Here is a 72,089-nt window from a genome sequence, read left to right as displayed (position 1 = left end):
TGTCAGCAGCTACTGAAAGTGTGATCTTTTTTGAAGACAGACAAATCTTGTTCTTTTTCTCCGTCTTTTCCCCCATGCAGAGAAAACATCGGTAGCAATGAAGGATAGGGGCGCTGGGGGCTGCCTGAAGTGGCGGTAAATCTTGACTGGTGCAAAAGAGATGGTTGGTTACTGAATGAGCTAAATAAGCACAGCATCTCATAAATGAATGTCCTGGTTTTGGCTGGGATAGAGTTAATTTCCTTCCTAGTAGCTGGTACAGAGCTGTGTTTTGGATTTAGGATGAGAATAATGTTGATAACACACTGATGTTTTAGTTGTTGCTAAGTAGTGCTTACACTAGTCAAGGACTTTTCAGCTTCCCGTGCTCTACCGACTGAGAAGGCTGGAGGTGCACAGGAAGCTGGGAGGGGGCACAGCCAGGACAGCTGACCCAAACTGGCCAAAGGGACATTCCATACCATGTGACGTCATGCGCAGTACATAAACTGGGGAAAGCTGGCCGGGGGGGCCGCTGCTCGGGGACTGGCTGGGCATCGGTCAGTGGGTGGTGAGCAATTGCATTGTGCATCACTTGCTTTGTATATTCTTCTTATTATTATTACTATTATTATTAGTAGTAGTATTTTATTTTATTTCAATTATTAAACTGTTTTTATCTCAACCCACGAGTTTTCTCACTTCTACTCCTCCGATTCTCTCCCCCATCCCACCGGGCGGGGGGGAGTGAGCAAGTGTCTGTGTGGTGCTCACTTGCCAACTGAGGTTAAACCACGACAATGAACCTCTGTCCTTGTCTGAATTAATAGTAATTTCCACACAAGCGAGAAGTGTGCATCTTTCAATAGCCTGCCCTCCAATCCCAGGCACTTCCATTTGTTTGCTTAAGGTTGTAGAGCTACTGGAAGGCTACATCTCACACCCTTCATAGAATCATAGAATCATAGAATCATTAAGGTTGGAAAAGACCTCTAAGATCATCAAGTTCAACCATCAATTCAACACTACCATGCCCACTAACCCATGTCCCTAAGCACCTCATCTACATGTCTTTTAAATACTTCCAGGGATGGTGACTCAACCACTTCCCCGGGCAGCCTGTTCCAACGCTTGACAACACTTTCGGTGAAGAAATTTTTCCTCACATCCAATCTAAACCTCCCCTGGCGCGACTTGAGGCCATTTCCTCTCGTCCTATCGCTTGTTACTTGGGAGAAGAGACCGACACCCACCTCGCTACAACCTCCTTTCAGGTAGTTGTAGAGAGTGATAAGGTCTCCCCTCAGCCTCCTTTTCTCCAGGCTAAACAGCCCCAGTTCCCTCAGCCGCTCCTCATAAGACTTGTGCTCCAGACCCCTCACCAGCCTCGTTGCCCTTCTCTGGACACACTCCAGCACCTCGACGTCCTTCTTGTAGTGAGGGGCCCAAAACTGAACACAGTATTCGAGGTGTGGCCTCACCAGTGCCGAGTACAGGGGGACGATCACTTCCCTACTCCTGCTGGCCACACTATTTCTGATACAGGCCAGGATGCCATTGGCCTTCTTGGCCGCCTGGGCACACTGCCAGCTCATGTTCAGCCGGCTGTCGACCAGCACCCCCAGGTCCTTTTCCGACAGGCAGCTTTCCAGCCACTCTTCCCCAAGCCTGTAGCATTGCATGGGGTTGTTGTGACCCAAGTGCAGGACCCGGCACTTGGCCTTGTTGAATCTCATACAGTTGGCCTTGGCCCATTGATCCAGCCTGTCCAGGTCCCTCTGCAGAGCCTTCCTACCCTCAAGCAGATCAACACTCCCGCCCAACTTGGTGTCGTCTGCAAACTGACTGAGGGTGCACTTGATCCCCTTGTTCAGAGCATTGATAAAGATATTAAACAGAACTGGCCCAAATCCTGAGCCCTGGGGAACACCACTTGTGACCGGCCACCAACTGGACTTAACTCCATTCACCACAACTCCCTGGGCCTGGCTGTCCAGCCAGTTTTTGACCCAGCGCAGAGTACACCTGTCTAAGCCGTGAGCCGCCAGCTTCTCTAGGAGAATGCTGTGGGAGACGGTGTCAAAGGCCTTACTGAAGTCCAGGTAGACCACATCCACAGCCTTTCCCTCATCCACTAGGCAGGTCACCTGGTCATAGAAGGAGATTAGGTTGGTCAGGCAGGACCTTCCTTTCATGAACCTGTGCTGGCTGCGCCTGATCCCCTGGTTGTCCCGCACATGCTTTGTGAGCGCCCTCAAGATGAACCGCTCCATAATCTTCCCCGGCACCGAGGTCACGCTGACAGGCCTGTAGTTCCCCGGATCCTCCTTCCGGCCCTTCTTGTAGATGGGTGTCACATTGGCAAGCCTCCAGTTGTCCAGGACCTTCCTGGTTAGCCAGGACCGCTGATAAATGATGGAGAGTGGCTTGGCGAGCACCTCCGCCAGCTCTCTCAGCACCCTCGGGTGGATCCCATCCGGCCCCATAGACTTGTGGGCATCCAGGTGGCGTAGCAGGTCGTTGACTGCTTCCTCTTGGATTATGGGGGGTTCATCCTGCTCACTGTCCCTGTCTTCCAGCTGAGGGGGGTGAATACCCTGAGGATAACTGGTCTGACTATCAAAGACTGAGGCAAAGAAGGCATTAAGTACCTCAGCCTTTTCCTCATCCTCGGTGACTATGTTCCCCCCCACATCCAATAAGGGATGGAGATTTTCCTTGGCTCTCTTTCTGTCATTAATATATTTGTAAAAACATTTTTTGTTGCCTCTGATGACAGCGGCCTGATTGCGTTCTAGCTGGGCTTTTGCCTTTCTCATTTCCTCTCTGCACGACGTAACGAGATCCCTGTACTCTTCTTGAATTGCCTGCCCCTTCTTCCACAAGTGGTAAACTCTCCCTTTTTTTCCTGAGTCCCAGCAAGAGCTCCCCGTTCAGCCAGGCCGGTCGTCTTCCCCGCCTGTTCTTCTTTCGGCACATGGGGACAGCCTGCTCCTGCGCCTTTACGACTTCCTTCTTGAAGAACGTCCAGCCTTCCTGGACCCCTTTGCCCTTCAGGACCGTCTCCCACGGGACTCTCTCAACCAACGTCCTGAACAGGCCAAAGTCCGCCCTCCGGAAGTCCATGGTTGCGGTTTTGCTGCCCCCCCTTCCTTACTTCACCGAGAATGGAGAATTCTACCATTTCATGGTCGCTAAGCCCAAGGCGGTCTCCGACCACCACATCTCCCACCAGTCCTTCTCTGTTTGTAAACAGCAGGTCGAGCGAGGCACCTCCCCTGGTAGGCTCCCTTACCAGCTGTGTCAGGAAGTTGTCTTCCACACACTCCAGGAACCTCCTAGACTGCTTCCTCTCTGCTGTGTTGTATTTCCAGCAGATGTCTGGGAAATTGAAGTCCCCCACGAGAACAAGGGCTAGCGATTGAGAGACTTCTGCCAGCCGCTTGTAGAATGCTCCATCCAGCATCCTGCTTCTCAGGACCTGTGTCTGTTTACCTGGCTCTGCTGTTCCTGCGTGGCTCCGGGGGGGTGCGTTCCCCAGCTGCTTGTACATCCCCTACCTTCTCCCTGAGGGCTGATTTGGTGGGGTGAGAGAAGGGTGGCTCCAGCTCCCGAGACCTAGGAGAGGCTAATGTGGGGTTCTCCCTTCCCCAAGGGAATAAGGGAGGAGGTGGTGTGGGGCAAAGAGAGATGCATCCTACCAACAGCCCCTGGAAAGCCCAGCTGCTGCCCACTGAAGGACAATCCCCATCCTCAACCCCTTCAAATATGTGCCCCACCATCTCCCCCCACACTCCTCCCTCCCTACTGCCTGCCTGCTGCCTGCAACAGAAGTGAATTTGCCTGCGCAGATTTGAGCCATCTCTGGCATTTCCAAAGCTGCTGAGAAACCATTTCTTACTGAATAGATGTGCTTATGAAAGCAAAACTGTTACCTGGATCCCCGAGAGCTGGGAGACGCAGGCACAGTTTAAAGTCCACTGACTTGTGAGTGGTGTACATCGCACCTCCAAAGAATGTGACTCTTGCCTTATTTCTGAACCCAGAAAGCTCAAAGGAATATTTTCTACAGCATCATATTCTTGAAACAGTCACACGCCCCCCTCCCTGGTCTTTGCTAATTCTTTTTTGTTCTGCTGGTGAAAATCATTACTTAAAATACAGTTTAAAAAAATTCTAAAAAGACAAATGGAAGAAAAAAACTACCCATGACATCATGACATCAGCAAACAGATACTAATAGACAGATATCAAAGGGATGCTGCCTTTGGCTACACACTTGAAATACTGCTGACGTCAATCTGGGGTACATTTTAGCCTCCCATGCTTTGCATTTAGGAAGCTGAAGTACATTACCTATAATTGGTTCCACCTACATACAGTTTGTTGAGGAGAAAAGCAACAAGATGCAGGTTCTCACCATGACTGTAGGCACAAGGCATATTCCTGGCACCCCAGCAGCTTTCCTGCAGACCAGCCCTGGATGAGCACGCACAGGGGATTGCTGGTAGGAGCTGCCACAACTCCCAGCCACCACCTCCTGGTCCTTCCCCACCTGAACCGCAGAGAGGGACTGGCTTTGTTATCTGCACAGGAGGGACCACAGTCCCATACCCACGTACCACATACAGCAGATGACGAGGGGGACACAACTTTTTACCAGTGCCTGCAGTGACAGGACAGGGGGCAATGGTTTTAAACTGAAAGAGATTTCAGTATGGACTGGACATAAGGAAGAAATTTTTTACAATGAGGGTGGTGAGACATTGGAACAGGTTGCCTAGACAAGTTGTGGATGCCACATCCCTGGAAGTGGTCAAGGTCGGGTTGGATGGGGGTTTGAGCAACCCGATCTAGTGGAAGATGTCCCTGCCCATGGCCTGTCATGGACTAGACGATCTTCAAAGTTCCCTTCGGACCCAAACCATTCAATAACCTTATGAACTTTCACTTGCATTTTCAGGCCAGGAGCTGAGCAGGTGCTATCCTGGACGTTACAGATCGCACAAGAAAATATTGATATTGCTGAAGAGAATTTTTCCTCATAGCTGTCCCAGTGCTGATGGCACTGACATACTGACTCAGCTGGGTGCCAGAAAGCATCCGTTGTGGACACAGGACCAAGAAGGCGGCAAGCCCAGTGCACTTCAGTACTTGGATCCCAGGTTTCTGTGACTCAGCCGACAGCATTAGCGATGGAAAAAACATGTTGAAGGCCCTTTCTATGAAATGTGTGACTGCTGCCTCGATCGCTTTAATCAGAAAACAGGTTAATTGAAATAAATAATATTGCTACAGTATTTATAGCTGCACTAATGCTATCCCAGCAGGCAGGTCTTCCCACTGCTGTGCTGCTCCTCCGGTTGAGTCATAGTGGGATATTCCATACATCCGTTGTCTCATTTTAAGGTGCTCCTCCTCTTGCCTCTTTCCAGTTGCTGTTTTTCTCAAGAAGAAGAGCCCCCAGGACCTCTCCAACCTCCCAACAGCAAGAGCCTTTCTTGGAGGAGATACTAGCCAGGTGACTCAGGGAACCTCTAGAGGGTACCTGGACTGAGCTGACAGAATCTAGTGTTTGCATGTTGTTTCCCCAAGTCATTCTGCAGTCTGCCCCAGAAAAACCCCACAGTGGCCCATGGTTGCCTTGCAGCCATCAGCTCTCATGGCACTAATGCCAGCAGAGCTTCTCCTTCCCTCCACACTCCCCTTCCAAGCAGCTGCATACGGATGAGCACTCCTCTACCCTGCACACGCTTCAGCTTGGCACAACCAGCTGAAGAGCAGGAGAACAAAGGACAACCCCGAACCAGTCATTGAATCAGATGAACCCTTTGCTCCACAGGGATCTCACATGACAACTGATTTTGGGCTCTTGCAGACCTACAGAGAAAGGGCTGTGTGTGTGTGTACCGGGGCTCTGATTCTTCATGCACAGTGGGAGCCCCTGACCTTTGCTGAAGGCAGCAGGAAGTACTTTTACCTTTTGACTGTATCTAAAGGGAAGCTGGCCTATATCTGAAGACAACAGGCAGGAGAGGGAGGAATGAAGTTACATTTGTGCTCAATCTGACCTACTAAACCAAACAGCCCAATGTGAGCATTGCAATGTAATATCTTCGCCTCCTAAAGACTTGGATTTAAAAAAACGGTTTTCAAAACCTTCCTGTAGGTCTTGCTGAATCTTTTCCTTGTCTGTGCCTTAAAATAAATGTGCTGCTTTAGCTAACTCAAGCTGGGTCTGGCTGTCTCTCTGGGGAGATTCTAGCTGACCCTCTGGAAAGGAATGTTGCCTCTGCCCTGTCTGCCGGGGGACATGAACACCCTTGTCCAGATGAGAGCTTGGCTACTGAGCTGTGGGCCCAGGGTGGCAGCTGGGCCTCTGCAGAGCCATAGGGAGATGCCTAATAGGTGCCTGCCCGCAGCCGGCCCCGGCTGCCCGGTGTCGAGCTCCTCAGGGCTCCCGTGGCTGCAGGCAGCACCTCCTGCTCTCCCCTACAGGCACTCCTTGCCACACCGCCACATCTGGGCGCCTCTCATTCTTTAATTACATCTCTCACATAATATACCTGAAATAAGGACGTTTCGTGTGAAGTGGGAATAATTCACAGAAAGGTCTGGTAAGTGACCAAGGCACTTGCAATGCAGACTTCCAGCACCTGTGCCCTCTTATCTCTCTTCCCCCGCTGGAATAAAATACACTCCATGGTGGCATAAACAGAGCAGGGAAAAGATGCTCAAACCCAGAGTCCTGCCCTCTAAGCAAGGAGCTGCATCGACCAAGCCAGCAGAAAATGCTGCAGAGAGCAAGTGACCCAAACCCGCCATCTCTTTTCAAGGCTCCCGTCTCCAACCTGCAAGGCGATGCCCATGTCCACGTGTGACTTGGTGCTTGCACTGAGGCACCGGCCGGGGGATGGGAGGCCGGCTGACCGTGTGGTCTGAGCACTACTCCTGCTGAACTGGGGCACGGTACAACAAATAACGCAGCACACAGGTGGAAACTGAGCAAGGGGAAATCTTCTCATACCCAACCGGTGTTGCCCTCTCAACCAGAGGGACGGGGGTCCTGTTCCTGGTCTCTTTATATAGTTCATACGTAATAGACCTGGGTAGAAACAAATCTGTAAGGAAGGCAGTGGTTGCCTTTAACACCACTCCCTGCAAAAAACTCTGGCAAGGCTCTGGGGCACAGGGTAGGAGCACTTTGAGGTGGAGGCCCTCTTCACCCCCACCCCCAAGGACTTTTCGTTTCATTTCAGATCGAGCACATCTCCACTCAAGTTTCAGTATCACTGTCAAGACTGCTTGAAAGCAGTTTTTAGCATTTTCAATACAACCTGATTCTCACAGGGGCTCTAACTACTACGGGAAAACACGGCTGGCAGCTGCTACGTGTCCAATGCTGCCCGTGCTACCTGTATACCCACTGCTCATCGCAGCTACCCATGTACCCACTGCTCATTGCAGCCCAGAGGCCTTTTCTTGCTTTCTTTCTGGTATTTCTACCCTGAATAACAGAATCATCCAGCTTGATAGTCTGGCAATTTGTAAACCATCAATCAATTAACTAAGAGATGGGTTAACTACACGGACCTGAGCCATCGTGGTACTAGCGTGCCTGTCTACTAGCGCAACCGCTATACTGCTGCCTGGAGAACTTCTCCTCTCCCTGGTACTTCCCTGCAGTCATTGATTTTCTAGAAGTATTTGCCAGAAGAACAGCTTACATTTTTCAGAGTTAAAGAAGAGGGGGACAGTCCGTTTTGCTAACAACAGCATGCAATCCTCAGCTGCTTGGAGAGTGATGAAGAGCCCCGGTCCCCAGTCTCTGCTGTGCCGAGTCCCCCCTCCTCCCCGCCGATGGCAGCAAGCTGACAGACCCCTTCTCTTTCCCTTGCCTTAGTCAGACGCACTTAAGGGGCTGACACAAGCCCGTCACCAAGCATGCCAGGAGGGATTCTCAGACATGGCGAGCCCGGATTTATGACTGGAAGTCCAAGTCACCGCCTACTCCAGACAAGCAAACTGTGGCAGAATAGGTGAATAATTCATATTAAGTGGTAAGATATTCATGGATGCAGCCGCAAAATGCTTTCCATGGGTTTATCATCAGCTCTAAAAATAAGTGACTGCCTACTCAGGTCTTTCTGCCTTTGATGACAGCTGTAATGTTTGTGGCACTTAAATACATACATCTAGCCTCAAAGCAGGAAGTGCAATTTAAGGGGTTAGAGGAGCACCTAAAGAAATGCAAACACTGGCTGGACTCAGCCGCTTCGGATCACTGCTCAGCGCAGCCTGGTGGGAAGTGGAGCCAGCTGTTGGCTTTGTGCAGAGCTGCAGCACGGCAGCACAGCCTTGGGGCTGCCCTAAGGCAGGTGGGCTGGTCAGCACTTGGATGCTGACCTTAATTTCAACGATGTTGTCCACAGCAGAGGGCTTGGAGGTCAAGCCGGCTGCAGACTCCTGGGATATTTGCTTATACCAAGAGTATGCCCTAATTTAGAATGTTGCTAAGAGAGCTACACACCAGCAGAGCACTGCAAGGCAGATTGACCAGAACTAAGGCCCTAACACTGGTACCAAGGTTAATATTTTCATATCATACCTGGAATCAAAACATCCTGCCATTACTTAACCCTGCCTCACCTCTGACCATCCTCCCTGTGCTGAGGTTTAAGAGCCCCTAATGGAAGCTTCTTAGAAAAGACCCAGCATAAACATAATGAAGGACTATAAATAATCAGCAAAAATGAGTGCTGACGTGTGTTTTGATACAGCTATTGGAGGAAGAATTTTTTTTTAATGGAAAATATGAACTAGGATGGAAGTAAAATGAGATTCAGCCTAAAAAAATGTATAGTCCCCTCTGTACAGGGGAAGTGCTGTAATAAAAACATGAACTATTCAAAGAGCTTGGGAGGGCAGTGATGCTAAAGAGACATCCCTGGGATTTGGGGCAAAGTCACTGACACTTGGCAGGGAGCTGGTTTTTCCATCTTCAGCTCTCAGATATTCATAGAATCATAGAATCATAGAATAGTTTGGGTTGGAAAGGACCTCTAAAGGTCATCTAGTCCATGGGCAGGGACATCTTCAACTAGATCAGGTTGCTCAGAGCCCCGTCCAACCTGACCTGGAATGTTGCCGGGGATGGGGCATCTACCACCTCTCTGGGCAACCTGTGCCAGTGTTTCACCACCCTCAGCGTAAAAAAATTTCTTCCTTGTATCTAGTCTAAATCTACCCCCCTTTAGTTTAAAGCCATTCCCCCTTGTCCTGTCGCAACAGGCCCTGCTAAAAAGTCTGCCGCCATCTTTTTTATAAGCCCCCTTTAAGTACTGAGAGGCTGCAAGAAGGTCTCCCCGAAGCCTTCTCTTCTCTAGGCTGAACAACCCCAACTCTCTCAGCCTTTCTTCATAGGGGAGGTGCTCCATCCCCCTGATGATCTTCGTGGCCCTCTTTTGGACCCGCTCCAACAGGTCTGTGTCTTTCTTATGCTGGGGGCTCCAGAGCTGGACGCAGTACTCCAGGTGGGGTCTCACCAGAGCAGAGGAGAGGGGCAGAATCCCCTCCCTCGACCTGCTGGCCACGCTTCTTTTGATGCAGCCCAGAATACGATTGGCCTTCTGGGCTGCGAGCGCACATTGCTGGCTCATGTCCAGCTTTTCATATTCTCAGATATGGTTTTCACTCCCCAATACCTCAAGGAAAATGAAAATTATGAAAACTTTAAAATAAACAACTAGTGGAAACATTCATTTGGGTCTTCCCCTTTACCCACCATGAAGTGTGGAGAAACTTGATGACCTTTGAGACTCCTGCACTTTTTGCTCAGGTTTGGTCCAAAAGCTGCTGCAGAAACAGCACAGAGGGAAGGCTGCAGTTGAGGCAAAAAATTCGGGGAAAGCTTTTCCCCAGTACAGTCTCTCAGGTGAGGACAGCTGCCCTGCAGCAAGGAGGAGCTGCTGGGCACAGAAGGTGAGGAGGGGATTCCACAGAGCCCACCGGCATGGCAGCTGGCACCCCAGCACATCACTGGGGGCCGAGAGCCCAAAGCCTGCTCCACTCTGAAGCAAAAGCAACCCGTCTGCTTGGCTCATCAAACTCCTGGGTTCAGCACCTCCTGCCAACCTGTCTGCCATCACTGATCTGGATTTTGTTCTTGCTTCTGTGGTCAATGTCAGGGGAAGAGGTAAACATCTTCACCTCTAGTTTCCCAAACTTCAAAGCTCTGGAAAATGTACATCTCCCCCAGGATGTGGCTGGCAGCAGCAGGAACAAGGGGAGTGGGGTCCTGAGCCCCCAGCAGCACACCCAGGGAGCCACGGGCAGGGATGCTGAACAGCCAAAGCCCCCTTAGACCTCCCGGTTTATCTAACCTGTTACCAAGAACAGTAATGCCAATCATCAGGGTTTCCATCATTTAGGGATTTTTGATCCATTGGGGATCAAGGATGAAACCTTTCCCTGTCATTCATGGTTAGGTCTCCCCCAGGCTGGGAGACTCAATTAGCCAGGGCAGGCTGTCACCCCAGGCCCTTGGGGAGCTGCTGGCTGGCAGGGAGGGTCCAGCACAGCAGTGGCCAAGGACCAGAAGCCTCCCAAGCATCCCCAGCACCTCACAGACAGACCTCATGTGCTGGACGGCTTTAGTGCCACCCAGCATCTCTGCACAGCCCAGCATTCGGTGTGTGCACTTTCCCTTTGGAACCACAGAAGATGAGAGTGTGATGTAGAAAAGAGAGGATTTTCTAAACAGAAGCAGCTGCTTTCCCTTCCTCCAAGATCTCAGCAATAAATATGGACTGTCTGCACCCTTTGCATCATGGCTTGTCAAAACCACAAGTTTCAGGTTTCCCCCTGAGCTGGAAGGCAGGGACGGGGAGCAGAATGAAGCCCCCATCATCCAAGGGGAAATGGTTAGCGACCTGCTATGCCACTTAGACACACACACGTCTATGGGGCCGGATGGGATCCACCCAAGGGTACTGAGGGAGCTGCCAGACGTGCTCACCAAGCCACTTTCAATCATTTATCAGCAGCCCTGGCTAACCTGGCAGGTCCCAGTTGACTGGAGGTTAGCAAATGTGACGCCCATCTACAAGAAGGTCTGGAAGGAGGATCCAGGGAACTACAGGCCTGTCAGTCTGACCTCAGTGCCGGGGAAGGTTACGGAGCAGATCATGTCGAGCACCATCACGCGGCACATGCGGGACAACCAGGTGATCAGGCCCAGTCAGCATGGGTTTATGAAAGGCAGGTCCTGCTTGACTAACCTGATCTCCTTCTATGACCAGGTGACCCACCTAGTGGATGAGGGAAAGGCTGTGGGTGTTGTCTACTTAGACTTCAGTAAAGTCTTTGACACCATTTCCCACAGCATTCTCCTGGAGAAGCTGGCAGCTCATGGCTTGGACCATGGCTTGTACTCTTCACTGGGTAAAAAACTGGCTGGATGGCCGAGCCCAAAGATTTGTGGTGAATGGAGCTAAATCCAGTTGGTGGCTGGTCACAAGTGGTATTCCCCAGGGCTCAAGATTGGGGCCAGTTCTGTTTAATATCTTTGTCAATGCTCTGGATGAGGGGATCGAGTGCACCCTCAGTCAGTTTGCAGACGACACCAAGTTGGGCGGGAGTGTTGATCTGCTCGAGGGTAGGAAGGCTCTGCAGAGGGACCTGGACAGGCTGGATCCATGGGCCAAGGCCAATTGTATGAGGTTCAACAAGGCCAAGTGCCGGGCCCTGCACTTTGGCCACAACAACCCCATGCAGCGCTACAGGCTTGGGGAAGAGTGGCTGGAAAGCTGCCTGTCGGAAAAGGACCTGGGGGTGTTGGTCGACAGCCGGCTGAACATGAGCCGGCAGTGTGCCCAGGCGGCCAAGAAGGCCAATGGCATCCTGGCCTGTATCAGAACTAGTGTGGCCAGCAGGAGTAGGGAAGTGATCGTGCCCCTGTACTCGGCACTGGTGAGGCCGCACCTCGAATACTGTGTTCAGTTTTGGGCCCCTCACTACAAGAAGGACGTTGAGATGCTGGAGCGTGTCCAGAGAAGGGCAACGAGGCTGGTGAGGGGTCTGGAGAACAAGTCTTATGAGGAGCGGCTGAGGGAACTGGGACTGTTTAGCCTGGAGAAAAGGAGGCTGAGGGGAGACCTCATCGCTCTCTACAACTACCTGAAAGGAGGTTGTAGCGAGGTGGGTGTCGGTCTCTTCTCCCAAGTAACAAGCGATAGGACAAGAGGAACCGGCTTCAAGTTGTGCCAGGGGAGGTTTAGATTGGATATTAGGAAAAATTTGTTCACTGAAAGTGTTGTCAAGCGTTCGAACAGGCTGCCCAGGGAAGTGGTTGAGTCACCATCCCTGGAGGTATTTAAAAGACGTCTAGTTGTGGCGCTTAGGGACATGGTTTAGTGGTGGATTTGGCAGTGTTAGGTTAATGGTTGGACTCGATGATCTTAAGGGTCTTTTCCAACCTAAATGATTCTATAAAGTATAACATGAATCCTCAACTAACATGCACTTCACAGGAAAATTTAAAATCTAAAAATTGGCGTGCTGAGGCTTTCTGACTCAGAGGAAGTTTCCAACATTTGTGTATTTGTTCTCAGCTGGGATAGAGAAGGTATAAAATCCAAATATCAAAATCTCCTGCAAGCTGGTAACTTCCATTTTGCCCAGCGCAACAGCCATCAAAGCAAACCAAAAGGCTGTTAAAGGTAGGACCAATGTCCAACATCTTCGTCCTACCTACAAATTAGAAAGCTTGTGTGCTTGTCTCTGCTTGAATTAATACCAGGTAATTAGCACATCCCTACAGTAATGCTGCACAGGCACCAGCTGGAGGGATAAATTACAGCTCGGGAGCTGATTTCCCAAACAAGCCATGGCAGGCACACAGCACAGGCTGGGGCTGGAGCCCGGCCAAGCGAGGAAGCGGCGCTACTGCCATCGGCTGTGGGGAAATAACAAGTGCAATTTTCAGTAACTGTTTACAAAAAAGATAGCAATATATTTTCATGTTTCAGTGTAATTGGAATGAGTCCTCTTGACTTTGCCAGAGACTGTTCTTAGACGTGTAATGCTTAAAATGAATGGGTTTTGCCATAACTTTAGGTGATTATAACCGAATGTCACTTTATTTATTCATCAAGTGGGATTTGTTAGGGGAGGAATACCACATTTTGAATTATCACTGGAGAGAGAGGTGCTGACAACTGTGCTCGGGTTTTTAGTACCTAATTAGCGGCATGCTGGAACTGCACCTCCTTTCATTACTCCTGATTACAGCCTCATGCCGTTTTGTAAAGAATTAGTGTAATGTTTATAAAACCCTTCCTTGAGAGTTTGTTTCTGAGGTTTTTTTGCCTTGCTGCCAAACTGTTCACCTCCCCTGGGGGGGACAAGAGCTGATATTTTGAAAAGGAAAAGGGAGGTGCTGGGGAGACGTGCCCCTCGAGGCGGTGGTTAGCCATCCTGGGGGAGCTGCCATAGCAGCGGGCTGGAGAGGCAGCTGCCGCCTAAGGCAGGAGCAGCAGCATCCCCTGAGCAAGCGACTGGGAAAACTCCATCTCTCTTCATTGAAAACCAGTGTGTTGAACTGGAGCGTTGTTTGGATAACAACTCACTCCTCATCAGGAACACAAAGGCACAACTTTTCAGGGATCCATCCTGCATCCCCTCATTACTTGTCAACAGAAAAACAGAAATTCTTAGCGCTGGTCATGTGCTCTTCCTTAGGCAGAAAGCGGTCCTCTAGCAAGTTTGGTTTGTTATTGCAGAAGAGATGAGACAAGCCTGCTGTTAAACCCAGCAGCGGTACGACAGCTGTATACAGTGAAGCTGTTGTAACACACAGTTTGTTTTAGCGCGGCTTTTCCTCCTTGCCTTACCCGGCATCTGCTGGGTTTCACGGATGATGCTGTTTGGGCAAGCCGCCCTGCCCTGAAGCTGGGGATCGCAGCATGGCAGCCGGAGCACTGCACCGCACAGCTGCCTCCCTGGGAGGCCCTCCTCGATGCCCCCGGCCTCCACCGCCATGGCTTAATTACAGCAGCAGGAAACCCCAATGTGCCTGCTATGCAGGACAAAACATAAAATGGCAATGCATGACATGGAGCCAAGAATGAGGAATCCCATGGTAGATGGAAGTCCCCACCACCACCAAAGGAGGGGGAAAAAAAAAGGAATTAGAAATAACATTTAACTAATAGCATCACAAAATAAAAAATGTAGTTTCCATCACTGTCACGGGGAATACAAGTATGAACCTGAGCTCAACAGTAATGAATGCCTCCTATTTGAGTGTCTAATATCCTCCATACAGAATGATTGCTATGATTGCCCTTCCACAGCATATAGGGCCCCAGCCCCACTGGACTCATGCTGTATAAACAGATGGTAGTAGCCTGGTCCCCCCTACAATTTAAGGATAACACAATAAATCACTGGGAGATGTAAATGGATGTGAGAGGTGCAAATTTAAAATTAGAAAATGAGAAAATGGTGATATTATTAGCAGCAGACACAGTACATCAGATGATTTTACAGGTGAGTTTCAAGGACAATTTTGCTTAGGAAGAAGATAATGAAGTGAAGTCATCTTGCCAATGCTTTTGGTTTACAAATGACTAAATTTTAAGCAGAGCACTCATACTATACATAAATGGAGATGAAGGAAAAGGTATTGTGATTTTGTTAGGAAAATTAAACTGACATGGTTGTCCAGGCCAGAGTGCAGATAGAGATGAAGGGCAGACAACTGATACGTAGGGAGTCTTGGAACTAAAGCACGTAGCTTTTGTATAGTACAACAAAAACACTGCACAGGAGAGGGGGTATCCAGGCTGAAAACAGAGTAAGTGGTAGTGTCCTCTCTGGCAGGCAGCTTTGCTCAGGCCCTGGTGAAGGGTAACCCCATGTCACACGGACTAGAATCATAGAATCATAGAATTCTATCTACCTTGAGTCTGTGACTCTGCGGGCCTCAAAGGTGGGACTCATGAGTCACAAGCCAAATGTTGGGGTTAGGGTTGGGGGTTAGACTTGAATCTGCAGCAGAAGCATCCTGCTGCTGAGCCCGGGCAAGGAGAGGCCAAGCACTTCTAGTCTGAATGCAGAGGGAACAAGTCTGAGACTGACTCCGGAGGAGGAGGGAGAGAGAGCAAGAGGAGAGCAGGACTAGAGCTGATGGGACAAGTCAGGTTGGGAGTTGAGGCTGAGGAAGGCCGAGGGAGAAATGGAGAGCAGAACTGCGTGGGTGCAGACATCTGCCCTGAGACGCAGGCAGAGTTGGGAGGTGGGGAGCAGGTCATATGGAAACTGAGACTCACACGCACAAAGAAATTGGGACCAGATTCAGGGAGAGTGAGGTGAAGGCAAGCATGGGGAGGGAGAGTCTAGTCAGATGGGAGGGGGGCAAATGACTGGTTCAGACTGACCATATATGAGGTAACATGACAAGTGTGAAGGCAGCAAGAGAGAAGCGTACTGAGTTCAAATAAGTAGCCTAGTTAGAAATGCCAGCAAGAGGCACCTTAAATGAAGAGTCATGTACACCTTAGAGGTGTCCCACCGAGCAGCTGGATGAAATTTATAGCTCTATGATACTGTGGTGGGTTGACCCTGGCTGGATGCCAGCTACCCACCAAGCCGCTCTATCATTCTCCCATCCGCAACTGGACAGGGGGAGAAAAACATGGCGAAAGGCTCATGGGTCAAGATAAGGACAGAGAGACCACTCACCAATTACCATCACGGGCAAAACAGACTCAACTCAGGGAAATTAATTTAATTTATTACCAATCAAATCAGAGTAGGATAATGAGAAATAAAACCCAAATCTTAAGACACCTTCCCCCCACCCCTCCCTTCTTCCCAGGCTTAACTTTACTCCCAAGTTCTCTACCTCCTCCCCCCGAGTGGCGCAGGGGGACGGGGAATGGGGGTTGTGGTCAGTTCATCACATGTTGTCTCTGCCGCTCCTTCCTCCTCACTCTCTTCCCCTGCTCCAGCGTGGGGTCCCTCCCACGGGAGACAGTCCTCCACAAACTTCTCCAGTGTGGGTCCTTCCCAGGGGCTGCAGTTCTTCATGAACCGCTCCAGCGTGGGTCCCTTCCATGTGTCCTTCCCAGGGGCTGCAGTTCTTCATGAACTGCTCCAGTGTGGGTCCCTTCCATGTGTCCTTCCCAGGGGCTGCAGTCTTTCAGGAATGGACTCCTCCAGCATGGATCCCCCACAGGGTCACAGGTCCTACCAGCAAACCTACTCCAGTGTGGGCTACTCTCTCCACGGGGCCACAGGACCTGCCATGAGCCTGCTCCAGCGCGGGCTTCCCACGAGGTCACAGCCTCCTTCGGGCATCCACCTGCTCTGGCATGGGGTCCTCCATGGGCTGCAGGTGGATATCTGCTCCACCATTAACCTCCATGGGCTGCAGGAGGACAGCCTGCCTCACCATGGTCTTCACCGGGGGCTGCAGGGGAATCTCTGCTCCGGCGCCTGGAGCACCTCCTCCCCCTCCTTCTTCAGTGACCTTCGTGTCTGCAGGGTTGTTTCTCTCACATATTCTCACTCCTTTCTCTGGCTGCTGTCGCACAGCAGTTTTCCCCCTTCTTAAGTATGCTGTCACAGAAGCACTACCACTGTCACTGATGGGCTCAGCCTTGGCCAGTGGTGGGTCTGTCTTGGAGCCAGCTGGATTGGCTCCACTGGACATGGGGAAAGATTCTGGCACCTTCTCACAGAAGCCACCCTTGTAACTCCCCCTTCTATGAAAACCTTGCCACGCAAACCCAATACAGATACACAAGAGGTCACGTTAAGTAATAATAATTCTTTGGTTTTATAACATGGAAAATGGAAGCCAGGCTATTCTTTGTGGTACATGGTGGGTGGATGAGAGATAATCATCATAAATTGAAGAGAGAGAATTTCAGACTCGCAAGGAGAAACTTCCACATCAAGGACAGTCAAGCAAGGTTGCCCAGAGAGATTGTAGAGTCTCTGCCTTGGGCATTTTCTAGACCCAAATGGTGAAAGCCCTGAGCAACCTGATCTGACCACAGATGCTGTCTGAACACAGCTTTGGGAAGGGAATAGTTCCTGCTTTTTCACTAACCAACTGTTTAATTCCCCAGAGTTAAAAGCAAACAAGAGGATGGCATGGGAAAGCAATTAAAAAAACTTGCCATGGGCAGGTGTGAGACAACAGAGGGTTAAGTGGGAACAATAGCCTCCAGCCTGGGGAGTCGGAAGCTTGCTCCAAGGTCACCTATTTTCTTCAGAAAGTCTCTGTGAAGCCCACTTGCAACCTCATATGACTCATCTCTTTTCATACCAAACTGTTCAGAAGATAACCATCCTATCTCTTGCTCTGTTAGCTCAAATGCCAGTTTTTTCAGACAGGTCCAAAGTTTCCATTCCTTCTAAGTGCTGATAAATTATCCACACAAGAAAATACCTCTGCTTCTCCCTGTTGCCTTTCATTAAAATCCAGAAAGCTACAAACAAACTCCAGTGAATATTATCAAGTTCGCAATGTCAAGCATGCAAAGGGTAGAAATGGGAGGAAGGCAATCTTAATCCAGCCTCCTGGTGTGTATGCAATAACACCCAAATGCTTAGACTGAAGACATTGTAGCATGTGAAGACCTCAAACAATCACAGCAATCTCAGATATTTATGCTGTCTAAAACCCTCACGACTAACCAGTAGCCTGGTGGGCTAAGGGCTCCACCAGGTGGGATCTCCTGCCACTGAAGAGTTGACATAGCAAAGTTATGCCTGAGTCCTAAAATCTGGGCTCCCCATAAACCTGTCCGATGACCTGGGAGGCAAGCAAACCGATTGCTCTCTTTGCTCTGCCGCTGTTTCACCACAAATTGGTGAATGACATTCCCACAAAGCATTTCAGTTTTCACAACTCACTGATTTCTGACAGAATTATCTTTGCTGGAAAATTCCTACCCAGCTGTAGCTCTGAAGACACAACTGCACAAATACAATAAGAGCTAACTCTCTTCAGAAAGTGCCATACCCCACTAGTGGATTATACCCTGGCCCTTGACGGTTTGGTGATCTCCATTCTGTTGACTCTAATCAGAGAGAGAAGGATGGGATTTGAGAAAGTTGAGGCGCATTCCACTGGTGCTCTGAAGGCCAGGAGAAGCATGGTGAATCTGAGCCAATATCTTACTGGAAGCTCACACAGGGCTCGGAGCACTGGGGTGTTATGTTTTCTGTGACAAGTGTGGCTTGGTAGGTGTCCCACCGCGTGCTCAACAAGCTGGAACTTCTCCAAAGCTCCCTCCTGCAATCCCATTGTTTGCCCAAGCAAATTGCTGGGTTTCATTTTTGACACCAAAAGAGAAACATGTTTCAACAGAACTAGATTCCCTTTTCTCACAAAGCTGCTCGTGCAGCCCTGCTTTTAAAAGCATGGATCACAGACATGAATGCAACTACTTTTCCTCACAACAGCACTCTAAACCAAAAAATCCCTAATACACCATTAGTCACCAGTGAAATTCTTGATGACAATCAAATACTATCATATGTGGCGTTGCCATGGGAGGACTGGTTTAATGAGAGTGTTTGAATTCTGCAGCAGTGTAATGTTCTTCCTCTGACAAGACAGCCAGAGCCGTACCTGGAGCCCAGGTAACAGGGCGTCCCGACGGGACCACCAGTTCTCTCCAGTCAGCATCGCTTGGGAGTCACTGAAGGTTAGTCCCAGGGTGAACCTTCAATTGCCTTTTCATGAAAACATGAATTTGGATAAATCTCTTCCATAACCGTAGTGTTTCAGTTTGCCTTGTTCTTGAGTAATATGGGGCAACACTAATCACTGTTGGTATGAGATTGAGTACACATATTATGTACAGTGGCCAGTATTCCTCTTTGCTTACCAGTTCTACTCCAGCAACAGGAACACCAGATTTAGTTTTTATTCTCAGGGCCCTTTGAGCATAAGACAGGCATTAGGGAAAGGCCAATATTTACATCCACCAACCAAAGGATGATTTACAAAACAAAAACCCCAAACCCTCCAGTTAGCCAGCCATTCTGTAGCTCAGAATTGCACTTTATTAAATCAGGATTGTCATAAATGTTTATTTCAGTATTTTATGAAAGACATACACAGTTTCACAGAATTACATGTATATATATATAAATTTGTAATTTAGTTTATTACAGTTCATAGAAGGGGTCTTTTCTTCTCAAATTGCGTATGTATGCGTATCAAAACCAAAAATCCTAAGGTCAACAGTATAAGAAAACAGAATAAGCACAGTTCTCCAAGTGTTATTAATTCAGTTCTGAAGATTTAAAATTCTATATGTAATAAGAGAGCTATTAGTGAACTGTGAACAAACTAATCATAACTATGTTTGAATTTGTCAACTCAGTTTTAGTCTGAAACTCATTCGAGTTTATAAAGGAATCCAAATTTATTGTGAATGTTTTCTGCAAGCCCCAAATGGTATCTGAAGGAGACTAGATTAAATTCTGGTGAAAGATTTGTGCAATTAACTAAGCACAGTAAAGTTATGAGCAAAGACTGTTTTCAAAAGACTATTTAAAGAAGATAGAGCTTCTCTCCCACACTTAGTATGTGAAAGCTCTGCTGTTGATGTTAGTATTTTTGTATGAATAGCATTAATCATCCATAAACACAAATCTGTGCTCACATAGGTTTGAATATGCTATGCTGTTATGCCACACTTAGAACATTCCTAACGCTTTGACCATTGCTATTACTAGCTCCAGTGATTTTAAGAAAACTAGGACTTAATGCAAAAACTTCTTTTCAATTATAAGGAGCTGTAGATTTTCACCACCATCCATGAGATGGAGTCTTTACCTTATGTGAAGCTACTGAAAACTTCTATCAATAATCAGGCCAAAATTGTCAACTCTATGTAAAAAGTTAGGCTTCCAACTCTGTATTAGGCATCTACATTAAAATGACCTTTCCAAAGACCTTGAGATTATGTAGCTCCTTTCCATTTTAGGGCACTTTTACTGTTAACACTGAAAAAATATTCAGAAGACAAGCAGAATTTTAAATCATATTGAGACGATTAGCTTCAGGCACTTGCATTTCAGAAGTTTTTGTTTTTAAATACATAGCCTGTTTTCCAGTATAAAAGTAGCACTTTGAAAACATCCATATATAGATACTGCAGAGTTTAAGCATTTGCATGTCTACATTCAGCTTACATTTGCACGAATATGTTGAAATGTTTTTTAATTCCTCCTCATGCTTTAGGAGAAACATTCAAGAACTGACAGATTTGTGGAAAAAAACCCTCAAGTTGGCCATTAGCAAGAGTCAGTGATTTACATATAATTATCTAGACATCCACAACAGACCAATCTGCCAAATAAATGGAATGCTAATGTGACAGCTGACTTCTAATCTCCACACCTTCCTCACTATAATTAAAAAAATAACAGCAACAATGGGAAACCAGCATTGATATAAGGAGACTTAGAACTTTAATTCACCTAACTTAATAATCTATGAGACGTATTTCAGCAAATTATTAGTCACAAAACATCAAACTAATTTTCAATGAAAAACATCTCCAGCCTCAAAATTCACGCAGACCTCGCTTACAGGATGGGAGAAACACTTCATTACTTTTAATTTAACCAGAAAAGGTAAGTCATTTGCACTGAATCAGCATCTCCAAGACGATGCTCGGGGAGAGCTGTTGCTTCTTGAGGGTCCATATACTCTTGCGGAGCACCTGGAAGGTTTGTTCTCTCAGATATTCAAGACCACAAACTTTCAGCAAAGGAGTGCTTCCGCAGGAGTTAGTATGGATTTTGCACTATGCTATCTTTGGTCCTTATTGACAAAGGTATTTAAAATACATAACTCCTATTAAATCTAATGATTACTTGGATTTTTGTAATCTCTCTCCATGCTGACCCCTACAATCTTATCCAGCCCTTGAGGGAACTAAACGGAAAATGCAGTGCTGCTCTTAGTACTTATGTAAATAGCCATGAAACATCAGGAAGTGCTTTCTATCCACGCCCTGCCAGCAATGGAAATTGGAGTCAGATCATGGTTTAATGAGATGATCTTCATGAGCAAATGCTAAATGCCCCTCAGTTAGAAACCACCAAACAGAGCAAGTTAGAACAAGGATGACTTGAATATAAAAAACACCAAGGATACGCATAAGTCCTAGAAGCTGCTGTACCTGTTGCACACAAGTGGAAGAGCAGGCAACCAGCTTATGTAGCCTTCTACCCAGCCTTACCTCTAATTTTGCAAGGAATGTCTTATAAGATAGAATTTTTACATGCACTTCATGTAGGTGGCTGCAACGCTAGACTACAGCAGAGTAAGTGGCAGGCAGGCTGAGGTCCTCCAGGGAAGATTTGTGGCAGCTCTTTGAAACACACAAGTTTTCTTGAAGGGAAACACCTAAGTGGGACTGGATTATTCAGGATTCTGGAGAATGACACTCAGCGTCCCCATAAACCCAAGATTTCTCTTTTTTTGGGACACAGAGCAGCTGTGTTTTCACATTATTCCTTCTCAGTTTCCAAAATTGAAGTTGGTATTTGTGCAGTTAAAGACAAATATTCATGTGTTGTAACTATTATTTACAAGCTCGAGAAGTGGGCCCATGTAAACCTCATGAGGTTCAACAAGGGCAAGTGCAAGGTCCTGCACCTGGGTCGGGGCAACCCCCGGTATCAATACAGGCTGGGGGATGAAGGGATTGAGAGCAGCCCTGCCGAGAAGGACTTGGGGGTACTGGTGGATGAAAAGCTGGACATGAGCCAGCAATGTGCGCTCACAGCCCAGAAGGCCAATCGTATCCTGGGCTGCATCAAAAGAAGCGTGGCCAGCAGGTCGAGGGAGGGGATTCTGCCCCTCTCCTCTGCTCTGGTGAGACCCCACCTGGAGTGCTGCGTCCAGCTCTGGAGCCCTCAGCATAAGAAAGACACGGACCTGTTGGAGCGGGTCCAGAGGACGGCCACGAAAATGATCAGGGGGGTGGAACCCCTCTGCTATGAAGAAAGGCCGAGAGAGTTGGGGTTGTTCAGCCTGGAGAAGAGAAGGCTTCGGGGAGACCTTATAGCAGCCTATCAGTACTTAAAGGGGGCTTATAAAAAAGATGGCGGCAAACTTTTGAGCAGGACAGGACAAGGGGGAATGGCTTTAAACTAAAGGGGGGTAGATTTAGACTAGATATAAGGAAGAAATTTTTTACGCTGAGGGTGGTGAAACACTGGCACAGGTTGCCCAGAGAGGTGGTGGATGCCCCATCCCTGGAAACATTCCAGGTCAGGTTGGACGGGGCTCTGAGCAACCTGATCTAGTTGAAGATGTCCCTGCCCATGGCAGGGGGGTTGGACTAGATGACCTTTAGAGGTTCCTTCCAACCCAAACTATTCTATGATTCTGCTATCATGGGTACGTTCTTTATGGAAGTCTTCTGTTGAATGAACAGCTGTGACTTCTGATGTATGTAGACGTATCTGACATACAGCATAAACACTAGCAGATGCCATTTTTTGGACATGCAGGCTCATAGTGCAGGCTGATAATCTGTGTAATATAGACTGTTCCTATCAGCCTGCACAAACAGCTTTTTCTTTCTTTTTTTTTCTTCCAGTCTGGTAGAACGGTCATTGTTTTTAGAAGATTTCAAGGCTCTGGGGCTTTTTTTCATCTCACTCTAATCCTTAATAAGCTTTCAGTATGCTAGTCAGTTTTATTTTTAAAAGTTACCAAATTTGGCCAAAAGCAGTGTTTCAGTGCTTCATATTCTTTAACAATTACTATTATTCACTGAAGCACTAAGTTATCATGCAGTGTATTTTTTTTAAATGCCCAAGTTATTTTTTAACCTTTTTTCCCCCAAATATATATTATCTTGCACACAATGCGATAATGAAGAAAGGCAAAAGACAGCTTAGGAACTATAGTCACTTTTGTATTGTTTCTCCTCTGGTGAATTATGAATTTTTCTATATGTAATATATAGAAAAAAAAAGAGGCTAGTCGGTGTTGCGATATATGTGTGGAACATACTTCTTGATCTCAACCTGTAGTCCCTCCCCCTAATACTTTGTAATTCAGAAAAAGTTACCAGAATTTTATCACGCAAAAAAAAGTGAGTGAATACATAGCTTATACGTATCAAAACTGTATCTTCAAAATGGTCTCCCTTTTATCCAAAAACAGGGAATGAAAAGGAGCACTGGCCAACCTCAGAGCCTTGCATATGCTTAGCAAGTACAGTCCTGCTAAACGCACTTTTTCTCTAGATATTCGCTGAAGGTTCTTGGTAGCTGCTCTGCAAAATTTGGGTCCTGCTAGAATACATTGGGATTAGCAAACACAGTGATACCTCCTTGGTATCTAGCTCCTAACGGGTCTTAACAGAACCTGTTACTCATTCTGACAGATCCCTGTGTAGCATCGCCATGCCTCCACACTGAACTAAGCAAACTCAGAAATAATCTGTAGGGTATCTTCTGTAAAACAAATGTTTCCTTTTTCAAATACATGTCTAGTCGTGCAACAATCTTAGGGAGAAACGTTGAATGCCTTTCAGAGTCTCCTTAAAAAGAGGAAGAAAGGGATACATCAAGGTTGTATTTGTTCAATCCCATGACTCCAAAAAAGTGTTTTTGATGTTGAAGAGTACTTTCACCAGAGAGGCATGAGGATTAGAAGACAAAAAGCTCCAGATATTTTCAGTGCAAAAGTCTTAAACGTTGATCTCATCTCTGAAACGCAGCTCAGTAATTTAGCAAACATTGCCTGTAGCTGCGTATCAGCAGTCTTCCTTGATATGAAAGATGCAGAGAGAAGACTGACGTGACATAACATTAGGATAATCAGCTTCTAGAAACACTAATAAATGTGCACGCACGAAAGTATGTAACTCGAGCTGAATGTCGTTAGCACATCTCATGAGAGCTGATTAAAGCAGCCATTACAATAAAGCAACATTTAGTGAAATAGAGTTGAAATAACGTAATATATACACTGCTTTGAGCTGTGATCATAACACAAGCATATCAACTTGTGTTATGACGTGATGACATTCAAATTCTGAACAGCCGACACTTGACAGCAGTCAGATTTTCAGGCATCCATGGATATTGAATCACTTAACAATATAGCATGCTAATAAAATATTTGGAGATCTTCAATTTTTTTCTAAGTTAAAATCAGTAACAGAAAATACAGAAATGAATCCTAGCGAATAGCTGAAAATGCTTCGTAGATCAGACCATTAAAAGATTATATTCCATTTGATTGACATATATGCATAAATTGTTTCTGGAGGAGCACTCATTAATACAATCATATCAACCTAAAAAATTTGTGTACAGATGGAAATTTCAAAGATAGGCTTAAATAGCAAATTAAACACACGCACAAAGGCATGACTCCCCAAGAAGCAACAAAAGCCTAGCATGGCAGGATGTTTTGAGCACCCCCTAAATTCTCCAAACACCAGAAACCTGCATTAAATGTAATATTTTGTCTTTTTGGGAAATGCTGCTTTTATATCTAGTGTATTAGTAAATAACTGTAAAGCTACTTCTCCCTATTCTCTGACAGATCCTGCTGTGCGTTTTGTCTCCTGGAATACATAACCTGCGGAATGCAGATCAAGGACACGACTGATGATCCTTCTGTAATTACAAGCTCCCTAATGCTGCCGACACGAGTTCTATACAAAGAGCTAGGTAGAAAGTACATTACCCTCTTCTGAGCCCTTACAATCTCTTACGCAGGCAGCAATCACAAGCCATTAGAGGGAAAGAAAGAATATAATTTATTCGTACTTTTGGGAAGAAACTGGAAGATGTTACTCAGTTCATTTCAAAACTGATGATGCCTGCAAACAATCCTCCTTATATATCCAACACATTCTTACACAAGTGTCCCCAAAGGGATTCATCAACTGTAACAGCAGATTCTTAGGTTTAGCCTAAAAATTAACTCACTTAAGAGAAAAAAAAAAAAAATGGTAAGAGGCAGACAAATCTGCAGACATTTTTGAATATAGACCAAAGAAAGTTTATTTCTGCCTCACCACACTCTATCATCAAGACTGGAAACGACAGATTCCAGAGACCCCTGTATTTAAAAGATGAAGCCTGTGTTTGTTTGCGTGGTGGTTGACTTGCATAGTTCATTTATAACAATCAATCAGTCGCAAAGCTGCTGCAAAATGAACAACCCTTGAATACAGATTATGCAGAATATTAATTTCAGTAATAATTGAGTACTTGGAGGCTTGCATGCAAAGAGGCTAATGTATTATACATCTCACGTTACGCTGCGAGAGGTTAGAGGACTTTGAAGCCTTACAAGACAGAAACCGTAAATGTGCATATGGCATTATCAAGAGGGAAAACAAAGACTGAATTTCTAAGACACACAAAGTTAAGATCAACCCAGACAAACGTGGGGGGAAAAGTGGACAGCTTACACTGTAAAGCCACTCTTTGAAAGCAAACAAACCATATCTAGATTATTTAAACTTTCAGTAAAAAGTCACAAAAGTATCTGCAATGTAATATTAACATGTACTGAAATGAAGTTTTCTCCTCTTACGGATAAAGGTAACTGAAAAGATGCATGTACTGATGGTTTAATCTATGAATACATCTAAAGGGACGACACGCTAGTTTCAAATAACTGTTCTCGGGCAACTTAAAAAAACAAACAAACCAGAAACAGGGAAAAAAACAAAAAAAAACATAAAACCAACCCACCACCCAACCCTTTTTGGCATCCTCAGTTGTTGACGCATTTTCAACACTTTCTAAAAGTTCCCACTCTCAGTCTTTCAGCCCAAGCTGAATTCTGTTGTTGAACAAAGTCAGCAGTTAAACAGAAAAAAAGATGCCACCTCATCATGTCTATAAGTAGACAAAGCTTTGTGTATAAAAGAATTCGTCCCTGTTCTTCTATAATCCATGTTGTGGAGGTATACTATACTAAGGGACAACTACTAATTTTGAATGAACAGTTATGAAGAAAGTCACGAGGATCTGTTTATGACATTAACTGCACACGGTTAAGATTTTTCTGGTAAGGGCAGTTGGAAATTTCTGTAGAAAAAGGTAAGAAGAAACAAAGCTGAGTAAGTTCTGGTAAATGAAGACTGAAGACTTCACATATCAAAATTTCTTTTAGTTACAAGGATGAGCTTAATAATAAGTCTATACATAATCATCTTAAACCTACAGCTGAGAGACCGGACCAAATAGCACAAGATAAAGTTCCTTTAATTTTAGTAAGGGAATTATGAAAGTAACTAGAGGCCTCAGCTACTTCAGGTTTTAAACTTTACAAACATCACCACAAAAAAGGAACCAAGCAATACAGACTTTCATCTGTATATGATGCAAATAGTGCATATGCAACAGTGCTTGTGGAAACACCAAGACAGACACGGGGAACAAGCCAGGATGTCCTGTCTGGCTTCAAGCTGCTGCTCCAGAAGGATGCAGATCTTCTGTGCTTCTTGTGTTATACCTGCCAGTCCTGTGCAGATGTCAAAGGGTATGGCAGAAGATCCGAAGTGGCATCAAATTCCTATGTGCTAACATCTGAATGTCGCCAAAAGATATGCAATCTGATTTATGACAAACTTCTGAAAACACAATTCAATTTAACCATTCACACATGTACTCGAACACCTAAAAGTCACTATTTTCATGCAGTTAAAGGCTATGGATGTGGGCGTCACAACAACGAATATGGCAGGGTATGAACTGTTTGTAAAACTGTAAGTAGGTATATTCACTACAAACAGTAGCGTATACTCCAAGTGAAGAATGACTTGATACCAAATCATACGTGGATATTGTAACCAGATGCATCTTTTTCTTCTGATGCTGGACTCCCGTTCTTTGGTCAGTCTCTCGCTTGTGTTAGTGCTGTAAACACTCCTATTTTTCTTTCCTTCTGTTTTCCCTCCCACAAGGTGGTGATCCAAGAAATCCCTTGGATGACTCGGCTGCATATTTTATAGCAAGGTACAGATTTTTTTGAGGAAATGAAAGTCAAGAAAGAACAGTATTTCAAAACACTCCCTTCTCCTCTACCTCAGAAACCAACAGCCTACTTAAAAACTAATTCTAGAGAAATACACCACCAAAAATATGGCTGCCACTGAACTATTTTCATAACAACATATCTAGAAAGATATATAATGCAGTGTATTTAAACACACTTCTCCCTCCATGGCTCAGGGCTTCAGTTAGCTTCATACAGGAAACTCCTGATACTTTTTAGGTTTGAAAACACTGAAAAGCACAAAAGGCAGCTGACTGACCGTTCGGGCTCCACAAAGGATACAGTACTTACCTTTAGAGAACATACTTTATTTAATAGAAGTCTTTTTGCTCCAATATACAAAATAGGAGACTGTAGCCCCAATTAACATTTACATAGTTACACAGCAAATAATTTCCACCATTTACAACAACTGACGACTTTCCCACACTCCCCACTGTATTACAGCCAAGAAAAAATCCTATAATGTTTTACATACCAATCAGTTATATTTTGTACTTCCCTGCCTCTTTTCTTTTTTTTTAAGTTGCAGTTTCTGATATCAGTTTAATTAGGAACTTACAATTATATCAGCTGCACTAAAATAAAAATGAAATATATAATTTGGAATACTATCTCAAAAACCCTATACAAAATAAAAGTCAGTATCTTATAAAAATACATTGCAGGAGTAAAACCAGTGATACAACAAAAATGTTTTAAATTTTGTTAGGGTATAAAATTTTAGCAACTAGCCTCAGCTTTTAACTACACCCAAAAGAAAAAAAAAGAAAAAAAAAAAAAGACCAAACATTTTCAATTAGCAAAAACTAATGTGACAGCTCTTTTACAATACTGTACCTTTAGTATGCAAAGGACTTCGTCCTTCTAATGTGCACCATTATCCAACTGATTCACCCCTTAACCCTTTTCCTGCTGAAAGCTGAAAAAGGGTTTTAAAATTATTTGAATCCTTCAAGAAAAATCCAATCACATTTTCTGCATCTCCCACAATATTTAAGCTTTACTTTACAATGCTGGTAGTTTAATCATGATACATAATTTTCTATAAAAGAACTCTAGCCAAACCAAGGCTTTAGAAACTTTGCATTTTACAAAAGGAATTTGTTACAGTATGACAGTTGCTAAATAGCCCAATTTATTGAGTGACCCTGTTAAAGACTTGTTCAACTGAGTGAATAGGTGAAGTCATTTCCTGAGCTAAAAGATACAGGTAAGTAAATAGTTATAGCAGCAGACAGGAGACATTCTTTTTAAAAGTTGTAACAGTATCAATAAAATAACCTTAGAAAATTGCAATAATGTAAAAGTCACTAGCTGAAGAGGGAGCGACAAGGACATCCAAGACCTGATTGCCAGAATCTGGAATGCACATCCCATGACTTTCCAGAAATTACATTCAGCCACTGTCAAACAACGTACTGGTAAGTGGAAGAATGTCAAATCACAATAGTTCACATTTCTTACAGATCAGGTGTTTTGTCAAGATTTAATTCTTAATGCTGTTTCATAAACCTAAAGCAAGGTAAACTGCTTAGTTTCAGAAATTTTCACCCTACAGGACTTAAGTATTACTACTTTTAAAGGAATGTGGTATCTTCAGTCTCATGAAATTCCAAGCCTATTTCTTTTTATTACTCAGACATAATTTATACTTGAGACCTTGAGTGGTTTTTAAGACAGTCACCCATGCCGTTGGGAACAGAATTGGATCCATTTTTAGGAGAGGGAATAATATTCTGAAAATGGTTTACTTTGATCCAAATCATTCTAATTTGCTTAGAGCATGAAACATTAACAAATTATTAAAGAACTATAAAGACCAGTATACCACCACTGCACCATCATTTTCTTACGATATGCATTCTTAAAGTCTTCTATGTAATAGTTTGATCACTTTTTTCCACTCATTAATGGAAAGAGGATATTCTAATTTAATTAAATAAAGAACCTCACTTAGATACCAGTTCCTCCAGAAGGAAATCTCTCTTCTGTGTTACTAATTTTTTACAGACATTGTAGGCATTGTTTTTAGAATTTATATTGGCTCTTCTTTAACATTTAAACATAATTAGTTTTAATTCAAATTAAAATATAAAATTTCCAATACTTGTTAGAATAAAGGACAATACACAAGATCCTAAGTTACAATAATTTATAAATAAAAATAAACTATTACAAACCAAATCTTTCCCCATACGGAGATTAAAAGCCATAATCTTGACTGATTGTTCCCGATCATACATTATAAATAACGTAAGCTTCTTCAGAGAAGCAAAACATACTTGCCTCCCCGACACCAGTTTATATCTTCAGTTAAACTACTACCATCAAGAAGGCAATTGAGTTGGGCCCAGATATATCTTCTTGCTTACATGTTAACCCTCCCAACCTCATTCTTTTAAACTTAAGCACAGGAAACTAAGTTCTCAAAGAGTCCTTTACCTTTTATACACGAAGTCTGTATAAAATACAGATTTCTAATGCTCCTATTGCACCAATCTGGCAGTGCAGTTAGAACCTGATTCAAATTCCACTGAAGTCCATGAAAGGTTCTCCAGTGACCTTAATGGGCTTTGAATTAGGACCATAGAGATAGTATTACCTAACGGAAAGCTCCTGCAAGAGTGGCTGGTATCTCTCTTTTTGCTTATGGGATGCAGTGGAGATGTGTAGTCAGCATGATACCTGAGCAAATAAAATGAAAACGATACAAAGGTTTTAAGAATCCCAAACTCTTGGCTTAGTTGTGTGCAAACTGTGCTACCGCCCCTGGAGCTCCCTGCTTTCCTTTTTTTCAGTGCTTGCTCCATTCCAAGATAGAGAAGATGTGAGGCATAAAAATCTCTCTTCACTACAGTTCCCCCTCAATCCCGAGACTGATAGAAGAGGATGTAACCAGACTCAGAGTTCTTTGAGATGTCTGATGTCAACCCGTAGAATTCTTCAATAGCTTGTGCATCAATTTTCTGTATGTAAAAACCCAAAAATTTAAAGTAAGAATATCTTGCGTAACATATACATGGCATTAAGTTCCACTCTAAAAACTATTGTTAAACAAAAATAACTTTCACATCATTACATAAAGTAATAAAATCCAAATAGTTTTTAAACTTGTTATGTTTTGGTTTCCCCTCTGCCATCAACTACACAGAGGGTAGCGGATATATACATTTTATATATAAATTTTTAAGTATTAAGTGAACCTACTATGAGTGCAACCTTACGTGCATTGCTTGTGTGAATTTCATACAGAAAAGTTTTAAAGACAACAATATCCCATTGAGACTTTAAATTCAACATGAAGAATGCAAGTACAGACTATTATTTCTAAATCTAAGCCGTGTAAACCAATCAAGTGCAGAGAAGGATAAGGAGAAGGCAGAGAATGAAGGCTAACTTTTTCTACGTGTTTGCCTGTGATCCTGTTAGCTTGGAAAGCCTCCTATAACCAAGATTTTTGTGGAAAGATGCAAAACTTCTGCTAAGAAGATGAAAAGAGTATTGTCTGGTTTTCATTGTCATCGTTTTCAGCTACAAAAGAAACTGAAAGCAAGCTCTCTTGCCACATTTTAAATCAAGGGCAACGGGCTACAAACAACAAAAAGGTGGAAAGATAAATTTTCCTTCACTTAGGCAGATTTTATTTAATCTCATTCCCATTATTTGGAATAAAACCTCTCTCAGGAAGGAGTGAGCCATTCCAACTTGGTGAACCATGGGCCTAAATGTCAATGAGATGTTTTAGATCTAAGAACAAAAAGATTCTTTCCTTCCTCTTTAGAAGAGATAAGAGAAAAAAAAAATACATTACTGCCAGGTGTTACTGCTTTGGAACTGGAGAGATTGTCCCTGATGTTTGTGAAATGATATGAGATCTACTACAGCTCTCTCTCTTTTCCCTGGAGGAACGTGACCTTTTGACCCTATCGAGACATTTCCATTTACTGTGTACCTTGATAAGTCACAGAGACAATTCTTTTACTTTCCCAATAGCTCTGCATATTTCCATGTTTGTCATTTCCTGTGTGAAAAACTGTCCATAATGTGGCTTGGAGAGAAGAACTCTTCAATACTTTTGACTCGTCCTGCCAATTAACAATGTAAGTCTGTGCTGGTTTTGGCTGGGATAGAGCTAATTTTCTTCACAGTAGCTAGTATGGGGCCATGTTTTGGATTTGTGCTGGAAACAGTGTTGATAACACAGGGATGTTTTCATTATTGCTGAGCAGTGCTTACACAGAGTCAAGGCCTTCTCTGCTCCTCACTCCACCCCACCAGCGAGTAGGCTGGGGGTGCACAAGAAGTTGGGAGGGGACACAGCTGGGACAGCTGACCCCAACTGACCAAAGGGATATCCCACACCGTATGACGTCATGCTCAGCATATAAAGCCGGGGGAAGAAGAAGGAAGGGGGGGACATTTGGAGTTATGGCATTTGTCTTCCCAAGTACCCGTGACGCGTGACGGAGCCCTGCTTTCCTGGAGATGGCTGAACACCTGCCTGCCGATGGGAAGCAGTGAATGAATTCCTTGGTTTGCTTTGCTTGTGTGCACGGCTTTTGCTTTACCTATTAAACTGTCTTTATCTCAACCCACGAGTTTTCTCACTTTTGCCCTTCCGATTCTCTCCCCCATCCCACCGGGGGGGAAGCGAGTGAGCAGCTGTGTGGTGCTTAGTTGCCGGCTGGGGTTAAACCACGACAAAGTCCAATACCTGTCTCACTCATTTTTCTTCTTTTCAATTATGCAGTTCTTGTGTATTGTAAGGAAAATGTAAATTATTCATTTTATAGATTTGATTAATTTAAATAAAGTCAGGTGTCGTGGTTTAACTTCAGTCGGCAACTAAGCACCACGCAGCCGCTCGCTCACTCCCCCTCACCCGGTAGGATGGGGGAGAGAATTGGAAGAGCACAAGTGAGAAAAACTCGTGGGTTGAGATAAAAACAGTTTAATAATTGAAATAAAATGATGATAATAATAATAATAATACACAAAGCAAGTGATGCACAGTACAATTGCTCACCACCCGCCGACCGATGCCCAGCCAGTCCCCGAGCAGCGGCCCCCCCCCCGGCCAGCTTTCCCCAGTTTATGTACTGAGCATGACGTCACATGGTATGGAATGTCCCTTTGGCCAGTTTGGCTGTGCCCCCTCCCAGCTTCTTGTGCACCTTCAGCCTTCTCAGTCGGTAGAACATGGGAAGCTGAAAAGTCCTTGGCTAGTGTAAGCATTACCTAGCAACAACTAAAACATCGGTGCGTTATCAACTTTGTTCTCATCCTAAATCCAAAACACTGTACCAGCTACTAGAAAAGAAATTAACTCTATCCCTGCCGAAACCAGGACATCAGGAAAAGGACGTGGACAGCACAATCATACTTCTGTTCATGCATAAGCATAGACAAGGGGGGAAAAAGGAAGATGGTAGAACAAGCAAAAAACCTGAGATGATATAAGGATACCAGCAGTTTCTGCTCTTTCTCTCAATAAAGAATAAAAGATAACTGATGAAACAGAAAGATGACAAAGTCAAAACTGGTGAAGGGGAATCCTGCTGTTCCAAGAAATTAGTTAGAAACCCTTTTTTTTTTTTTTAATAATAAGAATTCCTGGAAGCACGGCTAATATTAGCAAGAATACCACCAGAGGCAAAAGGCTCCCGTTTCAGGGATTAACTTTTAAATTTCAGGGCAAAATCTCAAAAATCTGAAGTTTCTTCCTATTTTGATACTTGTTACACCTTTGTCTGTAACAATCCAGGATACTCAATAAAACAGACTACCAGACTGATCCATTCCATTAAATCATACACTCCTAGAAAATATGAACAAACAGCTTGCTCCAAAAAATTGCCCTCAGAAAAGAACTGTAGTAAAACCAATTTATCTATATCCTTATTTGCCATGTCTTCTGGCCACAGGAATAGCTTATTAAACAAAGGTGAAAGACAGCGGCCATAAACGAAGAAGCTTCTTTTAAGAAGCATAAAACCCAAAATGCAATTCAAAGTATTGTATAGTCAAATTGTAAGGCGCAGCTCTGCACTCACCATTATTGCTCATTTGGACTGGGGTTGAACCCTCTTTTCATTAGCATACCAGTCCTTTTACTTTAAGTAATCATATACACAAGGAGGGTGCATGCACTCTGGTTGGTATGAGAAAAACGTCCAGGGTTACACAAAGCTTACCTCAACAATATCATCATCAAAAAGCAACCAAAAATCATGACTCTTCACTATCGCAATATAATGTCCTCTGTTAGGGCCACTGTAAAATAAAATTAGAAAAGAACACAGACAATAACACACATGTATGTACAAACGTATTTCTTTTTTTTTTTTTCTTGTAGAAAAGCAATACTTAACAGTAATTAAAATGGCCACCAGTACAATTTCTGTTTGGATGTTTCTTTTCTTTTTTCCCCTCCACTTATATCATCTTCATAATGAGGTCTTACTTATCTCTACATTTAATATTGTGCTAAAAAAAGGATTACAATTTCAAATGAGGAATAAGCAGCACAGGCATTGAAAATATAAACGAAATTTAAAAAGAAGAGAGACAGAGAAGTGCATTCAAGAAAACATTCTGATGTTTCATAGGGACAGAACAGATCCCAAACTATTTCTGATCTTCAGAAAGAAAAAGCTGCTGTTCATTTACAGTCTCAATCAGGAATCTCTTTATCTGGTCCACTGTAAACAAAAACTGAATTAAACTGACAGTTTAGAAGTCTCACAAATCCTCACAGCAATGAGAAGGGCTCCCAGTTAAATTAAAACTGTTATAATCCACAGCTCTTCAGTGTATGGCAGACAAGAAATTTCTCCACAACTATGACAGAAAAAAAAAACTTTAAAAGTGTCCTATTTCTAATCAGATTTCAAGTAAAGAAATAATACACTTTCTGAAGCAGCTGAACCTTACAACTGAAAGTGGACAACTAGTTAAAGCAGTTCTGGAACTGTCTTAACTGGCTAAAAGCACTCATACAATTTTTATGTCTAGATCAGGGAAGGAAGGTTGCCATCTGTGAGGGACATGTCTGTGTACCAAGTCATATAACCCAATGAAAACAGGGTTCATCTCCTTCCACAGCTCTGAGAATGGGTACGTTTCCATGACTGCAGCTTGAATGAAGGAGAAAGAAATGGTCAGAAACGGACAGGTTCTGTTTTCCCTAAAATCCAGAACGAGAGTGTCCCAGAAGACTATGGCACAAAGGCTTATTTTCCAAAACTGTCCTGGCCAACATGAGATCTAGTCATCTTACCCCTACTCTAATCCTAGGTCCATCTAGGCAGTAACGGGGGTGGGGGTGGAACAAAGGGCAGTAACTGGCAACTAGAGGGCAGATCTGCCATTTTGAGGGACTTAAAAAGTTGAAAGAATGGGCTGATAAGAACCTCAAGAAGTTTAACAAGTATGAATGCAAGATCTTGTGCCAGACTAACTCCATCCAACAGCACCAGCTGCAAACCAACTGGCTAGGTGGGCCCAGGAGGTCAACAAGATGAGCTGTTAGCCAGCAGCGCATCATTTTGGTGACAGGGCTGAGCGTATGCAGGGTTGTACTGAAAGAGTAGAGCCAGCAGTGAAGTGATAATCCCCACCATTCTGCATTCTGGGACCCAGAACTGGACATGAGATTCCAAACATGACCTTGTCAGTTTAAGGGAGAGACTGGTAAACTGGAGGAAGTCCAGTGTCAGGCCACTACATTTGTCAGAGGGCTACAGCACCAGATGGATGAAGAGAGGCTGAGGGAGCTGGCTTTATTCAGCCTGGAGAAGACTAAATGAGGAATCCAGCTGATGTCTTCTACTACCCAAAAGGGAAGAGTTATAAAGAAATGAGAGCCAGGCTCTTCTCAGAAATGCACAGCGAAAGGACAAGAAGCAGTGGTCACAAACTGCAGCAAAGGAAATTCTGACCAGATACTGGGGGGGGAAATCACTGTAAGAACATTGACGGACTGGAACAAATTGCCCAAAGAGGCAGTGAAATCAGCATTCCTAGTCGTGAAACTGAGCCCAGTGCAACCTAATCTAATGTCAAAGTTAGCCCTGCTTTGAGCTTTAAGTAGTTGACCTCACAATGTAAATTATTCTATGATTCTAGATGTTAGATCATCATTTTCCACTTCGGGGCTTTTATCAATCAGCAGTTTGTAGAGCAGCCATGATTTTAAGACATGAAACCATAAGAACATTTGTTGAATACAGCAAAATCAAATACAAATCTAACAGTCATATTTTGAAAGCAAGGAAACAAAGTAATCAACAAAACTCATAATTTATGGATATACTTCAGAAAACGTTGCTCAAGCCTTAAAAAAAACCCACCCCAAAGGAAATGCTTTATAAAGGAATCTGTTCTATAATGCTTTCCTTCCTAAGAAACTTTTTTTTAAAATGATCTTTAAATGTTATTACAGTTGTATGATACTGCGTGTTTTGTGGGTTTTTTTAAACATAGTTAAGTTCATGCAAAGACCTGTCATGTGAAGTACACTGTTATCACTTTCCACAAAGAATTATCATGGCAAGAAAGCCGTATGTTCTGTCAGGATTGGTAGCATCTCCCCACAATGCTTTCTTTCCTAAGAAACTTTTCTTTTAAGAGGTCTTTAAATGCTATTAGAGTTATGTGATACTGGGTGTTTTGTTTTTTAAACACAGTTAAACTTACACAAAAATACCTTGTGTAAAATAGTTATTACCTTCCACAATGAACTACCACAGCAACAAGGTCATACATTCTGTCAGGATTGGTGGCATCTCCTGAGGTGTTAAATAAACGAAGCTCTAAAGGAAAAACTACTCTATAAGAGAGTTTTGTGTATCGATGCAGCTGATCCATGTATTTAAATCTCTTCAAATGGAGAGCTAGAATCATAGGCAGCTTTTTTACTTTCATCCTGAAAAAAAAACCCAACAAAAAACCAACAGTATTTCCAATATCCAGCCAAAACATTCAGTTGATATCAACAAACAGGAAACCTGTCTTACTGAAGTCTTTAAAAAATTTTGCAAGCGTTAAAAGAAGCTCAAATAATCAGGTGTTTACTAAAGGTGGATTTTAACAATTGATAGCATTGCAAATCTATTTAAAATAATAAGCTATAATATATAATAACAGCCATGATGAACCCACATAATAATTTAGACACAATGACTGCATAGCACAGAATTCAATTTTTAAACATACCTCCCCATAGCTTTCCTGAGTTCCCAAAAGCAAAACCTAGATGCCACTTGGTATACAGTGGAGGTATTAAAACAAAGTTGTTCCAGAGATCCTGTTCCAGTTGAATTTCTCAGTAAACTAGCCAAGGCAAAAAAGCTTTTTAAAATAAGCTTTGTTACACCACTTTTTTGCATATGTATTACTCCAAGTTTTCCTATCAAGCCATTCATTTAACATTGCCAAGGGATACAAATAGCCCACTGTTATTCACCTTACCTCGTGCCATCCAAACAAGATAATGCTGTGCTCTAGCACAATCATTTTGTACAAATGTTGCAGCATTATTTTATGGCAGTCAAAGCCAGAAAGTGATAATCTAGTTTTATTGAGGGCTCACTGGCCCCTTTCCCTAGTTTGAGGTATTGAGATCTCGCACCAGTGCCTACAAATCCTCAGCAGCCAACCACAGCTGGCCTGGCAGCAACCACAGACTTCCACTCTCTGGGCAATAGATTTGCCCTTACTAGCAGAGCGACCAAACTAGACTGCTCTGCTTCTTGGCACAGCTAGTTGCCTTAGATCAGCACTATGCTGAATTTTTCAAACTGCCTTCAGCCCTGAAAGGTAGCTCAGAAGTCTCAACAACACAGCACAGGTTTCAGACATGTCTACTAAGACTATATTTTCAGAATGTCAGGAAATATGTTTGTACCAGACAATCCTTTTTCAAAAAATATGGGTCTGGGGACAAAATCCTTAAAAACTCACCTTCCTTCCCTTTTCTCATTAAACTTAGACTGATAGTAACCTATAGGAAACCTTGCTAGACTCAAATTTTCTCCATGGCCTGCAAGGGAACTAGGAAATGAAACAAGCAGGAGAAGGGCAGAAAGATGACAGAAGCAACTATTTTTAGGGAGAGTTAAATTTTTATTGTATTACTGAGATATGGATATAATTTCTGCTCTATTTCTTTTTTCCAAATGAAGTCCTCTTCTCATAATGCAACTGTGTTTGACAACATGAACTCTTTCACTGGTGAAGAAATTCAGTACACCACCTTTGCTAGTTGAGTAGACACTATCACAGATAAGCTCCATGTTTCAGAGATGGAAGAAAACTATGACTGTAGTGAAACTGAACTTAAGCCCCACATGAAAAGCAAACTATAAACAATAAAAGCTGTGTTTTGCTAATATGGCAGTGCCTACAGTACAAGTTTATGTCAACACAGCTTATATTGGTCAGGGATCACATTACCTGCCACCAGAAAAATTGCTAAGGCAACAGAAAACAACAGGACAGACCTGGCTTCAGAACCCTCTAATACACAACAATTAGTAAGCTTAGGCAACATGTGAAAGCAGACTTTGCCGATGAGGTATGCCAAAAGCCATGTGCTGAAATCTATGGTAAACCAAATAACCAGAATCAGTGGTATAACCAGTAGAGCATGTCAGTGTTCCCACCCCTTCAACTAAATACTTTCCCAGATAATAAATACCTCACAGTATACAAAATCTGAGGTTTTTCAAAGGTGTAAGCAAGACTAGAAGAATTATTAGGCAGACAAGAATTGTCTTTAAACATAACGAATTTCAGGCTTCCACAGAGCTTCTGATGCTTTTCAGGTGCACTGTCAAGCAGAAGTTTAGCACAACTAACTACACACTTTTAAGAAACCAGAAACTCAGTTAACAAGTTACAAGCATCATTACGCCATCTTAAAAGGGGCTTATAAAAAAGATGGCGGCAGACTTTTTAGCAGGGCCTGTTGTGACAGGACAAGGGGGAATGGCTTTAAACTAAAGGGGGGTAGATTTAGACTAGATATAAGGAAGAAATTTTTTACGCTGAGGGTGGTGAAACACTGGCACAGGTTGCCCAGAGAGGTGGTGGATGCCCCATCCCTGGAAACATTCCAGGTCAGGTTGGACGGGGCTCTGAGCAACCTGATCTAGTTGAAGATGTCCCTGCCCATGGCAGGGGGGTTGGGCTAGATGACCTTTAGAGGTCCCTTCCAACCCAAACTATCCTATGATTCTATGATTCTGACTGAATCAGAAAAAAAGTGCTATCAAACTGATTCTTACAGCAATTGGAAAAATTATTTTATTATCAAGACAAAACCAAGTTTTAAAAGTCACATGAAATCAGTGACTTTTCATCATTACCCATAATCTTTGATTAGTCACCGGCAGTTTGTTTCAACTTGCCTTTTTAACTTATTTTTGGTCTTAAGACCATTCTTTTCCTCATTCGTAAAATAAATAATGAACAAAGCAGTACCAAAATGCTTTATGTGGATTCTCATTACTCATGCAAGTAGGCTCATTGAATTCAAGCAAGAGGAATGCAACCAAGTTACTCTTAAGTGGAAGAAGAGTGAGAAAAATTAAGGGAAAAAGAATGTTCTCCCCCTGCCTCATACACACACAGAAGGAAACAGATTATTTTCATTAAATGCATGGGTTATCTTTTTCCCTCCCTGAGTCTGATGTACCTTTTATGTGCTTCTTGCTTACTGCGACACTCTTCACAGTAATATTTGTATTCACTGCACAGAGTTTCTGTATTGCTGAAACCCCTGAATAAAAAAAAAACAGAAATGCTATATACTAGTTTCTTACCTGAAATATACATATAAACATGTACAAAATAAACATAATTTTATACTCTTAAGTTTGCATAAACTAGAATTTGCTAAGCTTGTGAGCTTTTAGTTTTAATTCCTGCTTTCTAGGTAACAGATAAAAGACAAATTATGAAAATTCAGATTTTTTGCGTTTACCTTAAACAATGAGTGATTGAAGTATTCTGCTCCACATCAACTGAAAGGTCTAAGAAGTCTTCATCTTTGCTGCTTATCTGCATGAAAAAAGACCCAATAGATTATAGTTAAAACAAGTTATACTAATTTACCTCTGTTTTTCAGTACCATTTTCTATTGACAGAATGTATCTTTTATCTTATAACAGCCTTTTAAAAATTGTTACAAGTGGCCTTTCTATTTCAGAGATTTGCTAGATCTGTTTCTAATTTTGTTCAGGAAGGGAGAAGTGTGTATGTGTCTGTGGGGGTATATAATGCCGGTTGTCATTATGCTGTGATTTCAGCTTAACAATGCAAGAATAACAATTAAAATAAAAAAGAAATTCCTAGAAGCAGAGAATAAAGTCCACCACAAATCCTGAAAAATGGTGATGGATGAAATCCACAGCTGCCCTGAAAATCAACTATGTTATTATAAGGTTTAGGAAATAGCAATCTGCAACCTTAACTTTTGTCTGCTGGTGTTTCCTCTCTGTATCTAGAGATACTCAATGCCACTGATGAGAACGTCCTCTGCCTTTTATGACTCCTAGGTACAAAAGTAAATGCTTTTAGAAAAGATGCCTGGCTGCAGTTTCTTGATTGAAGGCAGGAAAAGTTAAACAGCTACAGGAGAACTAATGTAAGTTGATCTTTAAAACGTATGAGATTTATGTTCCCTTTTTATGTTTCCAGAATAAAAATAAATTTGGAAAGTTGCTCTCTGATTATCAAGAGATGAAAAGCACGCAGTTCCTAAGGGCAGCATACATGGAGAATAAAAAGAAATATACAGGTGGTCAAGACAACTGTTTTTGAGAACGAATACCACAGGGCAAATCCAAAAACGTAGGAAATTAAGTTAAAAGCTTCTGTTAATATCTGTGAGAGGACTGGGCAAGGATTCCTCCCACTCTTCTGTACCTAATCTTTCCAAGAGTAAGTGTACATGTACAAAAAATGTCACTATGCCAGTATACGTCACATCTACTACATCATTTAGATGCTGAAGTGTAATGTTTATACTTTTAAAGAGATCACAGAACATATATGGAAAACTTCCAATATGTTTTTAGGGTGGGAAAAAAAAAGCCACCTGCATCTTCAGCGTGCTGCACATTTCCTGTCTTCAGGGATGTACTGTGGTTTAGTTATGCGGACAATTCTTCAAAATATCCCATTGCAAACCACTTTTGGAACTATCAAACTTGAGTTTATAACACTAACAACCTGGTGGAAATCATCTTAGCCTAGGGATTAAGAACAGCTCAGGGAAAAAAAAAACAGTTCTAGAAAATACTCTGCTGCAGTCTTCAGCTAGGACAGCTGGAATTAAGGAGTCATGTGATCAGTGTTATTCAGACATGCAATTAGATAATTCTTCCTCTCTTGGTCTAATCAAAGAAAATTCCACGAAACAATAAAGATTTCACAGGCAGCTTTATCCCACGCAGAAGCTGTAAGGGCGGGGAGGAGATGGAGAAGAGGAAAGGGATGTGTTGTACTTGGTTAAAAAGAGATCGGTACTGAAACCAGAAGTTCGCAAAAGGAATTCTTCCATTCTTAGTGATAATACTGATAATACTGCCTTAAAGAACCTCTCTCAGGTTAGCCAGTCCATTGTGAACTTAGGATCATGAGGAACCATTAAAGGCTTTATTGAAAGAATAGCTAAGTGGATTTTTTCCATCTATGTTGATAATTTAGAAACTGCTATTCTTAATTTTTAAGATTTTTTGAACATTAGTATTTGAACAGTACTTTTTTTACCAATATTAACTCATATAGTTTTAATTTAAAAAAAAGATAAATGATAAAAAAGTCACCCTCCACTCTAACCAGCCCCCCCTTCTGTAGAAGTTCTGGTTCAAATAAACATCACTAAGTTCCTTAGACTACAGTCACCAATGCTATATATTTCAATCATCTATAGAATGAAAAAAAGATGGACACGGTCAGAAAACCTCATCACTTGCAGAATCAAGCCCTGATGTGTTCAGAAAGCCATCTGAGTGCTCCTAACAGGAGCACCTGAATAATAGTGAAAAATTTGGGTGTTCCAACATTCTGGCTAAAGGCGATGGTCTACTGTTCTCATATTAAGGACATAATCTGCACTCAAACAGCTCAGCTGTACTCTGACGGCCAACGCCACACAGAACAGAAAACTCAGAAGGCTAACACTCATGGAATCTGTATTTCTTTCAGTCTGGAATTTCACTAGCAATGTGAGTCAGCTCACTGACAAAAAAGCTTTTGCAACTGTAGGCTCCCATATGTGCTAAGACAGAAACTATTTTTAAATGAAGATGAAACAAAGGGCATGATTTATCTTGGTTTCAAAAAAAAAAAAAAAGAGAAAAAAAAGTAGGGCATAGTTAAGCCTTCTATAGTACCCCCATAAAAGAGACCACCGAGATTTTCCTTATTGCCTCCTCTCAGTCCAAAGTAGAATTGAGCCAAAGAATTTTATGCCTTGCAGAGAACACAAGAGCAAGACCATCAGCTGGAGAAAAACATTATCAATATGTTTGGTGCTTTTGACCCAAGACAAATTCCTATTTTTCTCTGTGGAAGTACTGCCCACATTTAGCCATTTCAAATTTAATCTTGAAGTCAATTACATTATTTTCTGGTTTACTGTTACTCTTTCCTTAAATTGTGAGAGAAATCTGTAAAACCAATGAACTTCTAGATCATTTTTATCAATTAGCCACAAAAATATGTAACATTGACTTCATCATACCGCCTCTGTCAAGGAAGCGGGAAAGCATCATAACAAGAAATCACATTAAAAGCATGTAAAGACAACTTACAATCCGTTTTGTAACTTACTCGTTTTATAGTGTGGCTTGACCCATGACACAAATCTTTGTTAAAGAATCATACCTATGTTCCTTATATTCCACTGTCCATACTTAAACTGAGGACAAATCTTTAGTCAGTTAATTTTTTATCTTAAAGATGGGCTAATGAGTGTGTCCTGGAAAGAAGCTCTTTTCTATAATTAGGACAACTGAAATTAGAATAAAATCTTGCCATGCTGATTTTAGGAACGTTGAGTAGGTTTGGCCAGTTAGAACACAAATATTCTCACTTAAAGCAAAGATATATTATGCTTTATATTTAAGTATGCATTAAATTCCAAATTTAAATAAAAAATATACTAAGGTTATTGTCTTATCATTAAGAAGCACTAATTCATCCACTTTGCTGTGTAATCCAAGTACTCCTGACATTTTAAGTTATATTTCTAAACACAGAAAGACTCTAAATACCAACAGCTTCCAATAAACATTAAAACAATCATATATGCTCACTATATTTGAAAATAAGACACTATTCACAGTAATATTACTTATTTAATGTGTCTAAATGTGTTTCTAAGTGCCCATTTTCAGGTCACTGTGTTTTAATTAGACCCAAGCTGATATATTGAATAGACAGAAGCTGATAAAATAATTTCCAGATTATTAGGGCTTGGAAAACAAAGGCCCTAATATACTAAAAAACAATGTGTATTAGAACACTGAATTTAAAATTCAACTGTCCAAGGAGGCACAGTGGCAAACAGACACGGTGTATCCTATTCAGCAATAGCTAACAGAAAATAGAACTGAGCAATATTAGTAGAACTCTCAAAATTGTGATAGGCCTGATAACTAATAAAATACGCTGGCATATCAGCATATCAGCATTTTAAAATTGTATTAAGGACTGTACCTAGATCAAAATCCTGACAGCAGTGATTCACTATGCCACAGTGAGGAAAGGTAATGATGTCAGTCATGTTAAGAGACTAGGCTAAACTCATGTTTCAAGAAGAAAAAAAAATCTGTTCAAGAACTAAAAGAGAAGCAATTGACAGTTGCCACGAAATAGTTATTAGGGAGGGGAAATCTACCAGGAAAAAAAATATGGTAGCTAGAAATCAGCACCTAAATTATTCAAAATGCCATGACCTACTGATCTACAGTCTGCAGTTACATTACATATGACATTAGAAAGCTATTTTCTTTGAAATAAAAGAGGTGGGTATTTCTAGAAGACAGAGAAAATTACATGTGAAATATATAGATTTAATCCGATTAATTCCTCCTTTCCAACATCATGCTTAAATATGTGCATTACCTAATTAAGGAAAATAGGTATGAAGAGTCATACAAAAAATACAGTCATTTAGCTTTTTACAATATCTAAGGCACAGACTATGACTGAATTACCGTAATTTTCAAATTGTGCTGCTTTTTCTCTTTCTCAAGCAGGTAAAATTCAATTATAAGTTTTTCTGAAATATAGGCTTTCTCTTATTGTAGAACTATTCTCAAAGAAAATTTTAGTATAGCTTACTCAAAGCAGGAGTTTATTTCTCAGGGTCTAGTATTAGAAGAATTCCTGTGGACAGACATTTAGGAAAGGATTACTTTTCCTGCATGTTAAGTTATGTTCTTTGAGAATCCCAGTCTACTGTCTCAGTGCCAAAAGCCAACCATAGTATCTTGATTTCAATGGCTTTAAATTTAAAAACTAGAAATCGGTGGAAACTGATTCAGAATACTTATGTATGGAATGTATCACTAAGCATGACATTAAGTTATTAAGACATTAAATTTGAGAAGAAGTCCACATCCCCAAGTAGCAGGCTTTATTGTTCTTAGGAAAACATCAATTTAGAATTTTCTAATCTAAATTTTGAAGTTCATTATGATCACACTGACAAAAATTCAATTCAGAATTTTCCTAATATTGGCCAAAAGCCTTTTCCTACAATTCATGCATCAGCTGCTGAAATTTTCTCACTAACAAAGAAAAAATGCAAATGTTCATACGAATGTAAGATTTCTAAAGAAAGAAACTAATCTAGTATGTTAGTCTGTTGGGATACTGTCCTGGTTTCGGCAGGGATAGAGTTAATTTCCTTCCTAGTAGCTGGTACAGTGTTGGATTTAGGATGAGAACAAAGTTGATAACGCACCGATGTTTTTAGTTGTTGCTAGGTAATGCTTACACTAGCCAAGGACTTTTTAGTTTTCCATGCTCTACCGACTGAGAAGGCTGGAGGTGCACAAGAAGCTGGGAGGGGGCACAGCCAAACTGGCCAAAGGGACATTCCGTACCATGTAACATCATGCTCAGTACATAAACTGGGGAAAGCTGGCCGGGGGGGCCGCTGCTCGTGGACTGGCTGGGCATCGGTCGGCGGGTGGTGAGCAATTGTACTGTGCATCACTTGTTTTGTGTATTATTATTATTATTATCATATTATTATTATCATTTTATTGCAATTATTAAACTGTTTTTATCTCAACCCACGAGTTTTTCTAACTTGTGCTCTTCCAATTCTCTCCCCCATCCCACTGGGTGGGGGGGAGTGAGTGAGCGGCTGCGTGGTGCTTAGTTGCCGACTGAGATTAAACCACGACAGATACATGAATCATGAAACATGGAAGAATTCATTTTACGAAGCATATCCAGACTTACAGTTTCACACGTAAGACATCTGGTTTCATTAGTTAATGTTCCCTGAAAGATTTCATGAACCCAGGTTGGGTCTGGTGGGCTGTTATTTTCATTGTCGATGTTGCCATTAGGTAGGCGACCATTTTGTTTCTCTTGTTTTCTTTCCTCTTGCAAGATATCCGCAATTGTATTTAATAGATAGTTTAAGAACTCATGTGCATCCTGCTGCATGTAGTTATCAAAAAGCTCTACAAGATAAAACAACAGAAGATTTTTTAATTAATCGGTTACTGCTATACTACAAAAAAGTTTTTAAAAGAAGTCAAATTTCAAAACCAGTCTTTACTTCACGTCTTGAATCATTCATGACAATACAACACCAACCCAAAATGCATACTTCATAAACTAAGCCAAAAGTATAGGGGGTGGAAAGAGGGGAGGGCGAGCCAGCTTACATTCACAGAAATCTCTCAGCTGATCAGAATTAACAGAAGTGCAAACCACTCTGCAAGAAAACTAGGGCATGATTCAACTACCTAAACATAGGTGTACATACAATGCCACCTGAAATGTTATAGCTTATCCTGTCCAGCCTCCAGATGCCAGTCCACGACGATTTGGATCTCCTACAGGGGCTATGCTATCTCTGCCAAGCTTAGGTCAATGTCTTGGATAACACAGGGCATCTCAAACGGCACTAGATGTTGATATTTTCCAGAAATGAACTGAGAACTTATGACAGGAAAGGTTTCATCATCTGTATGTTCTATCACAGGAAGAACATGAAAAAGAAATGCACAGAACATTGCCTTATTTATTTTCACTTTTAGGGTTTTAAGTCCACTGTTGCTCTGTCATAAGCACAGTGTCATCAATACTAGCAATGAAAATAAGATTAAGATGAAAAACCTAAAGATATTGATATTTTTAAACAATAATTTTCTTTCTCAAAGCTCTTTAAGTAAGGTAGTATTTGTAGATGCCATGTCAAATTAGCCTAAAGTTCTAGCCACAGCAAGAGCAAACAGGTTTCAAATTAGGACTTCAAGTAATAAACAGATCTGTCTTTCAAGATCTGAAATATTGCTTCTGGAGATTGGTATATGTGGGACCTTTATTACTGGTGGAGTTGCTGGATAGATAATAATGGATTCACTATGCTTTCTGCTTCATGTCCTCAGTTTGTCAACATTTCTAAGCATAATAGTTTTAAGATTAATTCAGTGGAAGGGAAATAGTTTCACTGGCACATACTTGTGATGTATAGCAATGATACATATTCAAGCATAAAGTTGAACTCTTTCTTACAAGTCTACTCCCTTGTTTATGTTCAAATTGGTACTACCCTGAAAACATCTTTATTGTAGTCCCTTGGGATATCAACGTGAGAAATCCTCTGCTGCTACAAATACTCATATTAGGAATGGGACTGAGAAAACCATAAAGGCATTGAATCAGATTTAGTAATAGTTACTACTTCTCTCTCTGACCCGGAATTGTTACAAGGAAATTTGCCTGCCAATTTAAAAAGCATTCTATATGACTGGCTAATATCATTGAAGTCTTTTAATGTGCAATTACTTCAATTAATTACAACTTGCAATTTGCTTGTAGTCCAAGAATATACTAAGAGACTGGCCTTCAGTGGAGGGATAGTTCCCAGGACTGGAAAGATGAATGAAAAAGATACTCAGTGAAGCTTAAATTTTGAAGTGCATACAGGGACTACATGGAAGCTTTACTATCATTCACTTGATAGCATCCAGGAGTAAACTTCAAATAGAAAAAAAAAAATCCCGAGCTATTAGCAAAGTAGGGAGGAATTTGATGCTAATCTAGATCATTTGGAGGGGTTAAGTAGCGCAATAGGTCAGCCAAGAGTATGAACCAAGTAGTTTATTTAGTGAACTACTACACTATTTTTGAGAAGTAAGAGTAAGTTCAACTCTGAATCTAGCCAACTGTAAGGTCTTTATTTAATCAAGTAAGTCAAGGCAGAACAGAAGCTACAAGTCTCTTGAGGTGAAACACTTCAGAGATTCTTCACAGTGTTACGTCATGGACCTCTCAGGGCTATGTGCCCAGTCGGTAAATTAGCATTAAGTACAACAGAATGAAAGCTACACATTGTCCATTTTATGATTAGAAAAAATTTAAGCAAACATAACAGTATACCTTCAGCTGACTTCAACCCAGCATCTGCTTCCCAGCCAGTTAAGCTTTAAGGTCATTAACATATGTGTGTTGTATTCAGACTTTGAAAACAAAGATGGAATAGCAGCATTGTAGTCTGGAAGACATTAAGATTACGTTCTCAGTCATCACCCTGGTATAGCTGGATACTGACTGGAACAGAATCTAGATCGGTGTTGTGTACCTACCTGATTCGTTACCTAACTCTTCTTTAAAGCTCAAAATTCTATACCTTTACAATAAGCACTTAATAGCATATATGATGTCCATGTAATCGCTGCCTGACAATTTAGCCATTTATTTGTAGAAAAGGTGAGAGTATTATCATTACGAGAGACCCCAAAAGCCAGCAAGAGCTGAACTTTCACATCTGATTTCTCTAACGAAGATTTTCCAATTGCCTTCTCCTGCTTAGAATTTTAGTGTCATGACATAATTAAGCATTAAAAAGAACACTTTCTAAAAAGAACTTAATGGCTCCTGTGGTTTACTTTCTGCTTTCCATTTGAACCATTCTCCACGTTTGTCATAGTTGGTCAACATTCATTGACATAATGAACTATTTCTGTAAATGCATCAACACACAAGCATACTTACTCAAGTATACTTACCAAAGAACTGAATGACAGTTTTCTATTCCGCATAGGCAAGAGATTGTACATTACCCAAGAGCTTTTTTTTAACAATATTATTACAACTCATGGTGTGCGTTTGCTGGAGGGATCACTTCAAATTAGGAAACTCGTAGTATTTTATTTCTTGTTTTTACTACAGAGACGGTCATCATAACATTTAAACACTTTTTTAGTCTGCATATATAGTCTTGGAGAGATTACAACAGTATGAACATGTCTGTTGCAGCGGTGTTAAATGGTACCTCATACAGTTTATTTAAATCTAGTGGTTATTTTTTAGAAAAATTTTATGTTATATTTTTATAAAAGTATCCAAATTGAGTAGTAGATTACAAAGTTTCATTTATATTTTAACATTGAATTATTTTCTAAAACATTTTGACCAATTAGCCCTGCAGATAAGAAACAAGAAATGTTAACAATCTCTGGAAATCTCTTGAAATTTAGGATATCAATTACACTAAAAAAAATTAGCCAAAACTACTTGGTGATTTTAAAATTCATTAAACCTTTAAAAAGTAGGTCAAGCTAAGTATTGCATAAATTCTAAATGAATTTAAAAATTTGTGGGTTTTTAAGGTAGATTCTTGGAGGGAAGTCTTAACAACCTTTCTACACACTCAGTTTGGGAGACTGATTCCTGCATTCAAATAGTAATGTTTTTTTAAACACTGAACAAAAGCGTTACAGTGAATTTTGATTACAAAAACACAATTCATCAAGAAGCAAAATTAGCAAGCAATTTCATAAGCAGCCACTGACAATACACTCAGTTCTACATGAAGAGAGACAGACAAGGATTCTCTCTCAGAACAGCTGCAGGGTTACACCCTTATCCTAGGGTCACCTCTTCTTTATACTGCAGGACCAAGAACACTTTCCACAAGTAACAAATATGTAGGCATTCCACTATGTCAACTACAGAATTAAATCATAATTGCTATGATTATTACACAAGAAAATTTTAAAAAAGTTACCATTTTCTTTTCGTAATCTTGTTATAAATTTTTTGGGAGGTATTACTCCAACTTTTTTCTTCTGGGTGGCTATACTGTGGAAGAGATCAGCTAAGCATGTAAGGAGATTCTCTTTTTTTCTTGGTTGACTCTTGTATGCTAAGACTTTGTCTCGAAATGGTCGACAAAAATAAAGTGCCTGAAGAACTGAATTGCAGTAGCATGTATTCCCAAACTATAAAATAAGAGAGACGTTTATTAGTTTGCATTGTATTACTGTAGAGAGGTAAAATTAAATCCAAAGTATAAGAGAATGCATAAACAGGGGCAAATTTTCCGCCAGTCATTTCTTCTTGACTTTAAGATAGTAAAGCATATTTCTGTTTCACAAAGGATTAACAAGTACACTGTAAGTAAATGCAAGAAAAACCTAGGTAAATTTGAACAATATTATATAATGTTGTCTCACTTGTAAATTTAATTTATTAGTAATATTTTGCATTTACTTGGGTCAAAATATTCAACAAACACCACCAATTTCATAGCTCCCAAAATAAGCCCAGGTAAAAATATCTATCCATCTTACCACACGTCAGCCGCAACAGTAAAGAACAGGCACAGCATGACCTTGTACTGTGAAGAAATTCAGCTGTAAATTGAGAGCTTCTCAGACACTTCAGAAATTGGATTCTCCAAATCTTACTAGTTGTGATCAAAGTCAGAAATAACTGCTTTACGTTCCTACATTTTCAGTTCTCATTTTAGGGTAACAGGATTGGCATCCAGGAGTTTTCTTAAAAGATTGCAACATGGCTTGTTTAGGATTCAAAGCTATGGCACAGGTGGTAGTTTCAAATTGAGACTGAAAGGAAAAGAATGCACAATTTGGACATGTGCATTTTGAAGGAGGCAGGCCACTGAATTGAAACGGGGCAGCTAGAAAAGCATCCGTAACCCCCTTTGTACCAGAACACTCCAGATGTTGCTGTTCCCCAGACTCCTTCCAGCTCTTAGGCACTTGAGTCTTGTGATCACTAACACTGTCTCCAGCTCACCCCAACACTGCAAACCTCCCCATCACCTCTGAGAAGGCGTCATGAGCTGTCAGCGGATAGAGCCACTCTCATTTTATGCTGTCCTCCTCCAGTGAAACCTATTATCTAACACTGAAAGTGTGAGAAAAATCTTTGTAAGGCCCTCAGCAAGTAATCCAACCTTTCAGCTGCAGTCACTCAACCTGCAAATTGAAGCCCATACCTGCTACGCATTCTGTAAAATGTGAAAATAATGTTCATATTTATGTTTTATATAAAGATTGTAGCATATACAGGTACAAATTCTAAGACTATATTGTGATGGGGAGACTGTTATATAGCAAACAGTGCATTTAGAGATATTTTAAGAGCAGGTTCTTTCAACAGAGAAAAAGAACTAAAAGCTTTTACATCTTAGCAATAACAGGGAAGTAACTGGGTTTTGCTCTCTCCCGATTAAGACAAACAAGACCACCATGCAATTTAATCAGAAAACTGGAAAGTAAACTGTTTTCCGTTATTTTAAATTAATGAAATATGAAGACCCACTTTCAAAATACCCAAGACACACTCAAAGAATGAGTAAGAAGTGTATTTTAAAAAAAGATATTAATAAGTCTTAAGATCTCCATATTAAAAAGTGAGGAAATTAATGTCCATTATTTTTATTTCTTTAAGCTAGGGAAAATGCTTATATTAGCTTCTTTGTGGTCCAAATCTGCACTTGAGTAGGTCAATGAACTTAAGAGGAAAACCAGGGCTTTTTTCCTTAAAGGAAGCAGATGAAATCACACAGTAGTTTACGTCAAAACATTTAATATTGTAAGCTAATTATTTATGAGTTTATAATTAGAAATAGCCGTAAAAGGAGAACTACATTAAAATGTTAAGAAAGTTCTTAAAATTAAATCAAATGGGAAAAGTGCTAAAATTTCTACAGCAAGTGTCAAAAGATGAAAAGGCAGCAAATTAGAAATTTCATAACATTCCAATTTTAAAAAGGAACAGTCTGATGAGAAATTAATAAGAATGGCAAACGCACAGTGAGAAACGACCAAAATATAAAGCAACAGAGAACTCAGAACACTGAACAAAATTCAGGAGATTAATTTAATATGAATATATGTTAACCTACATGCCTGTGGATAGGAAATAAAAGCAAGCAGATTAAGTTCATAAAAGGTTTTCTTCAACCAAATTCAGAAAGACAGTAGGCAATAAAAGAGTTTGAAAACAAACTCCTGAAGAAAATTTAATTAGTTCACATTTGTTTTATAACTAAAGCATCAATCTTCATCGCTTCAAAACCTAAAATCTTTTTAAAATAAAGGCTTCCAATCATTAAAAAATTATAAAGGTACATGTACTAAACAACAAGGGGGAAAAGGTGGGGAGGTTTCTAGACTAAGCAAATAGGGAATTTGTTACACGAATAGATGCTGGTCTTACCACCATTATTACTTTACTTACCACCTTTGACTCCAATACTAAAGCACACCTCTCATTTAGAAAACACCCAAGACTTTGCTCCCTCCTCCCACCTCCTACTGAACACCTCTGCTTCGCTTTCTAATTCTGCTTCTTCAATGCTCAGCTCTCCTGCTACCCTGCCCAACAGACACCTTCCTTCTCCCCTCACTTTACAGTTAGCACTGCCTCAGAAGCGTAACACTTGTAAGAAGATGTGCAAGCGCTGCACTGTATAAGAAGAAGTTTGCAGCCATAATCTGTATGTTTTGTAGTGACACTGTAAACACTCCAACACCACTCTGGAATATGAAAATGCACAGCACTGGAAGCCCATCGAACTATTCAAAACAAGAAGGATGTTCAGCTAGCTTTAGAAATTAGCTAGCTTTATTCAAAATATAATTGTAGGAAAATGAAACGCTTGTGAAGTCTGCCTCAGAATAACAGTAGAAAACGCTAAGAAAGACCGTCATTGTAATTTTATATCTTAACCTGTCAGCCTGTACAGGCTACTGAAACTCTCTATCTCATTCAGGGGAAGGTAACAGAGATTATATAGAGTTATTTTAACCTATGTTTTCAACCGGTTTTTTGCTTGCCTCCTTGTTTCTGTGAGGATCATCTCAAGATGTGCATATCTAAGAAAAGTAAAAAAAGAAATTTTCTCTTTTTTTCAGTTCATATTGTTCGTCTGTTCTAAATTCTGAGAAATCAGATTATTTCCTTTCACAAAAATACTGCACTCTGTATGTATACACACTCTGTGTGTGTATTTCACACACACTTTTTCTTTTTTTTTAAATTCTGAAATCAAAGTTACAACACTCAAACCTGTGTGGAAATAAAAAAAATGAGACAATCAGGAAAGTTGCAACAAAAACAGCACACACTCACTAAGGCTTATGGCCTTGTAGTTTACTTTTCTGATGCAACATACAACTGGGAGGAAACTTGGCTGTTGAACCCCACAGATCTACAAAAACAAACAGGAGATCTACAGGGATTTAGATCTGCTAAGAACACTGTCTTCGTGCAGCACTAGGGTTCCTCCCAGCTCTGATGCATTGGCAGCTCTGACAACTTTTATTTGTTGCAATGGGCCATGCCAGTAAATAGGATTTCTCCAAAATACACAGATCCATTGCAAGAGACTGAATAACCAAACTTTCTGCTCTAGAAGTCCGGTAAACTGCTGAAGAGCTACCAGAGTAGCTCTTATGAGATTAAAAATGTTCATTATTTCATACTCATTGGATAAAATCATTGATTTAATTTGTGAAGCACACAGATTTGAATAGTTTGCATTACTGCACTGTAGAGGGAAAGAAGAATGATGGACAGACTTGATGTTCCTGATTGTCCATGTGTATGGGACATCATACTACTAACATTTTCATCTTACCACGTATCTTAAATATTTCCTGCTGATTTAGTGAATGCTATTATCCTTTCAAGCCTAAGCTGAATTTTCCATTTAGAGCTTTCATTGACAGAAACAAACATCCCATCAACCATCCAGTCTTTCATATGCTTCCCATAATTGCCCTTTCTTAATTCTTCTTTTACCTCTCAAATTGTTCTTTCAGCACATCCTCTGAATAATCCCTAGATTCCACTACAAAGCTGGAGAGGAGATAACATAGTGCTTTTGCCTTCTCTTCTTTTACACTACCTATGGATAAAGGCTACATTTACCATTGACAGATCTCTATTTCAGAATGGCCATCTTGATCTAAAGTCCTGTCCTGCATTCCAGACATCTCAAATGGCTAGCTATCACACAGTTAGAAGAGAGCTATTGATTTCCACATTATCTCCATTTTTTCCATTACTCTGGACAAAGTTAGGACAAATAAAATCGATAAACAAATTAGAAAAATTGAGCAGTAAATATTAATGAACGTCTAAGAGCTTCACTTCTTGTAATTGCTATAAAACAATTAGAGAAATCAATGAAGGCAAAAATTGTGATTTCTATCACTTCTCAATCTAATAGTACTCTTAATTTGTTATCTAATTATCTAATATTTCTTTTAATTATCATTAGCTCTGTCATTCTTTCTGAATGGCCACTGGCCATAGTTTGCTAATGAAGAAGTCACTACCTTTCCTTTTCCTGATAGATTTAAATTCTGCAAGCTTATTACACATTTATGGCATATACATACTGTGTTAGTAAACACAACCTGTATAAGAGATCTGAAAACCATCCAAGCAACAATATGACTGAATTTCCTTAGCCAAACACTGTATCTGAAAAACACAGCACCACTGTGCCATAGATGTAATAGAATCCCATTTTACTATTTGTTACAATTCAAAGAATTTTGGTCCATAAAACTTAAGTGTTTGAAGCTAAAATAAGCAATATTCCTGTACTACACAGAAAGTTAAGAGCACTCTGAGATCTTAGCTGCCTGCCTCTTACGTGTATGGTCGAGGGCAGTGACTTAAAGACAGATTTCCCCTCAAATTTCCTACTCCCTCTGGACTACAGAAAGCCAGAATCTGTTGATATTCATTATATATTAGGAAGATTGCCCTTTACTGAAACTTTTCTTAAGGGTACAAAATATGTAAAACTTCAAGATTAGGCATACAATACAATTTTACTGTTAAGTCTTAAAACCTCTCTGGACTTGGACAAGAAATAAGGAAAACAGGTTATCTGTCAACAGAGTAACAGATTTGAGAAAAGATAAGAACAGCTTTGATGGAAAGCCTAAGCTCTGCTACAGAACTAACAACAAGTATTAACAGGAACACTACTGTATTTCCTCTTTTCTGAGAAACAAAGCGTCATTTCGTCACATGCCAAAAGACGAGCCAGGGAGGAAGAAAACCAGCCTGGCTGAACAGAGAGCTTTGGCTGGAACTCAGGAAAAAAAGGAGAGTTTATGACCTTTGGAAGAAGGGGCAGGCCACTCAGGAGGACTACAAGGATGTCGTGAGGTTATGCATGGAGAAAACTAGAAGGGTCAAAGCCCAGCTAGAACTTAATTTGGCTACTGCTGTAAAAGACAATAAAAAATATTTCTAGAAATACATTAGCAACAAAAGGAGGGCTAAGGAGAATCTCCATCCTCTATTGGATGTGGGGGGAAACAGAGTGACAAAGGATGAGGAAAAGGCTGAGGTACTTAATGACTTCTTTGCCTCGGTGTTTAAGAGTAAGACCAGTTGTTCTCTGGGTACCCAGCCCCCTGAGCTGGAAGACAGGGACGGGGAGCAGAATGAAGCCCCCATCATCCAAGGGGAAATGGTTAGCGACCTGCTATGCCACTTAGACACACACACGTCTATGGGGCCGGATGGGATCCACCCAAGGGTACTGAGGGAGCTGCCAGACGTGCTCACCAAGCCACTTTCAATCATTTATCAGCAGCCCTGGCTAACCAGGGAGGTCCCAGTTGACTGGAGGTTAGCAAATGTGACGCCCATCTACAAGAAGGTCTGGAAGGAGGATCCAGGGGACTACAGGCCTCTTAGTCTGACCTTGGTGCCGGGGAAGGTTATGGAGCAGATCATCTCGAGTGCCATCACGCAGCACGTGCAGGACAAACAGGTGATCAGACCCAGCCAGCACAGGTTCATGAAAGGCAGGTCCTGCTTGACTAACCTGATCTCCTTCTATGACCAGGTGACCCACCTAGTGGATGAGGGAAAGGCTGTGGGTGTTGTCTACCTAGACTTCAGTAAAGCCTTTGACACCATTTCCCTCAGCATTCTCCTGGAGAAACTGGCTGCGCATGGCCTGGATGAGCACACTCTTCTCTGGGTAGAAAACTGGCTGGATGGCCGAGCCCAAAGATTTGTGGTGAATGGAGCTAAATCCAGTTGGCGGCCAGTCATGAGCGGTGTTCCCCAGGGCTCAGGATTGGCGCCAGTTCTGTTTAATATCTTTATCAATGCTCTAGATGAGGGGATTGAGTGCACCCTCAGTCAGTTTGCAGACGACACCAAGTTGGGCGGGAGTGTTGATCTGCTCGAGGGTAGGAAGGCTCTGCAGAGGGACCTGGACAGGCTGGATTGATGGGCCGAGGCCAATTGTATGAGGTTCAACAAGGCCAAGTGCCGGGCCCTGCACTTTGGCCACAACAACCCCATGCAGCGCTACAGGCTTGGGGAAGAGTGGCTGGAAAGCTGCCTGTCGGAAAAGGACCTGGGGGTGCTGGTCAACAGTCAGCTGAATATGAGCCGGCAGTGTGCTCAAGTGGCCAAGAAGGCCAATGGCATCCTGGCCTGTATCAGAACTAGTGTGGCCAGCAGGAGTAGGGAAGTGATCGTGCCCCTGTACTCGGCCCTGGTGAGGCCGCACCTCGAATACTGTGTTCAGTTTTGGGCCCCTCACTACAAGAAGGACGTCGAGGTGCTGGAGCGTGTCCAGAGAAGGGCAACGAAGCTGGTGAAGGGTCTAGAGCACAAGTCTGATGAGGAGTGGCTGAGGGAACTGGGGTTAGCCTGGAGAAAAGGAGGCTGAGGGGAGACCTTAATGCTCTCTACAACTACCTGAAAGGAGGTTGTAGCGAGGTGGGTGTCGGTCTCTTCTCCCAAGTAACAAGTGATAGGACAAGAGGAAATGGCCTCAAGTTGCGCCAGGGGAGGTTTAGATTGGAGATGAGGAAAAATTTCTTCGCTGAAGGGGTTGTCAAGCATTGGAACAGGCTGCCCAGGGAAGTGGTTGAGTCACCATCCCTGAAGGTGTTTAAAAGACGTGTAGTTGTGGCGCTTAGGGACATGGTTTAGTGGTGGACTTGGCAGTGCTAGGTTAACGGTTGGACTTGATGAAATTAAAGGTCTTTTCCAACCTAAACGATTCTATGATTCTATTCTATGATTTTGAAGGTATTTCAACTGTCATGAGAAAGGAAAAAAATTGCTAATTTAAGTCATGGCATTTGAGATGCATGTAAGTCAGCTTATCACTAAGAGTGTTTACTGGCTGCACAGTGTATACTTGGATTGCAGACTCTTGAACCATGTCAGTGCTAAGAACCTAGAGGTGGAGACATATGTTGTAGTAGCAGGACAGCATTAGAAGTAGTTTCATTAAGAAACACGAGACAATAGCTCTTGATAAATCAACTTGGTTTAAATATGTACTTTCTGAAGCCCCAATAAAGAAAATAATTTAATATTTCATTTCAGAATAATGAAATTTCTAACAAGATATACTTTTCATGGGTAATACCGGAAAGTAAAATTTAAATTATTCCTTAAAACTAATGATCGAATCAAACAACTCAATATGTTTTTTCCACTGTTGCTTTCCCCTTTGGGCTCAGTATTTTTTTTAAATCTTGATACAAATACCAGATGTGAACACTTCATATCATCAACAGTCTTTCACAGATTTTTTTTTTCCTTTTACTGTATTTATTCATAGATTGGTGTATGATGAACTACAAGCTACATATTTTAAACAGCTTTTTTTTAACTTATACATTTTAATAGAAAGAAAATGATTTAAAAAATACCCTACAATTAGTAAAATGAAATAAAGTATTAAATACACAGTCCAATTTCAACAATTATTTCAGTAGCATATTTCAACAAATACACTGAATATTAAAACACATTTCAATAAGTATGTATATTCAACGACTATATCTTTCAGGGTTTTAATTATTCACTCAGTTGCAGACTTGTAATTTAACAAATCCACTCCTGGCATTTCAAAGCAATGAAGTTAGGGACTGAAACTTACATTAACCAAACCAAAATAGTGCTCATTGACTGGAAATTGTTCCGGACCAATCTCTTTCTCCAAAGCTGAGGCATTGGCGCCCTAGAAAAAACAAAAGCAGTAAAATATTAGTGTTGCAACTATGTACACAGTGAATTTAACTAGTTGAGAAAAAAAAGTTAAGTTTTTTGGCAAGGGTAAATGACCAAAACCAACCAACTGACCAAAAAAAACCCAGAAAACCCCTGGTCACAGCTATAGACCTTGCTAGCACCAAACCAGTATCTTCAGATCTCAGACTAAAAATTCGGATTTATTAAACTTACTTACACTGAAGCTCTCTCTAGTCAGGAGGGAAGAAAACAAAAATAAATGAGAGACTGAATATTGAAAATGGATGAAACACTTTCCTGTCTGTACCCTGGAGCGGGGGAGAAAGTGGAGTTTGTGACCCAGCTCAACAATCATACATGGCAAATTAACCAAACTTGTTCAGTTAGTCTATTCCTTAATGCACAGACAAGCTCGTAGGCAGGATAATACTAGCCATGAATGCAGAAAAATCAGTCCTTTGAGTTCTCTGTTGATTTGCGCACTGAGGATGTTTAGATTGTCCACAAAACCATTTCACACAGGTGTCAAAGCAGACAGCAAGTCTTCCGTGCCATAACTTAATACTTACATACTTATAATAAAGAACCTAACACTCTTCCACCACAAGAAAATTATTTCAACGTAATCCAAAATACCTTAGAGATATGTTTCCAAATATGTTCTGTTCAAAAACATCTCAATGTAAGTTATATAATTTTCATGTATTTTCATGCAATTACACTGTTTTGATGTTCTGTATTTATTATCTTCAGAGTGAAGCTTCTTTAATAACAATTGCATTAATATAGTATTGCAAAACAGGCGATACAAGGCCAAATGGTGAGCTCCGCTTAACAAGTGTAATTTTCATACCGTGTAGCACATTTCAGAAGAAGTTAAGAAATGCAGATTATTCATAGGAAGCAGAGAGACTGGTCTGTTCCACTTACACTGAAAATATAAAATGTTCAAAGTGCTTTGCTAAATACCTTGAACTTTGTAAAATTAAAAGACAACACAGTACAGCTAGTGCTGCTATGCATTACAAATGCTGCAGCCTTTGCTCAACAAATCTGTTGGGTCTGATCCTTAAAAAGAAGTCTGAGAAGGTAACTTTGATTACTCTGTGGTTCCAGCTGATGACTGTTGACTGAACTGGTGCAATAAACATTAGGTTTCAAAGGGAAGAGAGTTGTTTTATTTAGAGAGAGCAAAACCTCTACTCTCAAAAATTCAGTGAACAAAAAACCCTAGCTTTCTATGAGCTCTTACACTGGTTGCTTTTAGAGAAAAGCAAATGTATGCAATTCTAAATCCCTTTTGTTGCATACAACAACATTGAGAGAGAGAGAGAGAGAGAGAGATATCTCCTCTATCAAACTAATACATGAGCATGAATATTCCAGTCTAAAGTCAGGCCTAAGTGAAGCTAAAATAGCACATAGTATACAGCAAAGAATCTTAAAAACAGATGCGACTCCTTCCCAACAAGTTCTTTCTTTACACCAAAAATGTAGCAAATAGCCCTGGACATTACAACAATAAAATAAAATCAAAATCACAAACTGCATTAAAAACAGCACGCGGGCTTTCAGAGATCAATTACAGATAAGGGGAAGGGGGACAGAATTAAAATTAGGACTGTATCAAAATGTATAAAATTAAAATGAAACTCTATTATGTGGTATCTGCCATGATGTGATTGCGGTACTGCAGAACTTAAGAGTGGTTACACAATCTAGCTTAGTAGTTCTGAAACTGGAAACACGTGGTCAAAGGCCCATTAGGAGGTAACAACTTTAACTAGAATAGAGCAAAAGATAGCATAACTCCACACTTGAGACAGTACAGCTCTGCTCCGTTCACACCACGGCCCCAGCTGCTTTTTCATCAGTCATATCCCCTGCAATTATGATAAAGCCTCTCCTTTACTGGTGATTTGGCTGCAGGGCTTACTGCTTTAAAAGCTGTTCTCTAATGGCGATGTTGGTGGTAAGGAAAAGGGGTATAAACCCTCATTTAAGATTAAAGCACTCCACGACTTCTGAATATTTAGTTTTGCAACCTTATTGAAATACACCCACGAGCTCTGGCAAGGTCGATATTATTTACAAATAAACTAGGAAAAAAAAAGGAACTGTGGAAGCCTTTTTATCCTATTGTTAAAATCTCTACTTCTTTAAAAATAAATAAATTCAAGAGCAGGCTTTCAGGAAATTCCTTCTCTTTTCAAAGCTAGGGTGGAGTAGCTGCTTTATACTATCTTTAGAAGGAAGAACATTATGGTATAAACTTTGATGTTTCTGTTTTGTACAGACCTGAACACCACATTTAGTTTTCTAGCACAATAAAGATCCTGACTTGGCAATTAGAAAGACATGCTAAGATACTCCAGTATAGTTACGGTTTTCTGATTATTCAAGGCTGTTTCATTCAAGGCTTAGACTTTCACATGATTTCAAAGCACTGCATTACCTATGTTTGAATGTAGTTGTTTATGAATGGTTTATTACTACAAACCAGCATGGATGTTTTACACCAATATAAAACCCCTCAAGCTACTTAGACTCCCTCTTTTTGTCTGTCATAAAGGATGTTATTCCTCCCCCCAAAGTAATCATTTATACTGTGCACAGTGTGTTGGTTGCAGAGAGCGAACACATAGCATGCGGCAGGAGCTTGAAAGAGTATGCTAAATGCACATTCACACCTGACCCGTAAAAGCCATTTTAAAACCTAACTATCCCTTGCTACAAAAGGTTTCCTGTTCAGCATTACAGCACACATTATCAGTCCCAGCTGACTCTTCCATTATGCAAATACAGATGCAGAGGGGAAGCACTGCGACACCACCAACTATTATGGTAACATACCATCTTTCGGACAAGACGACAGCAGAGGTTTAAGGCAGAAGCGGAGTCTATATCTTTCCATCAGCCAAGATGGACTTACTGGACTTGGGATCTAGAAATGGGAGATTTCAGTCTGTGATGTATGCTGCAGAGTATAGAATTTCTTCCTCTGCCACTTAACTGGGATGTGGGAAGATCCCAAAATGAACCTCTCTTTTCTGGGGCTCGCTGAACAACCCATACAACAGGTGCTCAGTCCCCACACAGCGATGTGGCTTTGACATTGTGCAGGGGACAGAAAGGAACATCACCAACTTTGGTCAGTACACTCACCTCCAGTTTCCCTACCCTTCTGAGCGGAAGCACACAAGGTCATTACCCAGAAGTGGGAAGGAACAGAGGCACAACAGAAGTCCAAAAAAGCTAATACTGCAATAGTACTGTCGTTTACCAGTTTTTGCATCATATTAGTATAAAACCTATGTATCGCCAAACACTGCCTTACAGTACCCCCCTTCCAGCACAGAGATAATTATAGGGGCATACAGAACACATATTTGTCATAGTTAACACAATATAGCTTTATAAAGTGGAAAGTTCAGCAACTAAGGTGTGTATACAAGAACACAATATGAAATCAAGATTTGCTTAACTTTTATTTGTTATATATATGAAAATAATGAAATACATATATGAAAATTATCCTGGAAACAATGTTAAAATATCAATGATTATAAAAGAGTGTTCTCACACATAATGAAAATTAGGTGTAAAACTGAACTACTGTACACTTCATCCTGTGTTTAACTTCAAACTGATACGAGATAATTCATGAATAATCTTAGTTTAATCACATTCAAATCAGTGGAACATTTATTGCTTATCTCCCCTACCAAGCTAAAGAAAAAGGCTACATTATTGGATTTATTAGAGATCCCCTTAGATGGTAATTTCTTAATGAAGGGATAAGAATCTGTGTTTACCATGGAAGGCCCTTAATTAAGTTTCTCAACTCTTATTTTCAAAAGAGCTCAAGGTTTCTATAAATTAACACCTTTAACATTAACCAAATGAGTGTTTTATTTCAGTTTAGTGGAATCAAAGCCCAGAAAACACAGTGGGAGAGGAAAGCGTAGTATCTTTTAATTAAGTACAGTTGAATTTTCCTGATTGTCAAGTTTTACAGAGATACATTCTCACAACATTCTAAAATACACTAAAAAAAACCCGACATTGTACATTTCAATGGAAAAGAGGAACAAAATATAAAGTGCAGACATATGATGGGGTTTTTTGTTTGTTTGTTTAGTTTTTTACTTGCTAAAGCAATAATATTGTTAGATGCCATTTCCGCTTTTATTACTGCCTTTTCTCACTGCCTCAGAGGTCACACTATTGTGGTGCTACATGTCAAACTAGTACTCCTGAGACACACTAACAGCTAACATATGGATAAGCTAATTGGAGGCAGTCTGTAAAGCAAATCAGTTGGTGCTTATGATCTGACAAACACACTTTGGGTTTCAGAGGGTTTTTGCCAGATTAGTTCTAGGCTGGCTCTGTGACTGAACACCCAGCTGCAGCTGAACTATGTTGCTTGATTTAGTTTCCTCCAAAAGGAATCTAATTTGTGCACTCTAAGACCACCCCAAGATGCAAACAAAAGTATGGTAAATTGGGATGCCTGGGAGAATCACTTCAGAATTTCACACACCTTACCTGAACTAAAACACTAATAAAAATGCGCCCAGCACTTGTCTAAAGAAAAAACAAAAAAGCCACCCTGTACTAAAAATACTGTCTAAAAACATGTCAGCAAGCAGGCAAACAATTGCAGTTTTAAAGTGTCCTACCTTGTTGTTATCGTCCAACCTAGTAGGCAGCATTCCTCTTACAAAGACTTCATTCATAACCAGCCTAACGTGCTTTGAAGATTACACTGGTGTTAGTCTTACTGGGGTGGGATAGGGGGGGTTGATCTATCCCTTTCTAGAATAAATATCAGCTCATAACTTGGTGGGTCATCTTCTCAGTAGTTTGCTGTAACAGCTTTATCCTCTAGCTTTACTGAGTTGTAAATTTCCTGAGTAAAACCAAAAATTTCACTTTTAAAAGAAATTTCTTATCTCAAAACTTACATTTGTTGTCAAAATTCTGAAGATCCATTTCTGCCTTCACACGTGCACATCTATGCTAGATCCTTCCCTACAATGCTCTCCACCTCCCTCAAGAAGCAAGGAACAATAAAGATAAAAGGTGACTCACATAACTAAACCATGTTACATAGGTATATGTAAGCCCAATTTTTTAAACGTGACCTTAGCTATAGGTAAGTGAACAACAACAACAACACCCACAAAAGAGAACTTTTATTCTTCCTAGTGACAGAAAGGCATTACAAGTAAAAGGAAAACTCAGTAACCAGGAATAGCAATGTCTTCCTGAACAAGAATAAAACATTACAAGTGTAAAATTAATTTAATTATTTATAATTAGCAAAAATAAATCTCAGTATAGAAGCACTCATTTACTAGTGCTTTCACTTTTTTTTGCCACGTATTAGAAGGCTCTTCCTTGTCTGTGCCGCTAGTGAAGGTATACAGAATTTCATAGCCTACACTACTTAATGCACTGTGACTGATGGCATCTTCTGTTAAAGAAGACATACATAATTCTACTCCTCCAGTTATGTTTTATCAGAATATGTGAATTCACACTTTCCCATGTATTTGTATGAATCAGGATTAAGAGCAAACAGAATAGCTATATTAAATCCATTTATACCTGTTGTTTCGACCGCAACCAAAATGGAATCGCATTTCTTTTGATACTGTTTCTAGCCCAGGAAGCAGAAGTGAAATATGCTGAGTGGGATTCAATAATCCTTGTTGTTCATTTATTTGCAAAAGAACATGCGTTAGTAATACACAACTTCATAATCTAACTATGAAATATTTGGTTCACATTTTTAAAATACTTACAAATAGTGTTATTTTCTTAACTAACTAGTTTAAGACATAGTCCTGTATATTCTAATCATGTGCAGCTGAGACAAAAGGGCTTTTATTGAATACAAAGTAAAAACACCTCTGCCTGGGCAAGGAAAATGATAGCATAGCACAAAATTACCTTCTCTTCACATTTGCTATGTCTACCACACCCACCTTTTTGAGACTCACTGAGCATATACAACCTATTTTCCTTCACAGCAACTAGATACAGTCATACTTCCTTCTGTTTTGAATACTGAAGTCAAAGATAAGTCACTCTCACCTATGAAGCTGAGACTCGGAGAATTAGGGCTCTGGGCTTGGCTCTTTCATGGAATGGATCTTCAAAACATGAAAAGATGTAATGCTGCTTCTACAATTCTTCCCCAATTGCTGCCAGACTCAAAACGGGCTTTGTCTATTACCCGCCCAATACAGAATGAAATCATATTGCTAAAAACTAAAATACCGCTGTGGTGGGTTGACCCTGGCTGGATGCCAGCTGCCCACCAAGCCGCTCTATCACTCCCCCTCCGCAACTGGACAGGGGGAGAAAAACATGGCGAAAGGCTCATGGGTCAAGATAAGGACAGAGAGATCACTCACCAATTACCGTCACGGGCAAAACAGACTCAACTCAGGGAAATTATTACCAATCAAATCAGAGTAGGATAATGAGAAATAAAACCCAAATCTTAAAACACCTTCCCCCACCCCTCCCTTCTTCCCAGGCTTAACTTTACTCCCAAGTTCTCTACCTCCTCCCCCCGAGTGGCGCAGGGGGACGGGGAATGGGGGTTGTGGTCAGTTCATCACATGTTGTCTCTGCCGCTCCTTCCTCCTCACTCTCTTCCCCTGCTCCAGCGTGGGGTCCCTCCCACGGGAGACAGTCCTCCACAAACTTCTCCAGTGTGGGTCCTTCCCAGGGGCTGCAGTTCTTCATGAACTGCTCCAGCGTGGGTCCCTTCCACGTGTCCTTCCCAGGGGCTGCAGTTCTTCATGAACCGCTCCAGCGTGGGTCCCTTCCATGTGTCCTTCCCAGGGGCTGCAGTTCTTCATGAACTGCTCCAGCATGGGTCCCTTCCACGCGCCCTTTCCATGGGGTACAGTCTTTCAGGAACAGACTGCTCCAGCGTGGATCCCCCATGGGGCCACAGGACCTGCCATGAGCCTGCTCCAGCGCGGGCTTCCCATGAGGTCACAGCCTCCTTCGGGCATCCACCTGCTCTGGCATGGGGTCCTCCATGGGCTGCAGGTGGATATCTGCTCCACCGTTAACCTCCCTGGGCTGCAGGGGGACAGCCTGCCTCACCATGGTCTTCACCAGGGGCTGCAGGGGAATCTCTGCTCAGGTGCCTGGAGCACCTCCTCCCCCTCCTTCTTCAGTGACCTTCGTGTCTGCAGGGTTGTTTCTCTCACATATTCTCACTCCTCTCTCTGGCTGCAATTGCTGTTGTGCAGCAGTTTTTCCATAGAATCATAGAATAGTTTGGGTTGGAAAGGACCTCTAAAGGTCATCTAGTCCAACCCCCCTGCCATGGGCAGGGACATCTTCAACTAGATCAGGTTGCTCAGAGCCCCGTCCAACCTGATCTTGAATGTTTCCAGGGATGGGGCATCCACCACCTCTCTGGGCAACCTGTGCCAGTGTTTCACCACCCTCAGCGTAAAAAATTTCTCCCTTACATCTAGTCTAAATCTACCCCCCTTTAGTTTAAAGCCATTCCCCCTTCTTAAATATGTTATCACAGAGGTGCTACCACTGTCGCTGATGGGCTCAGCCTTGGCCAGCAGTGGGTCTGTCTTGGAACCAGCTGGCATTGGCTCCATTGGACATGGGGGAAGCTTCTAGCAGCTTCTCACAGAAGCCACCCCTGTAACAACACACCCCACCCCACCCCCCCACTACCAAAACCTTGCCACACAAACCCAATACACTGCCAACAACATGAGTCGCATTTATACTGTATAATTCCAGAAAATTCCTGGGGTAACGCTGTTTATGGTACCAGGTGCCTTTGCGTCAGTTTCCTCTGAGCAGACGGATTTTCAATAGCATCGGTGCAACACATCTCATAATGACACTTATTAAGTGAGGTCCCAAACGATCAAAACTATTACCTTCAAAGACTTTTAGTTAAAGGTTGAATTACACTAGCAGACAAAATAGGAAGTCTGTGAGATGTATTTAAAAGAGGATCCGATGGTGACCTTAGAAATCTTTCACTGCCTAAAAAGTACAGACAGTTATAAGCATTATATTCATCTTTTACAAAAGTCAGACTTACCTAATTACCCAAAATGGGGGGGGGGAACGGGGGAGGAAAAAAAAAAAAAAAAGATCACATTTGCTCAACCACTTTTGTTGATAAACTGCACACTGTGGTGTGTTTCACATGCTTTTTTAACCCACATAATTCCTGTTTCATAAAAAGAAGTATGTTGCTTTCGTAATTTCCCATTTTCATGGAATTATAAAAAGAATTTAAGTTTATGAAAAATAGTAACAATGTTTTCCAGTTCTGGTCTACTTATGTTAATACACCATTCCGGTTCTACGCCACAAAAAGATCTAGATTTTTTTTTCTCCTCAACTGAAAGATCAGATAGACCTTATTGAAATAAATCATTTGTTAAAAGCATTTAACTTTAGCAAACTTTCTAAGCTAGGAAAACAAAAGTTACCCCCTATACAGGGCTTTTATACTCCTCTTTCCTTCAACAAATTTGAAAGAGAAAAGTAGACAATATCAATTAATGGACAGACATCCTTTTACCACATTTTTTACAGAATCATTCCTAGAAGTTTTAATTGCAAATTAGTTGCTTCGGTAGTTTAAAAAGTAGATACAAAGACTATATAAATATTCAAGCTCTTCTAGTAATAGGATCACTTATTCCCACTGACACAGCTAAAAATTCTGTCGGCAAGACTAGAGTCCAAGTTTGTACTTCATTGTTTCTTCGTGCTTAGATCTTTCAAGATGAATATATGTATACATACAGGTAAAAAGAAAAAGGAACATTTATATAATTGAAATTATCCAACTAAGTAATATGCCAACTAAATAATTCTCTATGCCAGTATAAGTATTGCTTTACAGCTACACAACTTCAGGAATTTTTTCTTCGTGTCTCATGTTTGACATTTTTTTTCTATTAATTCAGAGTCAAATTCATATTTTGATGTAAATTGAAAATAAATTTGTCTAAATTAATTAGTATACTAAGCAGTGTCACAAACCCAGTATCTTAAAGAGCAAATGCACAGACTCATCTTTTATTACCATATGTTAATCTACATGTACATGTTACATCTACAAAAATGATGATGACAAATGCCACAAATATGCTTGGTGTCATATTTATCATGAAATATTCTCCTGATAAGAACTCCAACAGATGAGTGAACCTCCCTACTGTGGTTTAAGCTCTTACCCCAACTGTCTAACAAATACTTCTCCAAAATTTAATGTGCTTGCAACAGAATCACCACAACAGAACACGTGCCTGAACACTCCTGTCCATTGGTCAAGGCGGATTCAGGCCACGATGCCAGAGTGAAACGCAGTGGCTGAGACAAAGCACATGTTCATTCTTGCCAAATCTGCTACAGGAGCAAGTCAGACAGCTGGATAAAGGAATACCATAACACTGCTATTTTCTCTGTGTTACTTTAGTCCTCTCCTCCTCTGCTTTCTTTTCTATCACCTCCCCACTTTGAAGCTATGTTTTTCCACAACTTTTCTTTCCTTGCTGTAACTCAACTCTCACTTCTTCCAGCATGAGTCTTCTGTACGCTTTCCTGTGGAATCTGTTAACCTGATCATCAATTAAAGTTTAAGTATTATAATTTGTGCTTCAGAGGACACAGTGCAATTAGAAGGAACAGGAGTGAGTACATCATAGCCATTTCTGGCTGACTGCAAACTCTGGCAAACATCAATTTACATGAAGTGCAGATTTCACAATCAGGTTTGAAAACCCTATTGTAAACAAATAATTCCTTAAGCAGTAATGAAGTTCATATATGTATACCTATCTCACAGTTAGTTATAAAATTTTCCTGCAATTAAGTGTTTTTATAAAGCCTCTCTGCTACGACATCCAAGGAAGACGCACTGCAACCTTCCCTCAGCTGGACACTTACAGGGTCTGTTTCCTCGAAGCTGCCTTTTCTTCCCACATGCTCGTTTGAACTTGAGTACCTCCGAGACCTCTTCACCCTTGTCAAATGTGACTGAAACTGGCAAAAGGGTACTGGTGACAGTACCCTTAGATAGGAGACAGGCAGAAAAAGGACAATAGCCAGCCATTCAGCATGATTCCACAAGTCTTACTCCTTTCAAAAACAAAACAAAAATTTGGATTGTAAGATATGCACAGACTTCTCATGCAGAACACACTGTTACATCATACAGTCCACATCTAGCTACAAACCATGTATTCGATGTCAGTGTTGGGGGGCTGAATCAATCACTGAAGACATTCAGTGACACTGACCCTGTATATAAGATGCTAAACTGGCAGACAGAGAAGGGAACACGTAGACAAATACCTGAAACATGAAGAAAAGATTTTCATGTCTATCGCTACAGCTTCTAGATTAGCACCGTTTTTTAAATTTCATTAAACTTTTTCAGGTTGTGCTAACATAATCAACCAGTTTCTAGAAGAAACACTGAAAAACAAGTACTACTATCACCACAGCTTCCTTCTGTATGTCTGAAACTAACGTCTTTGTAGCTTTTTGTAGCTTTTAAGCTACAAAGATAATTTCTATCTTCTCTTTACTTCAGCTACTGTAAGACCTGATACCTTTCAACTGCTGGCAAGTGTTTGCTGGATTCTAGACAACAGAAGCAAAAGTCAGAAGTACTAGATTCAATCTCTATTTTATGGTGAGTATAGCTTGGGGCACATCTTCATTGCAGTTAGCATGGGTCACTTTACCACTTCTCAGCCATGCAGAAAAACCCCATATAATTCAGTCAGGTAAGACTCTGACTGCAGTTTAATGCATGGATGAGGGTAAAAGACCAAGTTCTACTTTTACTGCAAAGGCATTTGAAAAAAAACAAAAACCAAAAAAGACCCACACACTTTTAACCTCATCCATTTTGCAACAAGAGCAGTGGCTAAACCACTCAAGGTCAAAGGTATTTTCCAGTGCTTTTCCACAATCTCCAGCCATGTAATTAAGTCTTACTACAGCACAAGGAACCATGGGAGTGCTGATGCAGAGCAAAGAAGTCCAAGAAAGCTCAAAGGGGATACAACGCTCAGAGACAGTACTACATGAAGAGCTCTGCCATCACTGGTATGAACACTGGAGTATAGATCAATGAACTAATGAAGCATACAAAAGAACCAACCCTTTGTAGACAGAATGTGCTCTTGTAAGATCATCTCAAAAGGCACCGTGGCTAACAAACTAAAAATACTGGATATCACTCTTCACTGTACTCATGCAACCTGCCAGTACTGTAAAACGTAATATATTGCTTTCTAATATTCGGAGCTTGAACAACAAGGATAAGATGCATAAAATATAAGTGAGTCAGCAGAAGTGAAACTTGAATTTGGATTAAAAAAAGGAAGCCATGAAACGCAGGACTCCGATGGAAGAGCTTCTTCAACACAGTTCCAGACTGCTCTGTTACAGATTGTAAGTGTATGTGCATGTTAGGTTCGTGTAGGCACAAAGTGTCTCTTGACAAAAATTGCCTGTTACTGATTTTGTACTAACCAAACACAAAAAGAGAAGCAACAGCCTGAGAGTTCTTGTAAGAGGCATGGGGAAAGGCAAGAAAAACTTGTAAGAATTTTTAGGAAGTTGTCTGGCAGTTTATCAAACAGTGGGTTGACACAAAGAATTGCCAGGAAAAAAAAAAAATAGTATTACTCAGCAATTATATTCCTTTTTGCTTTTGCAAAAATATATGCTTAAACATGAGTATATGACTCTTGCTAAAATTAAAAAGACCTGCCTGACCATAACCACATTGTTCTAAACAACTCCACAGTAAATACCAAGGTGCTTCTTCACAATATCTTTACTGAAATACTTTTAAGCACAATCTTATATTATCTATTGAGTGCTGAAAAAACTTTTACAGCAGGTATCCTATTTTAGCTGTCCCATCTCACGGTACGATTAAAGCTCAAGCATCAGAAAGGCACAGGAAAAATCTTATGCCTGGCGTTTACCCACCTCAGTGCACATGATTATGATTGGACAGATAATACCTAATTGCCATCAGAATTTCAGCTTCATGGATATAGACACTCTAGTTAATCATAAGAAGATTTTTAGTTGAAAAAATTGTTTCGGGATTGACCTAAATGTCAATGACATAATGTCAATGACATAACGTCATTTCTAATAACCATACACACAGAATAATCTTAAACTAGCTGCTTGGCCAGTCCAGACCTACAACTTCGATGCTGTCCAGAAGCAGAAAAGTAGGGTCCCATACTGGACCTAAATCAAGAGGCCAACACTGAATTTATGTTGACACAAAGGCCAGTGGTCAACTGTGGGTGAAAACCTGTTAGCTACAACTGCAATAAAACGAGGTCGTCCTAGCTCAAGGATCAATCACATTGACTCCTCAACAGCCTAACCTAAAATCTAACTACTTCAGAGAACGAAAACTCCTGAAGTACATGGTGTATGTCCTACAACATTTGGCCATATAAAGATCTTGGTATACAGCTCATGAATTCAAGAAGTCGGACTCTCCAAGTCCAAATGAAAAGATGTGATCTCCCATATCACAAAAAAACATTACTCCAGCTGATCAACAACCAGCTGAACAATCTCACCCCACGGGCTTACAGATAGTCATTCAAAATTCTCACAGGCCACCTCTGAAATGTCTGTTTGAGATGTTAAAGCCTCTTTGCAGCAAGATTTATGAAAACCATAAATCAGTTTCCAATAATATAAAATGTAAGCGTTTCCCACTGTTCGACATTATGGTATGTTATAATCCCAATTCAGCAAATTAACAAACTAGATGACGGAGTGCATTTTTCCCCTTAACCATCTCTTCCCTTCCCCTGTGGAAACAGATTTGGCAACAAGAACTTTCATTTGGCCATGGAATAGGTAGAAAAGAGCACAAAGACAAGATATTCAGCTATGAACCATCAACCAACCTCTTCCATGACAAGCAGTGACTTCTACTGACTAAGGGATATTTTCTTCCTTAAATTCAGCATTTCTCCATCAGTGAATCTACTGTGCTCCCCACCCCTCTTTAAAAAAACCCAAGAGAGCCTTATCACGTCTGTGTATCTGCTTATAGCTCTAATTTATCAAGAGAGAGAGTAATGAAAAAGCAATCACTGGAAGAAGCCTCCTATCAGGACCCGGATCAATGCAAACAAGTCAAATTACATGCCAACGCGTGGAGCGTGCTTGGCTGAACAGATCACGCGGGATGCTAACACTTTTCCGGGTAACCAGAGGAGCACCCCTCCGCTAATAGGCAAGGCAATTACAGCCCCACCACACGAGTAAAGTACTCGGAGAGCTGGGGACAATTACGAAGTGGATCGGGAGAAGGAGGGTGCTTCTAGAAACCCTGCCCTAAAAACATACTCGCAATAAGCAATAAGCAACCCCGAACTCGAGGCAACCCCTGAAGCTCTCCCTCCCAGCTTTCGGCACGCTTTGGGGAAAAGCTGTGCTCAGAAACCCCGCTCTTCTGTCCCGTTCACAGTCAGGAGTCCCCCCTCGCCCCCGGCCCAACCCAATCCCACCACCGTCCGCACCGAGGTCGAGTCTCCCAAAGCCGATTAACCCCGCGCCGCTTCCGACCCCCGCCCACGGCAGCGCTCCCGCTCCCGAGCCAGGGACGCCTCCCCGCCACCCCGTCCCCGCGCCACCCACCGCCGGGGCGCTGCGCAAACCCAGCCGCCCCCGCAGCCCGCCCCTCGCACGCCTCCCCGCAGCCCCTTCCACCGCCCCGCGTCCCCACCCCCGGGGGAGCCGGCAAGGCAGGAGAGGGCTGCCGCTGCCGCTGCCGCTGCCGCTGCCCCGGCCCCGGCCCCGGCCCCGGCCCCGGCCCCGGCCCCTCACTCACCATGGTACAGATGGAGGCGATTTTGGAGACTGTCATTAGGATTTCCATCCGCCCAGCGCCATCTTCCGCCCAATCACAGCGCCGAGCCGAGCGGAGCCGGGCTGGGCCGGGCGGGAGCAGGAGGGGAAGGGAAGGCAGGCGGCGGGACAGCCCTCACCACCCCCGCCGGCGCCCGCCGCGGGGCGCCCGCGGCCCCGACGGCCCCGACGGCCGGGCGCGCGGCTCCTAGCCGGCGCCACAGAGGCTCGCTCCCCCTCGCCCCCCGCGCGGCCAGCACCGCGCGAGCCCGCACCGCACCGCCCCGCGCCGCGCCGCCCAGCCCCGCCTCCCGCCGGGCCCTAGCGCCGCCGGGTCACCGGCCGGCTCCCCTCCCGCCCCTCAGCCTCGGCGCCGCCTCGCGCCCCGCTCCCGCGCCCCGCCCCCCGGCCAGCTCCTCTCCGGGCCTGGCTCCGCCCCCCACCGCCTCCCGCGGCGCCGGGCGCCGCCAAACACGCATGCGCAGCCCGGAGGGGGGCGGGGCGGGGGCGCGCTCAGGGCCGTTTGAAGGGGCGGGGGAGGCGCCTCGCCCTCCTCAGCCCGGCCGTCGCGCCTCAGCATGGCGGCGGGCGCGGGGCTGGCGCTCGGTGTGAGGGCCCCTTCCGGCTGCTCTCAGCGCTCGGGCTTTGCTTCTCTTTTTTCTTCCTCCTGTGGCCCTAGAGTTGAAATCTAACGGGTGGCGGCTGGGTGAGCGCTGGCAGTGGAAGAGTTGGTGGGGGGGAATTAGTGGATGTTTCCATAATGGAAGTGCTGAGCCGCTTCCAGGGAAAGAGTTCCCTTGCGGCCTGGAGAGGTGAGGAGAGTGAGTAGGTGTAATTCATAGCCAAACGATAAAAGCAAATTAAAAACTTTTGCCTCCTATCAACTTAATCGCTTTAATGCCAAACTAACTTCAGAGTGACTTTTGACATCTGAACAGCAGTTGTCTTGTCAAAGCCATTCCTCTAGGGTCCCTCCCAGGAAGAGGGGCATGTGGAGAGGCACGCACCTATGAATTCCTCTCTTTCCTTTTCTTGCTTTGTCTCTAGATTACCAGCTCTTTGGTTTCTGTGAGACTGGGATTTGTATGCCCCAGCCTCAGACATCTTGGAAAATAAAGCTGATCTGTAGAGTAGTCGTTTATATCAGCTACTTGAGGTGTCTACTTGGGAATGAGATGAATCATCTAGATGTTTCTGTCTGCAGACTATAACGGAAATCTGGATGACTCCTTCAAGATGTCGATGTCTGCATTAAAGAAGCATAAGGCTAGCTGAGATACAGAATCATGGAATCATTTCAGTTGGAAAGCACCTTTAAGATCAAGTCAACCGTTAACCTAGCACTGCCAAGTCCACCACTAAACCATGTTCCTAAGCGCCACATCTACGCGTCTTTTAAATACCTCCAGGGATGGTGGCTCAACCACTTCCCTGGGCAGCCTGTTCCAGTGCTTGACATGGAATGTCCCACCCTGTCGTCTTTTCATGTATGGCAAACATCTAGCGGATCAAGATGCATTATTATTAAGAATATGTG

General features: G+C 42.0%; 1 protein-coding gene across 2 annotated transcripts; it reads right to left on the bottom strand.

The window, feature by feature from the left end:
• Positions 1–27,353: 27,353 nt before the first annotated feature.
• On the bottom strand, positions 27,354–70,669 carry USP12 (ubiquitin specific peptidase 12). Of its 2 annotated transcripts, XM_076328043.1 has the most exons (9): positions 70,536–70,669; positions 56,526–56,606; positions 48,336–48,549; positions 44,552–44,778; positions 39,051–39,127; positions 38,763–38,846; positions 35,793–35,990; positions 33,259–33,337; positions 27,354–30,030 (listed from the first exon to the last, which is right to left on the bottom strand). In XM_076328043.1, the coding sequence occupies exons 1-9, from the start codon at positions 70,581–70,583 to the stop codon at positions 29,929–29,931; spliced, it is 1,110 nt and encodes a 369-aa protein (XP_076184158.1). In that variant the 5' UTR covers positions 70,584–70,669; the 3' UTR covers positions 27,354–29,928. The 2 variants fall into 2 exon arrangements, with proteins under 2 accessions (XP_076184158.1, XP_076184159.1); XM_076328044.1 differs by lacking the exon at positions 38,763–38,846.
• Positions 70,670–72,089: the final 1,420 nt, after the last annotated feature.

The sequence above is a fragment of the Aptenodytes patagonicus genome, chromosome 1 (assembly GCF_965638725.1).
Source record: "Aptenodytes patagonicus chromosome 1, bAptPat1.pri.cur, whole genome shotgun sequence".
NCBI classification, from domain to species: domain Eukaryota; kingdom Metazoa; phylum Chordata; class Aves; order Sphenisciformes; family Spheniscidae; genus Aptenodytes; species Aptenodytes patagonicus.
Note: the sequence above shows the minus strand (reverse complement) of the source record. Positions and strands in the feature narration are given on the sequence as shown.

Coding starts and splice junctions, on each gene's coding strand:
- USP12 (XM_076328043.1), bottom strand. CDS start 70,583: ATGGAAATCCTAATGACAGTCTCCAAAATCGCCTCCATCTGTACCATG. Junction 56,607..70,535: donor TCGCCTCCATCTGTACCATG/GTGAGTGAGGGG, acceptor TGTTTTTTCTAG/GGCGCCAATGCCTCAGCTTT. Junction 39,128..44,551: donor GATGTCTTACGTGTGAAACT/GTAAGTCTGGAT, acceptor TTTTTCATGCAG/ATAAGCAGCAAAGATGAAGA.